General features: G+C 44.3%; 3 protein-coding genes across 5 annotated transcripts; 1 reads left to right on the forward strand and 2 right to left on the reverse strand.

The window, feature by feature from the left end:
- Positions 1–3,087: 3,087 nt before the first annotated feature.
- LOC110500146 (phytanoyl-CoA dioxygenase, peroxisomal-like) lies at positions 3,088–5,472 on the reverse strand. The gene is made up of 3 exons (XM_090215000.1): positions 5,456–5,472; positions 4,264–4,374; positions 3,088–3,917 (listed from the first exon to the last, which is right to left on the reverse strand). Exons 1-3 carry the CDS (start codon positions 5,470–5,472, stop codon positions 3,773–3,775), a joined length of 273 nt encoding a protein of 90 aa, XP_090071126.1. The 3' UTR covers positions 3,088–3,772.
- A 1,538-nt stretch (positions 5,473–7,010) lies between these two features.
- Positions 7,011–42,095, forward strand: LOC110500147 (cyclin-dependent kinase 17). Of its 2 annotated transcripts, none has more exons than XM_021577334.3 (16): positions 7,011–7,376; positions 32,496–32,647; positions 33,557–33,721; positions 35,287–35,420; positions 37,242–37,367; positions 37,602–37,658; positions 37,771–37,885; positions 38,133–38,227; positions 38,387–38,449; positions 38,557–38,801; positions 39,324–39,421; positions 39,650–39,755; positions 39,976–40,018; positions 40,201–40,291; positions 40,388–40,465; positions 40,579–42,095. In XM_021577334.3, the coding sequence occupies exons 2-16, from the start codon at positions 32,521–32,523 to the stop codon at positions 40,614–40,616; spliced, it is 1,581 nt and encodes a 526-aa protein (XP_021433009.2). In that variant the 5' UTR covers positions 7,011–7,376; positions 32,496–32,520; the 3' UTR covers positions 40,617–42,095. The 2 variants fall into 2 exon arrangements, with proteins under 2 accessions (XP_021433009.2, XP_036813363.2); XM_036957468.2 differs by lacking the exon at positions 7,011–7,376 and adding an exon at positions 10,320–10,986.
- On the reverse strand, positions 42,088–52,221 carry LOC110500148 (ETS domain-containing protein Elk-3). 2 transcript variants are annotated; one of them, XM_090214117.1, is made up of 6 exons: positions 50,885–51,256; positions 48,064–48,272; positions 46,027–46,106; positions 44,825–45,598; positions 43,946–44,068; positions 42,088–42,984 (listed from the first exon to the last, which is right to left on the reverse strand). In XM_090214117.1, the coding sequence occupies exons 3-6, from the start codon at positions 46,054–46,056 to the stop codon at positions 42,889–42,891; spliced, it is 1,023 nt and encodes a 340-aa protein (XP_090070243.1). In that variant the 5' UTR covers positions 46,057–46,106; positions 48,064–48,272; positions 50,885–51,256; the 3' UTR covers positions 42,088–42,888. The 2 variants fall into 2 exon arrangements, with proteins under 2 accessions (XP_090070243.1, XP_036813365.1); XM_036957470.2 differs by lacking the exon at positions 46,027–46,106 and having other exon boundaries at positions 50,885–52,221.
- Positions 52,222–56,684: the final 4,463 nt, after the last annotated feature.

Below are 56,684 nucleotides of genomic sequence, written 5' to 3' on the forward strand. Positions count from 1 at the left end.
TTCATCTGACCAGAGCACCTTCTTCCACATGTTTGGTGTGTCTCCCAGGTGGCTTGTGGCAAACTTTAAACAACACTTTTTATGGATATCTTTAAGAAATGGCTTTCTTCTTGCCACTCTTCCATAAAGGCCAGATTTGTGCAATATACGACTGATTGTTGTCCTATGGACAGAGTCTCCCACCTCAGCTGTAGATCTCTGCAGTTCATCCAGAGTGATCATGGGCCTCTTGGCTGCATCTCTGATCAGTCTTCTCCTTGTATGAGCTGAAAGTTTAGAGGGACGGCCAGGTTTTGGTAGATTTGCAGTGGTCTGATGCTCCTTCCATTTCAATATTATCGCTTGCACAGTGCTCCTTGGGATGTTTAAAGCTTGAGAAATATTTTTGTATCCAAATCCGGCTTGAAACTTCTTCACAACAGTATCTCGGACCTGCCTGGTGTGTTCCTTGTTCTTCATGATGCTCTCTGCGCTTTTGACGGACCTCTGAGACTATCACAGTGCAGGTGCATTTATACGGAGACTTGATTACACACAGGTGGATTGTATTTATCATCATTAGTCATTTAGGTCAACATTGGATCATTCAGAGATCCTCACTGAACTTCTGGAGAAAGTTTGCTGCACTGAAAGTAAAGGGGCTGAATAATTTTGCACGCCCAATTTTTCAGTTTTTGATTTGTTAAAAAAGTTTGAAATATCCTATAAATGTCGTTCCACTTCATGATTGTGTCCCACTTGTTGTTGATTCTTCACAAAAAAATACAGTTTTATATCTTTATGTTTGAAGCCTGAAATGTGGAAAAAGGTTGCAAAGTTCAAGGGGGCCAAATACTTTCGCAAGGCACTGTAGAGCTGCCGCCTTCAAGGAGCGGGACTCTAACCCGGACGCTTATAAGAAATCCTGGTACGCCCTCTGACGAATCATCAAACAGGCAAAGCGCCAATACAGGACTAAAATTGAATCATACTACATCAGCTCCGACGCTCATTGGATGTGGCAGAGCCTGCAAACTATTACAGACTACAAATGGAAGCAACGCTGCGAGCTGCCCAGAGACACGAGCCTACCAGACGAGCTAAATAACTTCTATGCTCGCTTCGAGGCAAGCAACATTGAGGCATACATGAGAGCATCAGCTGTTCTGGACGACTGTGTGATCACGCTCTCCGTAGCCGACGTCAGTAAGACCTTAAAACAGGTCAACAATCACAATGCCGCTGGGCCAGACGGATTACCTGGACGGGTGCTCCGGGCATGTGCTGACCAACTGGCAAGTGTCTTCACTGACATTTTCAATCTGTCACTGATTGAGGCTGTAACACCAACATATTTCAAGCAGACCACCATAGTCCCTGTGCCCAACAACACTAAGGTAACTTGCCTAAATGACTACCGACCCATAGCACTCACGTCTGTAGCCATGAAGTGCTGTGATAGGCTGGTCATGGCTCACATTAACACAATTATCCCAGAAACCCTAGACTCACTCCAATTTGCATACCGCTCAAATAGATCCACAGATGATGCCATCTCTATTGCAGTCCACACTGCCCTTTCCCACCTGGACTAAAGGAACACCTATGTGAGAATGGTATTGTCACGGCTGGCTGAAGGACTGGACCAAGGTGCAGCATGGTAAGCGTACATTTTAACTTTATTTAAAAATGACGCCGACAAAACGAAGAACAACAAAACAACCTAGCTTTGGGCTACGTGCCCTGAACAACTACAAAGTTAACTTCCCACAAAACAGGTGGGGGAAAAGGGTACCTAAGTATGGTTCTCAATCAGAGACAACGATAGACAGCGGCCTCTGATTGAAAACCACACCCGGCCAAACACATAGAAATAGAAAATCATAGAAAAAAGGACATAGAATGCCCACCCTAGTCACACCCTGGCCTAACCAAAATAGAGAATAAAAAGCCTCTCTATGGCCAGGGCGTGACAGGTATTAATTGACTACGGCTCAGCGTTCAACACCATAGTGCCCTCAAAGCTCATCACTAAGCTAAGGATCCTGGGACTAAACACCTCCCTCTGCAACTTGATCCTGGACTTCCTGACAGGCCGCCCCCAGGTGGTAAGGGCAGGTAACAACACATCTGTCACGCTGATCCTCAACACTGGAGCCACTCAAGGGTGCGTGTACAGTCCCCTCCTGTACTCCCTGTTCACCCACGACTGCATGGCCAGGCACGACTCCAACACCATCATTAAGTTTGCAGATGACACGCCTGATCACTGACAACGACGAGACAGCCTATAGGGATGAGGTCAGAGACCTGGCCGGGTGGTGCCAGAATATCAACCTATCCCTCAACGTAATCAAGACAAAGGAGATGATTGTGGACTACAGGAAAAGGAGGACCGAGCACGCCCCCATTCTCATCGACCTGGCTGTAGTGGAGCAGGTTGAGAGCTTCAAGTTCCTTGGCGTCCACATCACTAACAAACTAGAATGGTCCAAACACACCAAGACAGTCGTGAAGAGGGCACGACAAAGCCTATTCCCCCTCAAGAAACTAAAAAGATTTGGCATGGGTCCTCAGATCCTCAAAAGGTTCTACAGCTGCAACATTGAGAGCGGTTGAGTGGTTGCATCACTGCCTGGTACGGCAACTGCTCAGCCTTCGACCGCAAGACACTACAGAGGGTAGTCCATACGGCACCGACCATCACTGGGGCTAAGCTACCTGCCATCCAGGACCTCTATACCAGGTGGTGTCAGAGGAAGGCCCTCAAAATTGTCAAAGCCTCTAGCCACCCCAGTCATAGACTGTTCTCTCTGCTACCACATGGCAAGGGGTACAGAAGCGTCAAGTCTAGGACCAAAAGGCTTCTCAACAGCTTTTACCCCCAAGCCATAAGACTCCTGAACAGCTAATCAAATGGCTACCCGGATTATGCATTGTGTTCCGCCAACCCCTCTTCCACCCTGCTGCTACTCTCTGTTTATTATCTTTGCATGGTCACTTGAACTAATCCTACATATTACCTCAAATAGCCCGACTAACACATGTGCACACGGGTGCACATTGACTCTGTACAGGTACCACCTGTATATTGCCTCGCTACCGTTATTTTTTACTGTTTTTATTTTTATCGAATTTTCTTATCTATTGTTTACCTAATACCTATTTTTCACTTAGAAACTGCACTGTTGGTTAAGGTCTTGTATTCTGCGCATGTGACAAATACACTTTGATTTGATTTGAATGCAGGATCTGAGAACGACAAAGACAAGCAAAATAATAAAGAAATAAAGGAAAGAAAGACTGTAAGAAGAACGTGTGTGTTGAGCTTGTGTGCTTGAGAGTGTGTGTGTGTGTGTGTGTGTGTGTGTGTGTGTGTGTGTGTGTGTGTGTGTGTGTGTGTGTGTGTGTGTGTGTGTGTGTGTGCGTGCGTGCGTGCGTGCGTGCGTGTGTGTGTGTGCGCGCGTGCGTGCGTGTGTGTGAATGAATCCGTCCGTGTCAGCCTGATCACTAGAAATACACTTCGAATTCAGACGTTTGAAAAGGTCCTAAAAACATATGTATGCCTTCCTCGGCGCCCGATGTTCGGGGACGAAGCTCGCTGCTCAGACCACTGTGCTACGGCAGCTCCCAATGCTCTAGCAAGCCGCAATGAATAATTAATCCATCAAATATAGCTGTTAATCCAAAAGATGTCGAATTTCGAAGGGAAACTATGAGATCTGATGCAGTCCGCATGCGTGGGTGTGTGTCCATGCAGTGTGTGTACCTGAGGCAGGCTACAGTAGCGGAATTACTCAGGCTCTTCCTGGAAGTCCTGCAGCTTGGGGATGGCCTTCTGGTCAGGGATGAACTCTGACTTGGCGATGGACATGTCCCTCATCACCACCAGCCCCGGGACCTGCACCTCCCGACGGAATATCCGCTCAAACGCCGCCCTGCCACACACACACACACACACACAAACTCAGTCCTTGTTCAGTGTAGCATCACTAATTAAGCCCAGCTGGTGAAGCCATGTGTCTCTGGTACAGAGGAGCAGTGTTCTAGTGTTCTGCTGGTGAACCATGCTGCATGTGGGGTCAAAGACAGGGGACATACTGAAGCGCTGGTGGAGACAGTCAAGTGAAGTGATCTTCAGGCATTCTTCTCTTCTGTGGTCTTTTTCTACTTTTATCATTGAGCATTCTACGTTAGACGCCTGTTTTTTGTTTATCTAGTGTTTTCCTTTCAGTCACATCTGAGACCTTTTCTGTTGTCTCGCTCATGGTGTGGTGGCCTTACCTGAATCTGTCAATGTGCTCCCCAGACACCAGGCCCTTGATAAGGAGGAAGCCATCCTCCTCATAGGAGATTCTCTGCTCAGTGCTCAGCAGATCATTGTCAAAGGAATACCTGGATACAGCAAGTGAATGACAGTGTGATAAACGCTTATTAGACTCATGTGTTTAGATACAGAGTGATGGTAACTCAAAGTTGAACTACTGAGATGATCTCAGCATTGTGTGATGTGCACAGTAAGTAGGGCAAGGGTCAATACCTGTACTTTTAGACTGTCCTGATATAAGGCCATTGACATGGTCAAAAACAGCTCAAATAGGAGATTGATGTGTCACTTACTGTACCTCAGTGCTTGTGGTTGATAGTAGGCAATGTTTTGGCCAGAGGTAGATGCTTGCTTTATGCAATGAATTAAGGCCATATATGAATTATTTCTTACAACAAAATTGTTATTTGTAGCTATTACACATTTATGTAAGCTATGTTATACCTTTAATTATAACAACAAATTAAATTGTGAATAAGCTATAGCCTAATAGTTAGACTATACAAGCGGGCCTTTTACGCATTCATAGGCTATAAGATAATGTAGTTTATATGCATAAATGAACACATTTACAGAAAATAAATACATTTTGCAATGTTACAGTTCCACTCCCAATGCTCAGTTTGCTCTGAAAAAGCCTGACAATTACAGTAAAACAGTTGAAAAGGATACAACAAAAGAAGATGGTCGATCGAGATGATTCACAACCACTTTCAGTCTGTCTGCCGCTCCAGACATTTTGCAAGAATATATGTTTTATTGTGTATTCCCTTCGATGCGCAGACAGCCATATGCCCACTGTTATGTAGACCTATGCTGCTGGTGTAGGCTACTCTCCAACTAGGTCAAGGTTCACAAGTGAGAATGTCACACCCTGATCTGTTTCACCTGTCTTGTGATTGTCTCCACCCCCCTCCAGGTGTCACCCATCTTCCCCATTATCCTCTGTGTATTTATACCTGTGTTCTCTGTTTGTCTGTTGCCAGTTTGTTTTGTTTGTAGAACCTTCCAGCGTTTCCCCTTGCTCCTGTCTTGGTTCCTGCTTTCTAGGTTTTCCCGGTTTTGACCCTTCTGCCTGCCCTGACCCTGAGCTTGCCTGCTGTCCTGCACCTTTGCCCCACTACTCTGAATTACCGACCTCTGCCTGACCTGACCCTGACTGCCATCCTATACCTTTGCCCCTGTTGTTGTAATAAACATTGTTACTTTGACAGTCTGCATCTGGGTCTTACCTTAAACGTGATAGAGAAGGACATTGACAGATGCGCGCACACACACACACGTTTGTTGTACTTTTCTTTTGGGGTAAGAACAATTGAGTCCCATTCAATATCCTATTTTCCCTTACATCTAACCCTTAACCTAACCCTTACCTTAATACTAAAAATAAAAATAAAACTAACCCTAAACTGAACCCTAATTGTAACCCTTTTGGTCCCCACAAGGTTAGTAAAACCAAACACACACACACTATTAATTGAATGGAAGCTTTCCCTCATTTCAGCCTGGCCGCAGAGCTCATTTCAGTCATGGTCAACAACAAAAACAAACAAGGAAACAAATAATTGGACACAAAACACTAAATACCACTCCTCAATCCTGTCCGATGGCAACCATCCGCATATGCCCACAAGACATGAGAGAATAAAAGAAAACAGAGCATCTTTGTGACAAACTTACAAAACATGCAACAGATATAGCCTAATAATTGAATGAACTATTATGGGACATAAATCAACAGATATAGCCTAAATATTGAATGGACTATTATGGGACAGAGATCAACAGATATAGCCTAAATATTGAATGGACTATTAGGGGACAGAGATCAACAGATATAGCCTTAATATTGAATAAACTATTAGGGGACAGAAATCAACAGGCGCAGACTCAAGTGAGAATTAATTCCCTTAGCCTAAGTAGATCGATCCATGCATGCTTCCAAAATCAAAGGGCCCAATCCAATTCCAAGAGTTAATCAATTAATAACAGGAGTGGAAAAAGTACACAATTGCCATACTTGAGTAAAAGTAAAGATACCTTAGATAGAAAATGACTCAAGTAAAAGTGAAAGTCCCCCAGTGAAATACTACTTGAGTAAAAGTATAAAAGTATTTTTTTTTTTAAATATACTAAAGTATCAAAAGTGAAAGTATAAATAATTTCAAATGACTTATATTAAGCAAACCAGATTGCAACATCTTCTTGTATTTTTAATGTATGGATAGCCAAGGGTACACCAACACTCAGACAAAATTTACAGATGAAGCATGTGTGTTTAGTCTGCCAGATCAGAGGCAATAAGGATGACCAGGGATGTTTTCTTAATTAGTGTGTGAAAACAGACAATTTGACTGTCCTGCTAAGCATTCAAAATGTAATGAGTACTTTTGGGTGTCAGGGAAAATGCATGGAGTAAAAAGTGTATTATTTTCTTTAGAAATGTAGTGAAGTAAAGGTAGTCAAAAATATAAAGAGTAAAGCAAAGTACAGTACAGATACCCCCCAAAAGTACTCAGAAGTACTTAAAAGTAGTACTTAAAAGTATTTTTACTAAGTAGTTTGCACCACTGATTAATAGTCCTAGTTGTCAGAGAATGTCGGCTAAGATGTATCTGTGTACTAAACCTACTGCAGGAGGCGCTAAAAAACTACTCATTGAATGAAGGGCCATATTGGTGCTGCTGGTATGCGGCCACCAATCGCATTCAGTTTATTTCCCCCCTCTCTCCGTGTCAGCAGCAGCATAGGCGGAGGCGTCAGAATGTGGGCAGCCACAGTTTGCACCTCTACCGGTTCATCCACGGACACAATCCGTTCTCGCTCCCCATAAACTCCCTGCTCGTCATAGAAGTGAGCTTTCGGGAATCTGGTCTGTAATTTTGTATCATTTGAATTTTGAATACGGTGTTCAAGTGAGAACATTCTGTACGGAATAATGTGAGCAAGAGAAAAGCAAGACGTAGACGAACAGTTTTTTTACGGGTGGGTGGAAAGACGGGCATCCGGCCTCCGAGGAAGCGCCCATCGAGGTGTGGAAGTCAGGTAGAAACAACGTACATCGTTTTTGGTAAGTAGCCAAATGTTGTGGCTTCATGTAGGTTTACAAGCACACTATCCATCCGAATGGCTACTGAAATGACTAGAAACAATGTTACCAGCGCGCAATGTTGCGTCGCCACAAGGGTCTGGTTGAGTTGACCAACTATTTTGCTCGCTTGTCAAAATAGGACTAGCTACCGGACACCTACTAATATGAGTTGTATTAACACAATGATATGTGTGGTTTAAATACCTTAGTGAGTGGTTACAATGGGCAATACCATTGCTGTTTATTTGCCTTCAACCTATAGGCTAACTTACGCACCATCGGATTTTCAACACCATGTTGTCAACATCTTTTAGGCTATAACCCAGGAAAATCGGAAGCATGTAACGTCACATACAGTAGGTTACATTGAAAGTGCTGAGTATGCCAATTCCTTGTGCCGTGTCAGTTAGATGCATGTCATCACATTCTATACACAGATTCCTTTCAGGGTTACACTGGCTTCGTTTGTTTTTGCCCAATTTTATGTTTTGCTGTAGCCTATCTGAACCGTTAAAATAACAATGTATTATAGGCTTTACGGTCCATAACAGGTGTCGCACATTGTACGTTTGTGTCAAATGTGCATATATGAAACTGATTGGCTACTGTGTACAATGTTATCAATGAATGTAAGGTTGATATGCCGATAAGTTATAATTCACAGCATGTAGATGTCTGAACGAGGGTTACTGTAAGTGTGTAATAGTGATGATGAGGAATTGGTTCCTTGGACCACAGTAATACCTGGCACACTCTAATCTCAGTCTAGCAGCGCTTAGCTGTGACTGCCTCTCAGGGAAACAATATCATGGTATAATTGGTGGAAATGGATCAGTTCAGTCAGATTTCCCTCTGAAAACCATGCCACAAAGATACCAGGCAAGCAGACTGGCATTGGATACATCCCCCATGAAGGTCAAACCTTGATAGTGTAGTTGGAAGAGGGCAACAATAGAGAAGAATTGAGGTACACATTATATCCATCTTTCCTATTGAGGTACACATTATGTCCATCTTTCCTATTGAGGTACACATTATGTCCATCTTTCCTATCCTATTGGCAGTTCCAAATTATGACAGGTGTGTGGTTGTGATGACGCTCGTCCTCCTGTGCTCGTCTCATTGGAGCTGTGTCATTTCACCTCTGACCCCTGTGATGTTTTTCCAGTGGTGGTGTAGCCTACATGTCTGTTTGGAACAGCCCTTTACTGTGCGTCTGGAGCCAATATGGCCCTGGGCTGAAATACGCACCCTCCCCACCATCTATCCCCCCCAGCACTGCATGTGTCCGGAGTGTGTTTTTCATCCACCATAGGTGTGTCTGTGTGTGTGTGTGTCAAATCTTAGTAGTTGTCAGTTAGTTCTTGGCCAAGAGGTATGTGTGTACATGTACTCAGGTTAGACCGAGCAGTTCCCTGCAGCTAGAATGACCCAGATCAGGAGTATGTAGCCAAGTTGTTCTATCCGTGTGAAACCAATCCCTCATGACAGGCTAATTATACTGACCCAAACCCTCATGTTTCTGTCCCAACTCTCTCTAATCTCTCTCTAGTGCTACAGTGTAACCCAGCTGATAATAGCATGCCACGATAACCTTGATATTGATCAGTCTCAGTGCCGGGAGGTGAAGCGCATGGAAGGATAACAGAGACCGAATCAGATTATATACAGTTGTGATGGTGTACTGGTGCTCTGTGAGTTTCCTCTGTCGTGACTCATGAAAGGGCTCACACTCATCTGGTCCGATTGGATATGATCATGCCGATTATTCATGGTAGATGCACGGAATGTCGTGCGGTACAGTCTGTCTTTTGCCAGCCCCCTCTTTCTCTCGCTCTGTCTCTCTCGCTGTCTCTCTCGCTCTGTCTCTCCCCCTCTGTTTCTGTGTGTTTGTGTCAACTCCCCTCACTCCTCCTTTGACACCAGACTCTAAGCCGGTGCCATCCTCTCTCTCCCTCTGTCTTTGGGAAGGTTCCTCTGTGAGTGTTCTTGTCATAAGACCCTCTGCTTACTATACCCACAGTGTCTGCCTGTCTGTCTGTCTGACAAATGTTCAATCCATATGTCTGTCTGCCTTCACATGCAAATCAGCAGATCAAGTCTGAGGGAGGGGAGACGAGAGGAGAGGAGGGGGATGAAAAATAGAGGAGATGGTCCAGCAGTGGTAGAAAAAATACTCAATTGTCATAGTTGAGTTAAAGTAAAGAAAACGACTCCAGTGAAAGTCACCCAGTAAAATACTACTGGAGTAAAAGTCTAAAAGTATTTGGTTTTAAATATACTTAAGTATCAAAAGTAAATGTAGTTGCTAAAATATAGTTTCAAAAGTAAAAGTATGAATAATATAACATTCCTTATTTGTATTAAGCCAACCAGATGGCACAATTTATTTATTTTTTTATTTACGGATAGCCAGGTTCACACTCCAACACTCGGACATCATTTAAAAACAAAGCATTTGTGTTTAGTTATTCTGCCAGATCAGAGGCAGTCGGAATGACCTGGGATGTTTTCTTGATAAGTGAAGTGTGTGAACTGGACCATTTCCTGTCCTGCTAAGCATTCAAAATGTAACGAGTACTTTTGGGTGTCAGGGAAAATGTATGAAGTAAAAAGTACAGAATTGTCTTTAGGAATGTAGTAAAGTAAAAGTTGTCAGAACCCCCCCCCCCCCCCCCCAAAAAAAAACTACTTAAGTAGTACTTTTAAAGTATTTTTTACTTAAGTACTTTACACCACTGGGGTCCAGACTGTTCTCCCTATATGAATGTGTTAACTCTGGTGGGTGGAGGGGTGGTGTTTAGAGAGTAATGCCCACAATGACAGTACACACATTCTCAGTGCAGATGTGCTGAAGTACGCAGTATGGTCATAAAGTTCCTGTTTGCTATGGGAGGGGGGATATCTCACTCTGACAGGCTTACAGAGGATCATCCTAGGTTAGAACACACTGTTGCCATTGACAACAGAACCAGGCGCTATCTCTTTCTCGATTTCTGTCCATCCCAACTTACGAGATTTATCGCTCTCTCTCTCTCTCTCTCTCTCTCTCTTTCACTATCACATCAGGCATTAATCTTGTCTTCTGTTACTGTGTCTTGAGAGAGCTCATTGATTCTGGACAAGAGATACAGCACACACACCGTGCCCACAGCCTGATCTGTACCTTTCACTGAAGATATCGTCAACACCGTACTGAGGGATGAACAACTGCGTGCGGGGCGAGAGAGCAATTTATACATTTTCCTTGACTTTATTCCTCTTTAGTCCTTGTGTGAATGTTCATGTGTGTGTCTGTGAGGTGTGCACATCCCTATTCCTGCTCGTATGATTATGTGTGGAGGAAGAGATGGATTGGGAAGGCAGGCTAACCCACACAGGCCCCCCCCCAGTCTGGTCAGCCAAGGGTTAAACTGTTTGCCTGGAAGTGTGGAATGTGACATCAGATTATCATTAGGGGCAATCCGATGCTTTCTCTCAGTTCCTGATTCCTGAGAGGAGGACAGAGAAGAGTGGGAGGAGGAGGAGTGGATGCTGACAAAGCCCCCCCGTTTATCTATCATCTGATGCCATGTGTCTTCGGGACAAGGTTCGTTGTCATTGGGTGTATTTTGGGTCGCTTAGCAATAGTTTTATTTCCGGGGCAGTCTAATTGGAGGCTTGATAATGAGTGTAATTATTGCAGCCTGAGTGTGCCTCACACCCACACAGACACATTTAAAGAGTCATAGAACAGAGGTAAAGGAATGTTCAGACGGCTATAGAACTAGCCAGAGAACAGCATTCTGTAAGATGGAATACACCGAGGTGTTACTTCTAACACTTTATCATTGCTATTTTCCCAATTTCATAGTCATGTACATTGTCTATACTGTACGTGACTAAGTATTGACAATACACCATTAAAGTGTAGTGGGGCTCATTTGATGGGTGACCACGCCTGAAACCGAATGACTTATTGGCTTTCTCCACTTGCGTAGCAGCTGCCTGTGTCCGACCCCTGCTGTGTGTGTGACAACAGTTGCCCAGCTCTTTTTTCCCAGGCCTGCTTCAGAACATGGGTGACTGAATCAGCACAACTAGCGAGGGGAGGCGGAGGGACGGAGACATATGCGCACGTGCTGATTATGGACGCTATGTCAGCCACGTAAGGAATGTGGAACAGGGTGGGCTTGGGTGTGTGTGTGTGTTTGTATGGTGGGGGATCATCTCGTTCTGTCTCTGTGTTCACAGTTTTAAAGTGAAACTGAGGAAGTTGTGGTGTGTGGACACTTCAACTGTAGAAGACTTTCAGTATCGTTGATTAGTGGTATGATCTGATGACCAGTCATGGTATATTAGAAATGCTGTCAGAGGTCGTCGCTGTCTCATTGTCTGGTGTACTGCTCTCCAAACGATTAGACTGTACTTTCAAGGTGTGCTGGACACACGCACACATCTTTGGCCTGCTTTGGCGACAGAGCCGCAGCTTCCTTCCTGCTGTTCAATGGAGAGCGTTGAGATCATATATACAGTAATAAGCCATTTTTATATCAGCCTGCGGTATGTGTGTGTGTGTGTGTGTGTGTGTGTGTGTGTGTGTAGGGCAACAGTACAATACCAGTCTATTGTTATCTGGCTGTGATGTCATCTTATGTGAATGGCTCTGGACTAGAGTCAACGTGGGCCTGTGTTCTGGTGGGAATGGGACGACGACTTCTACTGAGGGATACACTTTCTGTCCCCTGAAAAGAGTTTGATGGAGGGAAGCCGGGGGGGTTCTGTAGACTATCCTAATCCCCTTCTGTCGTTGCTTGAAGAGGGGCATTGTGGGAACTGGAGCTGCCCTTTTGGAAGGAGCCCAGGGTCTGATTAACACTGCCCCGGTACCATGCACAGACCAGCACTGTGTGTGTGCACTCACACATTCTGTCTTTGTCCTCTCTTTTTTTCTTTCTTTCTTTCTTTCCCTCCCTCCCTCCCTCCCTCCCTCCCTCCCTCCCTCCCTCCCTCCCTCCCTCCCTCCCTCCCTCCCTCCCTCCCTCCCTCCCCCTGGGGAGACTGTCCCATCGTGCGTTGCCCTGTGGGGGTTGGGACATTGGCTTGTAATCTGGAGATTAGAGGGTGGCATTGTCCGAGCAGCAGACAGACGGATTATTCACACACACACACACACACACACACACACACGAACAGTAGCACTCGTACACTAAGCACACCACACATACTGTACAGACACATATACACACTTCACATACTGTACTCATACACACTCATAGGGAAATTCCCTGAAGTAGACACACGCACAACAGCACAGAGTGACTGTGTCTAATACAGAGTGACTGTGTCTAATACAGAGTGACTGTGTCTAATACAGAGTGACTGTGTCTAATACAGAGTGACTGTGTCTAATACAGAGTGACTGTGTCTAATACAGAGTGACTGTGTCTAATACAGAGTGACTGTGTCTACAGAGTGACTGTGTCTAATACAGAGTGACTGTGTCTAATACAGAGTGACTGTGTCTAATACAGAGTGACTGTGTCTAATACAGAGTGACTTGTGTCTAATACAGAGTGACTTGTGTCTAATACAGAGTGACTTGTGTCTAATACAGAGTGACTTGTGTCTAATACAGAGTGACTTGTGTCTAATACAGAGTGACTTGTGTCTAATACAGAGTGACTTGTGTCTAATACAGAGTGACTTGTGTCTAATGCAGAGTGACTGTGTCCCGTTAGGCTGTCCTGTCTGCCATGTTGAAATAGTCAAGGAGCTGTGATCTCCACACAGCGAACTCTATACTCCGGCACACAGAGTAACATGACTTCAGCTAGCATAACAGAACAAACCCTACCTTGTGGTGTAACTTCACATAGTGGGTCCTAATGGGACCGAGCACACTGTTCTGACAGGCACTTTGTTCACATTCCCTCACAGACCCTCATATCCCAACCCGCACAGTGACAGTGACAGCACAGTGATAGCACAGTGACAGCAGAGTACAGTGTCTGACTCTGGTTCACTAGTTCAGCTGACACCGTGGAGCTTTAGGAAGTCATGGGAACCTTGTTAGCAAACTGCCAAGAGACTGAAGGAAATACATCTAGCCCAAGGTAAAGTTACATCACAAAAAAGGTTTGTTCTGTTATGAGACAGTAGCTGGACTCATGTTACGTGTGTGTGCGTGTCAGACGCTGTATGTTGGTGCTGATAGCCTCAGGACTCTTTTGGAGGGTCTTGGGTGGCAGGCTGTGTGTGTGTTGAAGATGACACTTGTGAAGGCTTGGTCGTCTTGACTGCAAGTGGGGTTAAAGTGGTATTGGGAGGAGGTAATGAGCTAAGGGGTAATATGGCTGAGAGGCAGGGGATACTCTTAAATAGCTTCCAATCCTAGTCTCATTTCCTAGCCATTCTGCCTTCACAGCCAAATCAGAGGAGATCGCGGAGAGGAAAGGAGACGAGCTGAAACTGTTGAGAAGCCTGAGCGGGAGGGTGGAATGTTTCTCTTCCTGACTTCCTGACTTCCTAACCCTCACTCGGGTGAAGAGGAGGAATGTCACACCAGGAGCGACCCGGACAAAGACAGGAAGCACCGCTGGCTGGTCCAGTGGGAACAGAACGGGGACTGTGGGACGCAACAACCACCTGTGCCTGGCCTGGGTGTCTCCGGGACGATCCCTAGGGGCACCTGGTGGGCACACCTGTTCTCTAGGGCTTTATGGTGTAGAGGTGGGGCCTGGGGCGGGTCGTGGGAAAGGGGAGGTTCAACAGGAAAGGAGAGATCAGGGAAAGGATAACAGTGGGCAGAAAAGACCGTGAAGTGATAAACCATTGAAGCGTGCAAGGATGAAATAATTGATCTGCTCTTTGTTGTTGGAATACACTTCCAGGAAACTTAGGCATTTCACTGCTTTAATGTTCACATCCATCTTGCGTGTGTGTCCTCACGTCCTACACCTACCTATCTCTGTCCTGTGGGAATGGGAACTATTCCAGCTGTTCCTTGCGAAGAGGAAGCCTGTGTTTTGGGACACACTTGCACGTTCCCTGTTGTGCTCCTCTGGCTGGCTGTCCTGAGTCGTCCGGAAGCAGCTCGTTAGACCTCGTTAGTGTGGCATGGCTTTAAAGGAGAAGAAGAAGAAGAAGAAGAAGAAGAAGTAAATAGCAAGATGTGTAACTGTAAGGCTGAGAGGGCTGGTGGGAGGAAGGTGCTACAGGAAGAGAGGATGGATGGGCTGACAGTTATTGACTTGGCTGTCAGACTACTACAGGGGGTTCAATAACCGCACCGGTATGGCCTTCTGCTCCTCGCACACACAGAGGGAGACGGCGAAGCACAGGGTCTTTTATCTTCTCAAAGGGTCGTCATGTGAGACTGAGACATTGCTGAAGCTGGTTAAAGGGTAGCGGTCCAGGCAACCCTGAAGGGTTGTGTTTAACTGGCTCCGAGCGAGTGTGTTTAGGGGTGAGGTCTGGGTCCTGTTGGAGTCTGTCCCGTTCATCTCTCCATTTGACACAGGGATAATGTATAGCCTCGTCCGTGCTCATCCTCTTATCTCCCTCCCTCGCACGCACGCACACGCAGTGCTTTTTCTCCCTTTCCAACCCCCCTTGCTGCACACTGATGACACTGTAGTGTCTGTGCACCAATTCAAACCCTGTGTGTGTGTGTGTGTGTGTGTGTGTGTGTGTGTGTGTGTGTGTGTGTGTGTGTGTGTGTGTGTGTGTGTGTGTGTGTGTGTGTCATGCCACTCACTATGGGGCTATGATAACTAATTGTGCTGCTTTATTCTGTGGGTTGTTTGTATTTTTATCAGAGAGACTCTAGCTCGGATTGGTGATAGCTACTTTATTGAGGAAAAATCTATGACTGAGATATGAGGTTGTCTCACCTAGCCACAGTAGCTAAAGATGAATGCACCCAGCCGTAAGTCGCCCTGGATAAGAGCGTCTGCTAAATAACTCAAATGTCAAATGTAAAGAGGGAGGGAGCACGTGCCTGTGTGGTGTTTATGCTCGTCTGTGTATAATGGCAGGCCTGTCCTCTGTAGAACACACTGTGTATTCAGCTGTGAGAGTCTGCAGTACCCAGTCCTAAAAATAACCCCCCTTACTGCCCCTCTCCTTCTCTTCTCCTCCCTCCCCCTTTCACCCATCCCCTCTCTCCTACGCTATTCCTATCTCCCCATTCTTATCTCCTCTCTCTCTCTCTGCCCTCCTTCTCTACAGGATCCGATCGCTCCTCTCTCTCTGTCTCATTGTCTTGGCTTCCACTCTCAAACTGAAGGACATTTTCCAGCATTTGGGACATAGGTATTTCTGTCTCTGTTTGCCCAAGTGCCTCTAATGTACACTCACTCACTCACACACACACACACACACACACACGTCCATTACCCGTTAGCGCTGTTATTTCAGCTCATCCCTTCAGGGTCAGTCACGCTGAAACTCCTTTTAGCTCCTTACACTGAGAGGTGTGTGCGCGAGCTGGCGTGACTGGCTCAGTTCCAGTCAACCAGTGTGATGGATGTCTAGCAGCAGCGTTTTGTGCTAACACATCCCATTACATCACTGTGAACGGTTGCCCCCCTGGCACCACTGGTTTATGGTTATTGGCTGCAGCAGCCATTACCTCTCAGCCGGGTTGGCTCGTGTTGGTTTTGGGAGTTCAGAGGTCACAGGTTGTCATGGTGATATGCTCGACCTCTCATCCCTGAGTCTGGCTGCGGGTCAAAAGATCAGAGAGGAGGCAGCGTTATGTCTCTAATAGCTGTGTTCCATTATTTATGGTACGACCTCATCTGTGTGTTTGGGGGAGGTTGTTTGGGTAGGATAGCTGAGATAAGGCTGAGTTTTGTTAAGAGGCAGGGGTGTGTGTGTAGGATAAGGTAAGGGTTGGGTTAGGGGTGTGGAGGGGCATTGATGAGAGGGGGAGGGGCATTGATGAGAGGGGGAGGGGCATTGATTAATGCTTCGGGCCTAACCGGGTTAGCGTTGATTGTATTAGATTTGGAACTGAGCTGCCTCCAGAGCGGTGTACAATGGAGCATAATCAATGAGTTAGCCTGCGAGGTTGGCTCAACACAAGGGCATAATCAATGAGTTAGCCTGTGAGGTTGGCTCAACACAAGGGCATAATCAATGAGTTAGCCTGTGAGGTTGGCTCAACACAAGGGCATAATCAATGAGTTAGCCTGCGAGGTTGGCTCAACACAAGTGACAGCTTAAGCACCTGGAGCAATGAGTAGGATTCTGTGCTTTCACATGCAAAAGGGATTGCTTTTGATAAAAACACTTTATCTGCTTTCTCAATGAAAACTACTTTGAAAATTCTGAAATATTTTATGGACAATATATGTATGTTTCTAAACAATGTATCATGCTGCCTTGTTGACATGACTGAGTGGTGCAGATTACTGATTGATTTGAGAAAGCCCCCCCCCCCCCCCCCCCCCCCCTTCACATCACGGGCCAAAGCCCTGTGCACCGTGGTTCAACTTAATGGAACTCCCTCAGGGTCCAGGAAGAGAGTGTAATACTGTGTTTGGGAGTGCTCGGCAGTATATTGTAGTCCGCATGTCTTTAATCCCATTCATTTGACGACAGTGGTGGTTTTGGTTAGTAAGGCTCACCTGCAAGATGAGGAACCCCTCTGGCACTGGTGTGTGTGTCCGTGCGTACTGTGTTCACTGCTGTACCCCCTCTTCTCTTACACAGGTGTGTTTGTGTGGTGGCCTACAGGGGTCTGTGACTGTCTGTGATCTTTATATCATAGGGGTGATGTTAGCTAGCCCAGGGCTAGGCCTGTAGCTGTAGCCCGTTACTCACCTCCATGTACACAGCAGAGACAGAACGGGTAGGGCTGGGCTATATGGCCTAAAAATCTTATCTCCATTTTTATTTTAAAAAATTCCCTCTGAATAAGCTTTGCTTTGCACAATTTTAAAGGTCAATACACCACATTTCAAACAGTCAGCAATAATCTAATGAATTCAAGGCTTGTAAAATTATAAAGTGTCAAGAAAAAGTATGTGGGCCCTTTTGAATTGCCTGGATGTCTGCATAGATTGGTCATCAAATTTGATTTGATTTTCCATCTAAGTTACAACAATAGACAAACGCAGTCTGCTTAAACTAATAACACATCAATTATTGTATTTTTCTTGTCTATATTGAATACATCATTTAAACATGGTTGGAAAACGTATGTGAACCCCTGGGCTAACGACTTCTTCAAAAGCTAATTGGAGTCAGGAGTCAGCTAACCTGGAGTCCAATCAATGAGACGAGATTGGAGATGTTGGTTAGAGCTGCCTTGCCTTGAACAAAAGAGGTCTCAGAAGACCTAAGATTAAGAATTGTTGACTTGCATGAAGCTGGAAAGGGTTAAAGTGTCTCTAAAAGCCTTGATGTTCATCAGTCCACGGTAAGACAAATGGTCTATAAATGGAGAAAGTTCAGCACTGTTGCAACTCTCCCTGTAAGTGGCTGCCCTGCAAAGATGACTGCAAAAGCACAGCGCAGAATGCTCAATGAGGAAGAATCCTAGAGTGTCAGCTAAAGACTTACATAAATCACTGGAACATGCTAACATCTCTGTTGATGAGTCTACGATATGTAAAACACTAAACAAGAATGGTGTTCATGGGAAGACACCACAGAAGAAGCCACTGCTGTCCAAAAGAACCCACATTGCTGGACGTCTGAAGTTTGCAAAAGTGCACCTGGATGTTCCATAGCGCTACTGGCAAAATATTCTGTGGACAGATGAAACTACAGTTGTTGTTTGGAAGGAAGGAACACACAACACTAAAGGGCTGGGTGATATGGCCAAAATCTCATCCCGATTATAGGTCATTTCATATCCCGATAATGATACGTATCACAATATAGCACATTTTCTGTCAATTCCATGAATAAATAGTTTATATAAAATGACCACATGTAAATACCTATTTCTTATTACATTTGGAATTATACTCAACAAATAAAAGGTACTTAATCAAATATGAGTATTTTATTTAGAACCTCTGCAAATTTTCAATTTAAGCATGTAACAAAATATCAATATCTAAAAAGGTAAATAGAAAACACTTCAACAATAGTTGCAAACAAAATCAAATGTATAAACTCAGCAACCAAAAAAAGTCTATTTTTCAGGACCCTGTCTTTCAAAGATAATTCATAAAAATCCAAATAACTTCATAGATCTTCATTGTAAATGGTTTAAACAATGTTTCCCATGCTTGTTCAATGAACCATAAACAATTTAATGAACATGCACCTGTGGAACGGTCGTTAAGACACTAACAGATTACAGACGGTAGGCAATTAAGGTCACAGTTATGAAAACTTAGGACACTAAAGAGGCCTTTCTACTGACTCTGAAAAACACCAAAAGAAAGATCCCCAGGGTCCCTGCCATCTGCGTGAATGTGCCTTAGGCACGAGGACTGCAGATGTGGCCAGGGAAATAAATTGCAATGTACGTACTGTGAGACGCCCAAGACAGCGCTACAGGGAGACAGGACGGACAGCTGATCGTCCTCGCAGTGGCAGACCACGTGTAACAACATCTGCACAGGATCGGTACATCCGAACATCACATCTGCAGGACAGGTACAGGATGGCAACAACTGCCCGAGTTACACCAGGAACGCACAATCCCTCCATCCGTGCTCAGACTGTCCGCAATAGGCTGAGAGAGGCTGGACTGAGGGCTTGTAGGCCTATTGTAAGGCAGGTCCTCACCAGACATCACCGACAACAACGTCGCCTATGGGCACAAACCCACCGTCACTGGACCAGACAGGACTGGCATCAAGTGCTCTTCACTGACGAGTTGCGGTTTTGTCTCACCAGGGCTGATGGTCAGATTTGCGTTTATTGTTGAGGAATGAGCGTTACACCAAGGCCTGTACTCTGGAGCAGGATCGATTTGGAGGCCAGCGAAGAGCCCGGATCTCAATCCCATTGAGCATAACTTTCCCATAACATGTTCATTGATACTCTCGTTTTAGTAGGGTCTGCTCTGTTCAACATTTTGGTAGTTGAGACCATAAAAAGGGTATGGTTAGAAAGGTCATCTATTACAGTAAAATAATGTCTAAGAGTTTCGGTGTCAATATGACCGATTCTGTTGGCCCAAATCTCAAATGCAAATACTGAGTTTAAACTGCTTGTTGTGAGAGAGGAAGAAGTTCTTTCATATTTGTTGTGAGTGGCAGGGGGAGGGGCTTGTTGTCTGTGCCAGTGGGAAGGTGCACAGTGCACACAGCACAGAAGGAGCAAAGGAGCCTAGACCAAAACGATTCAGAACACTCATAAAAACAACAACAAATAGCATTCTTGCAATACCGGCATTTGGAACATCACGCTAAAACCAAAATGTGAATTAATTTGATATATCCCCCAAGCCCTATGGACAGGTACTAGGCCTTTGCCTCAGAATAGCTTATCACAGTGTTAACCATATTAGCCTCGGGTCAATGTGGAGGAAGGGTCATGTATTTGACATTTGAATCTATTAATCAAAGTTGGCATATTTATTACATTTTGCCCTTACCCAGTCCTTTTGACTTCAAAGTGTTTCATCTGTAGGTTCTACAAAGCAAAAGTTGGTGTCATATGAAGCTTTATCGCTTGCTCTGAAGTATGAGTTTTCTATTGTCATGTTTGTTTATTTTTAAGCTAAATGAATGTAAAAATGTGTTATTGAAATCAATCTACTATTCATATCACAGAGTAAACCTTCATATGACACCAATTGTTGCTTTGTAGCGCCTACAGATGATACATTGCGGAGTCTTAAAGGAGGCTTTAATTAACTTAATTATTTCTCAGTTATGCTTTTAGATACTTATGTCAACTTCCTCCAACGATCACTTCTATGAATTACATTTCGTGAACAATTCAAAATAATGTATTTAAAAAATAATTTTGTCCTGGTTTGGTATTGAATTCCAGTACAGCCCTGTCTCTGTTCTCTTTCTCTGTTCTCGTCTGTTCCTTCCTCAGCTAACAGTACATGCCTGGAGTTACCCCCGGTGATGTCATGCCTCTTACACAAACACAAAGACACCATTCTGTTCTTCTCACTCGAAATATGCTCACTTTCTCTTTTCCTCGCTCTCTTTATCCCTCGCTCGCTCTCGGCTTTCACACTCTCACACGCACATGCGCACATCAACGTGCACACATTCACGTTTCTTCTCGTTCCGTTTGATCTTTTCCATTTTCAATTGAATATTAATTTGATCATATCATAATTTCCTAGTTACTTGACAAATAGTGAGAGTGAGACGAGAAGGAAAGGAGCAGCCAGCCAGAGAGGGTTCTGGGATAGTCTAGACCTACTAATCTTTTGGTAGCAGAATATAGAGTCTGGGGCCTTGGTCACCATGGTGACGAGAGAGGAGTTCGGGGATATAGAGAGACAAAAGGGAGAGAGACAAAAGTTGCTGTTCTTATTCAACTTCAAGGCAGATGTCCCTAAATGGGGGTGGAACTACTGTATCTTTAGGGACATGACTTCAAGGGAGCTGTCTTAGTTGTCACATTTTAATTGAATTTGATGTGTGTGTGTATTCGACTTAATTAGGCCTTGTCGTCTGCCGTCTCTCCCTCGCCTACCCTTTGTCTCCTCCTCTTCGCTGGGCTCTGGCCTACCCACGATGCACTGGGGGACCCCCAGAAGCACAGGCTAAGATGTTTGAGGGGAGATCTGAGGGGGTGCCTGGTTTGGGTTTGAAATTCTGGGTCAGGACTTCACAGAATAATTATTAGACTGTGTGTGTGCCTGCTTGCACATGTATGTTTTTTTTGAAGGGATGCTGATAAGCGAGAGGGGTGAGGGGGAGCGACGAGTAAGATGGAGGGGGATACCGGGACAGAGCCCATCAGCCCGTGTGTGGATTGTGTTTGATGGGGAATTCTCTGTGCTTTCCATTTCACATCATTCAGATATGCCAGATGCTTTATCCCCCCTCCCTATCCCCAGCCCCCCAGCCCTGTCACATGAGCTCTCTTTGTTTTGGTGTGGCCCAGTGATAATACCCGTCTCTGTTACACCCCTCTGTATCTGAGACAAAGAGTGCTAATCTCGTACTTATGGCTGCACAATGAATCACACTTTAATCAAAATTGCAATATTGACATGTGCAATATCCTTATCTCAAGACTGATTTTAATTTTTTTACATTATGAATGGAACATTCAAATGTAATAAGGGTCCCCTGAAACTCTGACCAACACTTTGGTTCCTACTAGTGATGCACCAAAATGACATTTTTGGCCAATTCCGATATTTTCTTTGCCAATAAATACCGATAACCGATGATTTAACATTTTAGCGGCCTTATAAGTGTTCTATTACAGTTAAATAGTTAACACACACACTGCATCTCAGTGCAAGAGGCATCACTACAGTCCCTGGTTCGATTTCAGGCTATATCACATCCGGCCGTGATTGGGAGTCCCATAGGGCGGCGCACAATTGGCCCAGCGTCGTCCGGGTTTAGCCGGGGTAGGCCGTCGTTGTAAATAAGATTCTGTTTTTAACTGACTTGCCTAGTTAAATAAAGGTTACACACCACACACACACACACACACACACCACACTGACCATTAAGTTATTTTGTTGGCATTTACATATATCCCCATTACCAGTAGAACATAATCAAAACCTATTTCTCTCACTTACTTGCTGTGCTGTTGCGTTGTTCATTTGTTCAGTCATTTCATTCTCAACCAGGATTTCTCATACTATGGAACACCCATTTGGGTCTTTGTGTGTCAAGTAACACTATTTGACGTGTCAAATAAGCTTGTTGACCAGTCAGGATCTGAATATGACTGCACGTCACATAATCATTTAAGGCGTTCATACATTTTCTCTGTAGTTATTACACATTGATTACACTATCACTCGTATTTTTCATATGTCATAACGACTCATCGATACGTATGCTATGATGCTGGTAAAGTTTTCTCGCGTACATACAGTGCTGGTCGAACAAAACAAAAAAAGCTAGCTAGCTAATGGATGCAAACAATGTTCTTCCCCAAAAACATAGCAAAACAACATCTGTTTCAGTAGCTATAGTTAGCTAGCTAGGTGTCATCTAAAATAACCCAGTAAGGGTTAAGACAGTTCTTATTTGATTAATGGTGGTCGGACCCATCTATGTGAAGCTAGCCACAATAAGGATTAGCCACAATAGTGGACTTTGCAGTTAGCCTTAAATAAAAGTATGTCATTGACAGTGATGCAAATGATTACAAATAGTAGAACTATGCCATAATTGAATAGATCGTGCTAAATGAGGTTGGAAGGTTGTTAAATATATCAACAAAATACAATTTGTTAATTTGACAAATCTGTTGAAATCACACTGTATTGTACTTTAGAATTGCATTGGGGGCATACTTATTTCACTGCATAGCCTTACCTATGGATTGTGGATCAATGACATGGGGTATCAGTCTCCTCAATGACACCCAGAGAACATTAGTGTTGTAGCTCTTATTGCGGGACTCTGAAACAACTGTGAATTGAGCCACATTTATTGTCAACCTATGTGTATTGATCACTATTTTTGAGGAAAACCAATTCTGCGTGGCTGTTTTGAAGTCTGAGGGAGAAAAAAAAATTGGGTATTGAGTAGACTGATACCCCATTTCATTGATCCCCAATCCTTAGGGAAAGCTATACAGTGCAATATGAATGTCATTACACATAACAGGTTGCCTGGGGAGGTGATTTCACACAGTCACAGTCCTGCAATAAGAGCTACAACGCTAATATTTGCGTAACTGTCAAGAGTTTGTGTTCTGTTGGTGTCACCGAGTAGACTGATACCCCATTTCATTGCTTCACATTCCAACCTGGTTTAACATTATCTAGTCTAAATATGGCATGATTCCACCAACTGTAACCTTCAGTATCACTTTGAAAGAGGTATGTTTATTTTGAAGGCAAATCGCTAATTCCACTATTGTGCATAATGCTTATTGTGGCTAGCTTCACAGCACATAACCTGGTCCGGTCGAGGCTCACTAGCCAGATGAAGCTAGCTGGCTGCTTATAACGTTAGTTTTGGGCAACAGGGTTAAGTAGCTGGCTAGCTATTTATTTTCATGAACTGAAGTTTAATTTCAATAGGCAAACAAAAAGTGGCTACCTAGCTAATACTTACTCACAAGGATTCCTAAATCATTGCTAAGAATAATGAAAATAACTGCAGTTTCTACTGGTCATTGTTTTCAGGCTGGTTGTATTGGTGCTAGCTAGGTACCAAGCTAAAGCTAGCTACCCCTGAAGTTGCGGTTGAACAAATAATGCTTTATTACCAATGCGGTATTGTAAATTAGTGTTATTTGACACGTAAAGACCCAAACGGCGTTCCATAGTATGTCGTGAAGCTAATGGCAGTGAAGCCATTACTGTGTAACTCAAGTAGGGCAACGTGTACCGGTGCTCGACCAGTCGGCGAAAGCTAACATTTGAATTACATTTGAATTGAACCTTTATTTAACTATGCAAGTCAGTTAAGAACAAGTTCTTATTTATGATGACGGCCTACCCACGACAGAACGGTTGGTTGTCAAGGGCAATGAATTCCACTATCTTGGCGTTAATGGATTTTGCCTTTGAGTTGTCTCGCTGAAATGTTCTTACTCTTTCAAATGACTGCTCGACTTCTTGACTGCTTGATCCACACAGCAGATATTGTGGGCTAGGTTAGGAATGCTGTGTTGCACGAGTAGCGCAAAATTGTACGTGGCTTCATTATGTCATGTACCTAGGTTATATAGGTATGCACATCAGCTTTGACATCGGTTTTGGACTTCGGCGTTAAACTAGACATCGGGCCAATACCGATGTTGGCATTTTTAGCTAATCTCATCGGATTCCGATATGTTCACCAATATATCGTGTATCCCAAGTCTGGTTCATCCTTGGGAGCAATTTCCAAATGCCTGATCTGTACAAGTATAAACACCATGGAACCACGCAGCCGTCATAACGCTCAGGAAGGAGACACGTTCTGTCTCCTAGAGATTAACGTACTTTGGTGTGAAAAGTGCAAATCAATCCCAGAAGAACATCATGTTGTGGGGGTGCTTTTCTGCAGGAGGGACTGGTGCACTTCACAAAATAGATGGCATCATGAGGCAGGAAAATGATGTGGATATATTGAAGCAACATCTCAAGACATCACTCAGGAAGTTAAAGCTTGGTTGCAAATGGGTCTTCCAAATGGACAATGACCCCAAGCATACTTCGAAAGTTGTGGCAAAATGGCTTAAGGACAACAAAGTCAAGGTATTGAAGTGGCCATCACAAAGCCCTGACCTCAATCCCATAGAAAATGTGTGGGCAGAACTGAAAAAGTGTGTGCGAGCAAGGAGGTCTACAAACCTGACTCAGTTACACCAGCTCTGTCAGAAGGAATGGGCCAAAATTCACCCAATTTATTGTGGGAAGCTTGTGGAAGGCTACCTGAAACATTTGACTCAAGTTAAACAATTTAAGGCAATGCTACCAAATACACTCAATTACTATGTAAACTTCTGACCCACTGGGAATGTGATGAAAAAAATTAAAGCTGAAATAAATCATTCTCTCTGCTATTATTCTGACATTTCACATTCTTAAAATCAAGTGGTGATCCTAACTGACCCAAAACAGGGAATTTTTACTAGGATTAAATGTCAGGAATTGTGAAAAACTGATTTTAAATGTATTTGGTTAAGGTGTATGTAAACTTCAGACTTAACTGTACATACATACAGTACCAGTCAAAAGTTTGGACACACCTACTCATTCAAGGGTTTTTCTTTATTTTTACTATTTTCTACATTGTAGAATAAAAGTGAAGACTTCAACTATGAAATAACACATATATGGAAGAATCATGTAGTAACCAAGAAAAGTGTTTAACATATCAAAATATATTTGAGATTTTAGGTTCTTCAAAGTAGCCACCCTTTGCCCTGATGACAGCTTTGGACACTCTTGGCATTCTCTCAACCAGCTTCACATGGAATGCTTTTCCAACAGTATTGAAGGAGTTCCCACATGCTGATCACTTGTTGGCTGCTTTTTTCCTTCACTCTGCGGACCACTCATCCCAAACCATCTCATTTGGGTTGAGGTCGGTTAATTGTGGAAGATAGGTCATCTGATGCAGCACTCATCACTCTCCTTCTTGGTCAAATAGCCCTTACACAGCCTAGAGGTGTGTTGGGTCATTGCCCTGTTGAAAAATAAATGATAGGCTCATTATGCGCAAACCAGAGGGGAGGAGGATGGCGTCGGAGGGGAAGGCTGCCGTCTTATTGCTCACCTCAAACTGGCTGAGGAGTTCTTCTTCAATGAGTCAGACGGGAGGAATATAATACATACACCAGGTCCAGATCCCCGTTATTAGCTGGAGATGGAAATGTAGATTTCACGGAAAGAGATCAGGATGTCTTGTGAGGATCAGGCGACAAGTGGCTATCCTGACCTTGCCTTCCGTCCTGCTAGCTAACATTGAATCGCTGGAAAATAAATGGGACGAACTGAAAGCATGTTTATCCTACCAATGGGATATTTAAACTGTAATATCTTATGTTTCACCGAATCGTGGCTGAACGACAACATTAAGAACATACAGTTGGTCGGTTATACACTCTATCGGCAGGACAGAACAGCGCCCTCTTGTAAGACATGGGTCATTTATGTATGCAACAGCTGGTGCACTATGCATTTATGTAAACAACAGCTGGTCCATGACAGCTAAGGAAGTCTTGAGGTTTTGCTTGCCTGAGGTAGTGTGGTCTACAGCTTATCATGAGATAACTCTAGGTAGGATAGTGTTTCATCTGTATTTTTCGTAGCTGTCTACATAGCACCACAGACCGATGCTGGCACGAAAACCGCACTCAATGAGCTGTATACCGCCATAAGCAAACAGAAAAACTCTCATCCAGAGGGGAAACAATTATTTGGCCGATTAATCGGTATCTGCTTTTTTGGTCCTCCAATAATCGGTATCGGGCGTTGAAAAATCATAATTGGTCGACCTCTAAACTCTAATGAACCTGTCCTCTGCAGCAGAGGCGGTCCTCATGAGAGCCAGTTTTGTCATAGTGCTTGATGGTTTTAGCGACTGCACTTGAAGAAACTTTCAAAGTTCTTGACATTTTCCAGATTGACTGACCTTCATGTCTTGAAGTACTGGACTGTCATTTCTCTTTTGCTTATTTGAGCTGTTCTTGCCATAATAAGGACATGGTATTTTACCAAATAGGGCTTCTGTATACCACCCCTACCTTGTCACAACACAACTGATTGGCTCAAACACATTAAGAAGGGAAGAAATCCCACAAATGAACTTTTAACAAGGCACACCTGTTAATTAATTGAAATGCATTCCAGGTGACTGACTACCTTATGAAGCTGGTTAAGAGAATGTGAAGAGTTTGCAAAACTGTCATCAAGGCGAAGGGTGGCTACTTTGAATAATCTCATCTGAAATATATTTTCATTTGTTTAACACTTTTTTTGGTTACTAAATGATTCCATGTGTTATTTCATAGTTTTGATGTCTTCACTATTATTCTACAATGTAGAAAATAGTACAAATAAAGAAAAACCCTTGAATGAGTCGGTTTTTTGCCAGTCTTGGTGTTCTCTGGCAAATGCCAAACGTCCTGCACGGTGTTGTGCTGTAAGCACAACCCCCACCTGTGGACGTCGGGCCCTCATACCACCCTCATGGAGTCTGTTTCTGACCGTTTGAGCAGACACATGCACATTTGTGGCCTGCTGGAGGTCATTTTGCAGGGCTCTGGCAGTGCTCCTCCTTGCACAAAGGCGGAGGTAGCGATCCTGCTGCTGGGTTGTTGCCCTCCTACGGCCTCCTCCACGTCTCCTGATGTACTGGCCTGTCTCCTGGTAGCGCCTCCATGCTCTGGACACTACGCTGACAGACACATCAAACCTTCTTGCCACAGCTCGCATTGATGTGCCATCCTGGATGAGCTGCACTACCTGAGCCACTTGTGCGGGTTGTAGACTCCGTCTCATGCTACCACTAGAGTGAAAGCACCGCCAGCATTCAAAAGTGACCAAAACATCAGCCAGGAAGCATAGGAACTGAGAAGTGGTCTGTGGTCACCACCTGCAGAACCACTCCTTTATTGAGGGTGTCTTGCTAATTGCCCATAATTTCCACCTGTTGTCTATTCCATTTGCACAACAGCATGTGAAATTTATTGTCAATCAGTGTTGCTTCCTAAGTGGACAGTTTGATTTCACAGAAGTGTGATTGACTTGGAGTTACATTGTGTTGTTTAAGTGTTCCCTTTATTTTTTTTGAGCAGTGTATATAAACTCAATATTAGGAAGGTGTTCTTAATGTTTTGTACACTCAGTGTATGTGATGTTATACAATGTAAGCAAGGTTTTAAATGATTATGTTTTAGATATAATATTTTACTGTTTGGGCTTCTTATGGTCAATTTGCATTCTTCAAATGATTTGTAATTGCTCTGGCCCCCTGAGCAACTGCTCAAGAAAAAATCGACCTGCGGCTGAATCTAGTTGATGATCCCTGCTGTACTGTGTGAGTGAGAGCAACCACTAGAGAGAGGGTGAGTTAGAGAATGAGATGGAATGAGCGAAAGGGAGGGAGAAAGAGGTTGCGTTTTCTCCCTGTGCTGCTGATACAAGATTCTGGACTCTGTCCAATGGGAACAGCTAATCTAGTAACTCTATATCTACGCTGCAGGGTGGCAGAGAGGGATCTGCTCCAGTTACTGAAGGTGGGACCAGCAGCATATGTTTTTTCATTGTTGGATATAAAAGACTGCCCAATGCGCACACACACATTGGAGGACAGCTGTGGCTTCCTTGGCCCTCAGTTCTTCTCATATTTCCTTGCCAGCTCAGCTCATGCTGCTGAGCTGAGGTAAATAGTTAAATAAAGGTTAAATGAAAACATTTTTAAAAAATGCAGCAGGAAAGAGTGAGTGTGTGTGTGTCACTCCCTACAGCAGCAGACAACCTTGGTCTCAGCAACCCAATCCTCCACAGCCTGCCCATTTTCCTAGCCTGTCTGCCCAAGGACAGTGATGCCCTGAGGGGCAGACACAGGCATACTCAGCCCCAGCCACATGACCAGGCCTGTGTCTCGCACAGGATAGAGTTGTTGGAATGGTAACATAGCATGTTTAATATCATAGCCTTATTGGCATTACTGCATTCAATACTGTCAAACGGTGTGTGTGTGTGTGTGTGTGTGTGTGTGGACCACAAGTGTGGCTGATAAGATAAATGGAGAATGTTCTGTTGGAAAATCCTATTTGTGAACTCCGAACACACACTTCCCCTCCTGCTCACTCTGTTTTTCTCTCTCACTCTTCTGCTCTCTCTGTTTTTACCTCCCTTTCAATTTAAGGGCTTTATTGGCATGGGTATCATATGTTTATATTGCCAAAGCAAGTGAAGTAGATAAACAATACAAATTAACAGTGAACATTACACTCACAAAAGTTCCAAAAGAATAAAGACATTTCAAATGTCATATGTGCAAATAGTTAAAGTACTAAAGGGAAAATAAATAAACATAAATATGGGTTTTATTTACAATGGTGTTTGTTCTTCACTGGTTTCCCTTTTCTTGTGGCAACAAGTCACACATCTTGCTGCTGTGATGGCACACTTGTATTTCACCCAATAGATATGGGAGTGTATCAAAATCGTTTTTTCCCCGAATTCTTTGTAGATCTGTGTAATCTGAGGGAAATATGTGTCTCTAATATGGTCATACATATGGCAGGAGGTTAGGAAGTGCAGCTCAGTGTCGACCTCATTTTGTGGGCAGTGTGCACATAGCCTGTCTTCTCTTGAGAGCCAGGTCTGCCTACGGCGGCCTTTCTCAATAGCAAGGCTATGCTCGCTGAGTCTGTACATAGTCAAAGCTTTCCTTAAGTTTTGGTCAGTCACAGTGGTCAGGTATTCTGCCACTGTGTTCTCTCTGTTTTTATGGCCAAATAGCATTCTAGTTTGCTATGTTTTTTTGTTAATGCTTTCCCCTCTCTCGCTTGCTTCCCCCCCCCCTCCAGCAGGTTTTTTGTGCTTAAACAGATGCGCCCACACGTCAACACACCTTTTTTACTATCCTTGTGGAGACCAAACAGTTGATTCCCATCCAAAATCCTATTTTCCCTAACCTTAACTCTACACCTAATCCTTAACCCCTAACGTAACCCTAAAGCAAACCCCTAAGCCTAGAATGAGCTTTTTCCTTATGGGGACTGGTGGAATGTCCCCACAACGATAGTAAAACTAAAAACACATGCGCGTGCACACACACCTACACACACACACTCCATTAACTAAATTTGTTTTAATGAGATCAACTCCAGCCGAGAAGAGAACCAGGTCATACCCGTGCAACACACACCCACACCCACGCTTAAACCTGACATCAAAGCGTCCCTGCCTTCGCCCAGCTAGGTACATGGTGGGTGTTAGGGCATGTGGGGGGCAAAAGGTGGGGGAGACTAATCTTTCATCCCCTAACACACACACACACACACACTGTGTTTCATCGATTTTCATTGGTAGATTAGTGGTTGACTGGGGGTGGGGGGGGAGGGTGCTGCTGTATGCGTTGGCCTGGGGCATATTTGAGGGCACAGATAGAAATGTCATTAGAGATGATGTGATTCCTCACTCTTCATGACAGAGAGGCATGTCTGTTCTACACTATATATTTGTATCTGATCGTTCTTTGACGTTGTGCCCTACTGGCTGGCATCTGTACACCTGGAGGTGATTTGAGCCTATAAGCTTAGTCTGTACATGGTGAGTGCATGTGCACTTGGGCTCATTGAGTGAATGATTCCATCAGGAATGACAGAGGAATCTTAAGGATGACCAAGATGTGTGTCTAGACAGACAGATGGTGTCTCAAGTGTATGCAGTTGAGCTAATGATCTCAGAGGGAGTGAAAGCGAAAGGTACAGTACATGACCAAAAGTATGTGGACACCTGCTCGTCAAACATCTTATTCCAAAATCCTGGGCGTTAATATGGAGTGGGTTCACCCGTTTTGCTGCTGTTACAGCGTCCACTGTTCTGGGAAGGCTTACCACTAGATGTTGGAACATTGCTGCAGGGTCTTGCTTCCGTTCAGCCACAAGCATTAGTGAGGTCGGGCACTGATGTTGAGCGATTAGGCCTGGCTCGCAGTCTTTTCAGCACCTCGGCGGTCCCGTTCTGTGAGCTTGTGTGGCCTACCACTTCGCGGCTGAGCCGTTGTTGCTTCACAATAACAGCACTTACAGTTGACCGGGGTATCTCTAGCAGGGCAGAAATTTGATTATCTGACTTGTTGTAAACGTGGCATCCTATGACTGTGCGACGTTGAAAGTCACTGAGCTCTTCAGTACAGGCCATTCTACTGCCAATGTTTGTCTATGGAGTTTGCATGGCTGTGTGCTCAATTTTATACACCTGTCAGCAACGGGTATGCCTCAAATAGCCTAATCCACTAACTTGAAGGCGTGTCTACATAGTTTTGTGTATATAGTGTAGATGGCTGGAGAGATGAATATCTAGATATTCTTGGTCCTCTTCTTGTCTGTCTGATGTGAGGTTAGTGCTGTGTTAGGATGTTTTCATGCTGTAGTGGATAACTGTATCCCACGTGTGAGACACACACACACACACCGCACCCTTCACTGCTAGCTGGCAGTGTGTTATCGCTGTGTCCAGTACGGGATGGTGTGAGGGGTTTATAGGAGGGAGGGGGTCCCACTCTCGAGGGGAGTCACCGCGGCAACACAATGGGCAGGGAAACTGGCCTGAGGCAGAGAGAACAAGGTGTTTCCTATGACCTGGCTTACTGCTGTGTCAGCATGCGTGCGCACACACACACACTGATACACACATTCTGATACACATTAACACACACACTGATACCCAAACCATACACTGATACACACACCATACATACACACATGCACACACACACACTATATTCTACATGCATTCATGCATATTTATCATACGCACATAAATCATACACTAGCATATCTGCACAACACATTATTAATTGATACACTTACACACATACAGTAGATCCTACACAAAATGGATGCACACACAACACAGCCATACCATCGGACCAGGCAGGTATTTGTGTTGCCATGAAATGTGGCCAGTTCTCCCAGTTTGCTGGCCTTTTCACCTCCCATCACACTCAGCCAGACAGCCTGCCTCGGCCAATCACTGCAGCCGCTGGACTAGGTCTGTCACTGCAGCCCACCAATCACATCATACTACACAACCACATGACGACCACTGCTGTTACTTAGGGTGTGGCCAGTCTGAGGACACTGATGGGGAGGGTGGGTGTGTGTGTGTGTGTGTGTGTGTGTGTGTGTGTGTGTGTGACTGCTAGTCCTATATTTAGCTGGTACTGTGGATTTGAAGTTGACCTCTGTGTTGCACCTCTCATTATGTCATTTTAGCCACAGTAGATGGTCTTGACAAATTATTGATGTGTGTCTGCTTCTGCATCTGTGTGGGTATGTATGTATGTATGTATAAGCGTGTGTGCATTTTGCTTGCAATTAAGGAAAGCAGTATTCATGTTTGGATGTTAAAGTAATGTTTAGTTTGTGCTTTATGAAGGCCCTAGGTGAGTGCTGAGGGGAGGTGTGGTGACTTCAGTTTTCCTCTACTCATCATAAATATTAGATTAAAAGGAGGCGTAGTTTATTTATGAACGGTGCTATTTTAGCACATCCGTGTGTTCTCCGCCTCTCATGCTTACTCCTGCAGCTTAAGGATTGGGCTTCTCACGGTCTGTGTCCAGGTGTTGGTAGCATGTACACTACCAGTCCACACGGGGTTAAAAACATCATCACGACAACACAACGCACTTACTCCAGCCCAACTGTGCCGATCTCAACATAAGGAAGCTAACGTGTCGCTATGTGAGCAACATTGGACTAGAAGTGACTAGCGAGACAATTACAAGTTACTTGTTTACGCCTGGCCACCTAAAATGTGTGTGGGTCCAGTGCTGACCTTTTCCCTCTGTGCCCTGCCAGTCCAGCCAACCCTGAGGAGTGTGTGATGGAGAAGATGAAGAGGTTTAAGCGGCGCCTGTCCCTGACGCTGCGCTCCAGCCACACCATAGACGAGTCTCTGTCTGAACTGGCCGAGCAGATGACCATCGAGGACGGCGGCAACAAGGACAATGGTCAGTAGCGTGCGCGTGCGTGTGTGTGTGTGAGAGAGAGTATTCGAGATTGTATTAGTAAACAAACAGAGCACACACGCTCCAGTGCTCTGTGCCAGTCCCAGTGATAAGAGACTGATGATGTTACTATTCTGAAGTGACTCTTGACTGAATGCCAGTAGAGAAGGATACAGCCAGCCAGTGGACACACACACTAGTGCCCTTTGGTCACCCCGAGGATACAGTTGAAATGTTTGATGTAGCTGGCAGCCAGCAGTATCCTTTCTTGCCATCTGAAATGATTTAATTTGATGGCTAATGAGAGTTTAAAGAGATGGTGTGCCAATGGCCAGAGGGAGACCGAGAGAACAGGGTGAGAGACATGGAGAGGGAAAAAGAGGGGAAATTGACACACAGGGAAAGCGAGCAGCAGTGTGAATGATCGTGTTCTGGAGAGTAGCTCTTTATGTCCTTATGTAACAACAGAAGCAGCCTGGTGGGATGAAACACGTACTGGGAAAATAAACACAACGCAGGGGGACGGCAGGTGATGCTGCCACACTGTTTGTGGAAAAGACATCACACAGAAAAGGAAACCACTCACATGTAAACAAACAGACATGTTGGGCTGTTGAAGTATAAAGCTAAAATCCTCTGGCCTACTTTAGGTTGCGTAAGTGTTATTTTCTACTGTTTTTATATAAAACAAGGAAGCACTCTGTTTACTGAATTCTGCTCGACAGAAGACTGAACAGTATATGAACTTCTTGTTTTATAATGACTGATTCATTGGTAGAATTCGTGATTGATTAATTGGTAGAATGTGTGATTGATTCACTGGTAGAATGCGTGATGAATCGGATGGATGGATAGATGGGCCAATTGATTGACATATTGACTAATTGATTGACATATTGTTTCTCCTTGCAGAGCCAATCGTGCGTAATGGGCGACCGCCCTCCTCCCACAGTATGCACTCGTTCCTGCACCAGTACACCGGCTCCTTCAAGAAGCCCCCCCTCCGCAGGCCACACAGTGTCATCGGAGGAAGCCTGGGTTCCTTCATGACCTTCCCCAGCAATGGCAGCCGCCTCGGTGAGTTAAACAGAGAGAGAAACAAACAAACTCGGAGATGCACAAGCACGTATACACTAACGGCACACATGCTTGCACACGCACACACACACTCATTCAAACATGCAGGCATATTTACTAATGACACACCCACTAGCAGCACCACTATAAGCAGCCTGTTCTCCTTCATGGCCATGCCACCCAGCTGCCAAGGTGAGTTGCCGTGGAGACGGGCATGCTCGTGCCTGTGCGCCAGGAAGTGACTGAGAAAGAGCAGATGGCGACAGAGGACAAACAGGAAGTGAGTCATAGCCCCTGAGAGTTCTGTCCTGACACGGTCATGGTGTGACTTTTCATCACACACAACACCAGACTCGTCTGTCTCCGTCTCTATCTCCAACCTTCCTCGCAATTAAGTGCGTTTTGTACGACTCTACCTTTCTCATTCTACACTGTGTTTGTGCAGGTGTATATTTGCGTCTAAAAATTTGATGTTTGTGTGCGTATGTGATTCATTCATTTGTGTGTGTCTGAGGACAAACATCTTCCCCGCATGTTCTCTGAACCGTCACCATGACGATAGCTGTTCCTTGCTGTTCTCTGGTCTCCAGGGTGAGCCAACTATTATGGTCTGCGGTCTCGTCGATAAGTTTTCACGAAGAGCTTCTCCTCAGACTGAACTCTGTCCCAGTTAGAGTTACATGAGTTTGGGGATTTTGGGGGGGAACAGACAACCAGGCAAGTCTATCTGGGACAAGATGGAACTAGATTAAAACACACTGTCACACTATGTTAAATGCCTGGTTAGCTCAAACAACAGAGTGGGAGAGAGCGAGGGAGAAATAGGGCCAAGGAGAGGAAAGCGAGTGGAGTTGGAAAGAAAGGAGGGGTATTTGGTAGGCAGAGCAGAAGATAGACGGCCAGAGAGAGAAGCAGAAAGGAGGAGGAGGGGGGGGGGGGGGGGTGACAGTAGTGTGCTGGATGATATGATGACAGGCTGCTGGGTTGGAGGTGTTGACACTGATGACGGAGAGAATATGTGCCAGCACACTTAGATACAGCTACTCATTAAGTGTGTGTGTGTGTGTGTCTAAATGCATATATGTTTCGTGTGTGTGTTCACTAGTCCACCCCCCCCCCCCCCCCCCCCCCCCCCCCCCCACTACGCACCATGTTCTACACCAGAGGCAGTAGTTTTGGTTTTATGACCCTGGAGGAAGCAGGGTTGGTTAGTGTTTCATCTTTGGCCTGTGGGGTGAGAAGGGGAAGGGGTGAGAGCGGGACTGCAGGATGATGAAAGAAGGGAATTTGAGAGAGAAGGTGAGGTTGTAGGATCAGAACCAGGCCATAAACTAACTGTTGACAGAATGAGAGAAAGCACTCCTCTCTGTAATGTCTAACTTATTCTCTCCTATTCTTACTAAAACAGCAGACTACTGACTCAGTTTGACACAAGCTATAGCAAGTCCTTGCCATGTTTATCTTATCACGAGTGTCATTTGCCAGGCAAAATGTTGAAATTGAGCAAGTTCAGCTTCTGAACTCTAACTCTTCCTCCCTCTTTCTCCTCTTCCTCTCCTCCAAAGACATCGTCCATGAGAACCTGAAGATGGGCTCAGACGGGGAGAGTGACCAGGCGTCTGGGACGTCGTCCGACGAGGTGCAGTCGCCCACCGGGGTGTGTCTGAGGAACAGGGTGCAACGACGCATCTCCATGGAGGTACTCCAACACAGCTGGCTGGGTGGGAAGTATGAGCCGGTTCAGGCCACGAACAGTTAGACTGACTGACTAATGGAATGTTGTCATGAGACAGTAATCTGTGGCACGCTTGGCCTCTGACTGCTGACATTCCAGACGATCCCCTGCCACATAGCTGGTCAACAATCCTGAGAGGAACCTCGGGACAGGGAGTGGGATGGAGACCGAGAGAGCGACTGCTCCACTTAGCTCAGCGAGAACCCGGGATTTAAAGAGGGACTGCCTTTAAAAAGCAACTAATCCCTTTTTGAAAATGTACTGATGTGGCATCAGTCTGAATCAAATAGTTGTTCTAGTGTCTCAACATTTACTGCGAAGTGTAAATAGGATCATTTTGGTCAAAAAGGTAGTCTCATCCGTGCGTCACAACGGTAAATGAAGGTTGCGTTTTTTAATTGGATGATGTCCATTTGCCCACTAACATGGGGTGAACAGCTGCGGTGATCGCTCTCTATCCAATAGCATAAAGAGTGACAGACCTGCCCAGCAGCTCCCACTTTGTTTACATAAGACAATGCCTCGTGCATTTTTTTTTTACTTGAAAAATACTGCCCCAAACACATTGGCTGTATGTCAAATTGCCTAACTAAAACATCCACGGCAACAACTTTAATTCTATTTAATTACAGATTTCTTGAGTTGTCTTGGATTCATTCTGGGGATTTTGAGGAAGTGAAATTCTGAGTCTAGTGTCTCATGAGGGACAAACACCTCCAATACTGAAATCCTGTTTTTCTTATAAGCAACAGAAAAACACTAGTATGTTCAGTCACTCTTTAAGGCCGGGGATGTTTTTCCTTTCATCTCTGTGACTCGTTTTTGTTTTTTTTCTGTATGGATAAGCTGTGTTATTTTTTTCTATTTTCTATGTGAGTGAATGCTGTGAAGTATGACCTTAGTTTCTGGTGTCCCGTGGACTAGAACCTATTATATGGATAATAGATTTAGTGCTTGTCTCACTGGTTCTGTTTACTGAGTTCCTATAGAATCACTGGTAGGAATGCTGTTTCCTCAGCCTGGTGACATTCTGCCACCTGGTGGTCAGTCTGGAGAAATGTAAGCAGTACTTTACCTAAATATCAGTATTAGGTTATTGCATGCGCACACAGGGATTGACCTATTTCTCCTTGATGCCAAGCGTTTATCATATTAGTCTGAGCGGAGACATGAGGTGCTTGACCTTTTTAGATGGGAATCATCAGACATCTGAATAATCTCTCTCTCTCTTCACACACACACACACACACGTCATCTCGGTTACTACATCTAACCAGATTCACACAAACACACATGTGGGTACATATCATTCTGCCCATTAGTTCCCTTTGAAGCGGAGTGTTGATGGGGTTAGTAGGCTGTAACAATACACTAATTCATATCACTATCTATTGAGAGAACATGATGCTCTCGTTTCATCTACTTCTACGGGCGAGAGATGGCAGGCGGTATACAAGTGTGTTACATGATATCCACGGTGTGTGTGTGTGTGTGTGTGTGTCAAGATGCTTGTTTGCTTATCTCTGTTGTTTTTGCTTTCTCTTCTTCAATAACGATTGTTTTCATGTATGGATCATTTTTCTAGAAGCGCCTCTATTCTTCTGTCTCTCTTTTAGGGGTGAGTGGGAGGAGAGGAGAGAGTCATTTCTAGGACAAAGTGTGTGGGTGTAATCATGGAGATGGCTACATGTTCCACACAGACAGACGCAGTATTTGATAGGACACATGATATATGTGATGTGTATGTTACGTCTCTAACCCGTGTGTGTGTGTGTGTGTGTGTAGGACCTGAACAAGCGTCTGTCTCTGCCTGCTGACATCCGTATCCCTGACGGTTACCTGGAGAAGCTGCAGCTGAGCAGCCCTACCTTCGACCAGCCCCTCAGCCGACTCTCACGCAGGGCCTCCCTGGTACGTGTGTGTGTGAGAGAGCGATTGAAGGAATATAACATTATTACTCGACAGTGTTCAGGTACCGCCCTCATTTCTGGTTGTCTCCATGGCAACAGGCATGAGGTTGAATTGGACTGTCTCTGTATGTAATCTTGTGCAGTGAATGAAGGTATTCTGTACAAATGTCATTCAACACAGGAAAAAAAAGACCTAAACAACATGGAAGATGATATCTTTATTTCTGTTTTTCAGTCGGAGATTGGTTTTGGGAAGCTGGAGACCTACATCAAACTGGACAAACTGGGAGAGGTCAGAGAACACACAAACACTCCTATAAACTCAGAAAACATGTTTTTCACAAGAGGTTCCCGAAAGTGATTTAGTTTTGACTCCGGTCATAACCAGTTTGTTTTTTCTATAGGGGACCTATGCTACAGTATTTAAGGGGCGCAGTAAGCTGACTGACAACCTGGTGGCGCTAAAGGAGATCAGGCTGGAGCACGAAGAGGGAGCACCCTGCACCGCCATCAGAGAAGGTGAGTCTATACCTCTCTTCCTTTCCTCCTCTATCACGTTATCCCCCCTTCTCTTCCTCTCCCTCATCCTCCCATTACTGATTTCAATGCCACATTGTCTTTTTTTGTCTTTCTCATTTGCTATTGTTCCTCCTCTTTGTCAATGTATTACCCCTTCTCTCGCTCTCTCCCTCATCCCTCTCTTTCCTTCTCTCCCTCATCCCTCTCTTTCCTTCTCTCCCTCATCCCTCTCTTTCCTTCTCTGCAGTGTCGTTACTGAAGGACCTGAAACATGCCAACATCGTGACCTTACATGACATCGTCCACACAGACAAGAGCCTGACGCTGGTCTTCGAGTACCTGGTGAGAATCACTTACTACCTGACTCTGCTCACACTGCATGCCGGTCATTGTAGTCAAAAATCTGCCCTAATTATCTGAGGAGTTTCTAGTCCTAAGTAGGCTGTTGTACATGTTCTTCCTGTCTTGTCTGACTGACTGCTGACCTCATTTCCTGTGCAGGATAAAGACTTGAAGCAGTACATGGATGACTGTGGGAACATCATGAGTATACACAACGTCAAGGTGAGTATGACCAAGGCGAATGACCTAGCACTCACTGTACTGTAAGTCACTAGATAAAAACCCTTGCATCATAGTGGTTAACATTGCATGTGTTTGTGCCGTTCTAGATCTTCTTGTTCCAGATTTTGCGGGGGTTGGCTTACTGCCACAAGCGGAAGGTTCTCCACAGAGACCTAAAGCCCCAGAACCTGCTCATCAACGAGAGAGGGGAACTCAAACTGGCTGACTTTGGTCTGGCGCGGGCTAAGTCTGTCCCCACTAAGACGTACTCCAACGAGGTGGTGACTCTGTGGTACCGGCCTCCTGACGTCCTGCTAGGCTCCTCCGAGTACTCCACACAGATTGACATGTGGTAAGAACACTACACCTGATGTTCTGCTAGCCTCCTCCGAGTACTCCACACAGATTGACATGTGGTAAGAACACTACACCTGACGTTCTGCTAGGCTCCTCCGAGTACTCCACACAGATTGACATGTGGTAAGAACACTACACCTGACGTTCTGCTAGGCTCCTCCGAGTACTCCACACAGATTGACATGTGGTAAGAACACTACATCCTAACAAGTTACACCAAGGGTAAGAAAATACTACCCTGGAGGTCCGGAGTACTGCTGGTTTTCTCTTCTACCTGATAATTAGTCCCTTATTCGAGGGGAAGAATAAAATCAATAAAAAAGCAATGGAACTGGCTTCGAGGTCCAGATTTGAGGCCCTTACACCCTAGGAACTACAGCCACGTCATTCATGAATGAATTTTACACATATAAACTTTTGAGTAAGAGCTATACATCCTAACCCCTTCATCCTACTCCCTAGCCTCTATTTTTGATGTGTGTGTATGTGTGTGTGATTTTCTCTCTCTGTTGTGTAGGGGTGTGGGGTGTATATTTTATGAGATGGCTGCAGGTCGGCCCCTGTTTCCTGGCTCCACCGTAGAGGACGAGCTCCACCTCATATTCAGACTGCTGGGTGAGGACAGAGTACAGCCTGATTTGGATGTTACAGCCTAACTAACCCACTGACCTAGCGCCACCTAGTGTCTGCTACAGGGACGAACACACTAACACACAACCACAGAACTCTCTAAATAAGCAGGAGAGTCCTCAGACATGCTGCTGCTGATGGGGACATTATTTGAGCGTTAGCTAAACGTTGATCGAGCGTTATCTAAAGACTCCTCTCTCTCTCTTTCTCCAGGCACGCCATCAGAGGACAGCTGGCCAGGGATCTCTGGCGTCGACGAGTTCAAATCCTACAACTTCCCCAAATACAAACCTCAGCCCTTCATCAACCATGCACCCAGGTAGCTTGTGTGCGCGCGCGCGTCCATGAGTGTGTATGTGTGAGAGCGCACGTTTCTGTGTGGGTGTGTGAATGCGTATCCGTGAGTGTGTTTAGTCAGTGCAGGAGGCAGGAAATCCTGTGGAACTTTAGTGAAGCAACTGTTCACTTCCTTCCTCTGAAGTTCCCATCAGTCATCACCGACTGACAGTAAACCCTGTGATTCTCGCTCTCCTTTTCAGGTTGGACACAGAAGGCATTGAACTGGTGTTATCGTTTCTGAAAGTGAGTTTGTCCGTCTACATTTCCCACACACTGTGTAACCTACGCAGTTATACTCTGAACCACTGGCATGCAGTACTGATAAAATAACAACAGGGGGTGCAGTAGTCACTTCTGCCCTACTGATTCTGTTTTGTTGTTGCTGTACTGTCAGAGTGTTAACTGTTGGTCTCCCTCCTCTCCAGTACGAGTCCAAGAGGAGGATCTCAGCAGATGAAGCTATGAAGCAGGCCTACTTCAAGAGCCTAGGGGCACGGGTCCACACACTGCATGAGAGTGAGTCTCTAAACTTTGGGATGGTCTAGTCCTCTGAATGGCCTGTAGATACTCGCACATAATTACAAATCTCTCTCCGCTCTCTTTCTCGCTCAGGTGTATCAATATTCACTCTGAAGGATATCCAACTGCAGAGAGACCCTGGCTATCGGAACTCCTCAAACCTAGAGTCAGGTGTGTATAAAACAAACACACACACACACACACACACACCTCTTCTTACCTAGAGCTTTATAACTGTTATGACATACATGGAACACTCTCTCTCTTTTTTTAATTCTCTCCAGGCAACAGCAAGAACAGAAGACAGAGCATGCTCTTCTAGACTTTCTGCTCCTGGGTGGAGCTCTTTCCTGTTGCTATAGTAACGGACTCTCGCTTGAGATGAGACTGAATGGGACAGAGCCCCCTCCTCCCTCTCGCATGAGCCCCTCACCCCTCACCCCCCCAATAGAGCGAGTGAGTCTGGAGTTGATTGGGGAGGGAGAGATGATCTACGTTTATTTATTTGAAGATATGGAAAGGGGGGTGGGGGGGTATATTTTGCTGCTATACTACTACTGTCTGTATTTAACACGCAGTTTGTGTATATGATGATGTGAACTCCGACACCATGCACAACCGACCAGTCGCTAAGGTTACTATTGTTATTGTAAATGATGAATTATGGTTATGATTCCACTGATGATCTCGATGTTGTTTATCATAGCTGTTACCTTTGCTGTTTTGCATGTCGTTGTGTTCAGAGACTGAATGCCTTTTTAGCATTTTTTTCCTCAAGTACTTTCTCAAGCTTCCTCTGATGGTGGTGTTTGACTGAAATGAGACCAGACCGGTCCAAACTGGGAGAGAGGGACTGGACTGGGAGTGTCTGGTCCTCAACTGGAAATCTTTCCTCTGAACCGAAGCAATTCCCAGCCTCCCTCTCATTCTCCTTGACCTAGAACATTCCAGAACATTTCAGGGGCCAGACGGGGCTTTAGGAAGGGGTTGAGGTGGGGTCCAGTCATTGGGAGAGCACAACAACCCTCAGAGCCAACGAATGGGACCACAGCAGAAGGTAGAGTTTGACTCCCCAGGACATTTCCGGTCTCCCTCTCCGGTTGTCATGGCAACAGGGAAGCAATGATTAGGGAGGAGAGAAACTCAGGAGCGCCGTGACCTCCCACAGGAACTCATCAGTCCCCCTCCTTCTCCCCTAGATGGTCTTGACCCCAGTTCTTGTATGCAAGATCTTCATTTTCTCTTGCCTTTTGAAGGTCTACAATACTGGTTGTTTTTGTGCATCAATAACCTGTAAGCAGTTTCTAGTTTTTTTTTGAATGGCTCTCTACTCTGTAGCTGGCCATGGGAGTGGGGTTGTACCATGATGACTGGTGTTTAAAATGGCTGACTTGATTTGACAGTATTAAGAGATTTTTGTTTTCTATGTTTGACCTCTCCTTGTGAATACAGTGTCAGTGTGGCATGTCAAGGGGCAGAAGCTCCGCCTCTCAAAGGAGAAAACATTTTGTTTCATAGTCTACATTGGACCTCGAGTTTCTTTTTTCAGCGTTTGTACACATTTCAAATAGACTTAACAAGCCGCGGTGTGTGTCTTCAGCCGACAGTGATGTATATTAATATTGTAATACTGTACTTTTTCAAGTTTAAAACTGATCTGAGCTTACCTGAGGGTGTGTGTGCGCGCCAGACATATGGAGCTCCTGCTGTGGTGTAAACTCAACCTCTCTGGAACACTGACAGTTGTCCTGTAATTATTTATTTCTCATAACCATCACAGTAAAATGAGTCTGTTTGATAAGTACACTTGTCCTTGTCTTTATTGTGGTTTTCTTGAATAGCATTCAATGCTTCATGTTTTATTTAAAACCGTATGTAAGACATTTTTTACTGGACTCTGACAGCAAATCATTGAGAATACATTTGTATCAATTCCTTTATAAAAAAAAAAAAATAAAGCTGTTACAAATAAGCTTTTGTTCAATATTGAACTGGAATTTCGTCAAAAAAAAAGAGTTTTAAAGCTTGAAAATAAAACATTTACATAACACTCTTACATTTGAGAAGGCACAGCCGGTACAAGGTAATAATGCATATAAAGTGTAATACAATACCATAGAAAAACACTTAGCCAGAACAATACAACCAGGTTCACAGCCTCAAATGAACATATCAACCAATATACAATGATACAAACATTTATAACCATACGCCAGGCATTTGATAAAGGGCTGACAAGGTCCAATGCATGGGACAGCATTCTGGCATTGAGAAGTGGATAAATATGGGATAGAAAATATTTTCAAGATAGATGAGATCCAAACTAAACAGAAGAAAGCTGACAAAATATTTTTCAACTAAGCTAAAGAAAATGTATCTTCAAGTCAATGATATTGACGCAGTTAAAGACTGATCCAGTAGGTTTGCAGCAGTGTCCTGATATTTACTGGCTTAACCTGACTTGGCCTCGAGTCCTGCTGTGTCGGGGTCCAGGATTTGAAATTGCGTGGACTGGGCATATTTGTTCTGGTCGGGCCTGATTTAAGCCTGTTTTGGTCCAGTCCAGTAGGGTATGGTACTGTCCTCCAGGATGATCAGGACTTGTGTGGGCTGTGGGAGAGCAGTAGGGGGGAGGAGGTGTCCAGGCTGGACAGGGGGACTGGGATGGGCCCATTCAGGAGGGTGGGGAACTACAGACAGATGGACAAAGGACAAGAGATCCACTGTCAGATAGGAAATACCACACAATAATAATAATATACTGAGGGAAAGTACATTCATCTATATCCCTATTCTAGTGTTATACATGTGTACTACTACTACAAATAACTTTATTTTGAAAGAACTCCAGCCCTAACTCTGGAGAGGTTGACTGGGTTTAAGAATTCCCTAAAATGGTGGCTGAGGTATTTTAACGCCCATCCCTCCTGACGATGGGAGGAGAGGCACTTCCTGTTGTGAGAGGGCTGATGGGAGTGGGTGGGGCTCCTGACCACCCCCCCTCCCAAGCAGGAAGCTGCCCCCCCACTCCTCGTCTACACCAGAAAGGAAACATCTGTAGCTTATTTTGAAACCCATGCACACAGTGAATCACACACATACACAAACTTAAGTATAATCACAGCGAACCGCTCACACACACAAAACTAAATAGCGACTGTTGTTGTTGAGAAAATGAGGCTGTTTGGGGGAAATCTGTCTTAGCAAAGGTTGCAAAATTCAGGGAACTTTCCAAATAAAATCTGGTTTTCCAGAAGTCCTGGATGGAGGATTGCGGATTTACTGCTTATTCCCTCCTGGTTCCGGGACCCTCCAACCGGGATTTCGGGAAACAAGGGATTTTTATTAAACGTTCCCGGAATTTTGCAACCCCAGTTTTAGCTCAAACTTCTACCTCAGACTGTCAGAATTCACTATCCCTCCTTTGTTTACCAGTTAGAGTGGAGCCCTTTCCCTCTCAGCTCAGTACGAACAAGCATAAATACTATACTGTCCTCCCCCTTTCTGTCACCCATCCCACAACTTTCCCCTCTGTCCCTCCCTCTCTCCTCCCTTCCATCAGTCTTCACTCCATGTGGTGTCACTCTTTCTTTCCTTTCTCCTCTCTCTTTATTCTCTTTTAGAGTTTGTGTGTGTGTGTGTGTCTCTTACCTGGAACAGGGGTCCATGGCCCTGAAGGCGAGCGGGGCTCAGGGGTCCTACGGGACTCAGGCTGCTCCAGAAATGGATACTGGACAGCAGGGGACTGGGGGTGAGGATGAGACCTGAGGGAGTCTAGAGGGGGAGAACAAAGAGTTTATGGAGAACGGGAGAGAGATTTCAATTTGTTCAATGTTCTGTTGGTGTTTTTCTCAGTGATCTGTAAAATGAGCTAGCGGAGTATGAACACACAACACAGAGATGTACTTTCTCACTGTGGTTATTCAGTCCTGCTGTGCTGCCACTGTTTGTTTTAGTAAAACACCGGAACCAGGAGGGGAGAGAGAGCTTCATACCCTGCTTTTTGGAGGGGGGGGGGGTAGAGAGAGAATCTCTCTCTATCCGTGGTATTACAACAACTCTTACCTCACGCCGGCAATTCAAGAGCTTTAGAAACATATGGCTTCACTTACAGACCTCCCCACCCTCCCTTCTCTCCTTCTCCCCTCCCTTATTTTACCTCTCTCCCACCCTCCCTTCTCTCCTTCTCCCCTCCCTTCTTTTAGCTCTCTCCTCCTTACTAGTCTCGCTCCCCACCCACTCCCTCTTTTCCGCTTACCTCTTTCCCTCATTTCCTCTCTCAGTCTCTCTTCAATAACTCTTTCTTACCTCCCTCCCTCTACTCTCCTCTCCCTACCCTGCCTGTTTCAGGGTAAGGACAGACAGTTCCAGAGAGACTCAGAGATAAGTCAAGATAAGTCATGTATTTTCCCCAAATGTCATTACACACATAAATCAGCACGCACACACAGAGGGTGAGGGTGGAGCGAGTGTATGCGTTTGTGTTCAGGGCTAACCTGGGAAAAGATTGTGAGTGAGGGTGGTACTGACCTGTGCAGTGAAGAAGGCTGGTGTTAGGGACCCTGAGGGCAGTGCAGGGCTGTTGAGGGCGATAGAGCCGATGTCATTGGCTGTCAGGAGTAGGGAGGGTGCGGATATCTCCAGGCCTTTAGGCTTCCTGGTTTTTGGCGGGACGCTATTGGCTAAGCCCCTCTTCTCTGGCATGGGTGTGGCCTGTCCACGATCTCTGTGACCAGATGATAGGTTAAGGGGTTGAGCGCTCTGCTCTGATTCGTCAGTCTCAGGGGCGGGGCTCCGTGCCCTCCAGAGTGTGTGTGTGGGGCTGTGTGATGGGGAGGAGGAGCAGGACGAGGAGTGGGCTAGCCTTGTGGAAGGTTTGGATGAATAGTAGCCCTCATTGGAGGAAGGGAGCGGGGATGACGGCAGAGACACCACCGGCAGTGCCCCGCCCTTATGGCTGCGGTTCTGAACAAAGCGAATCACCGTGCCACTGTCGTCATGGTGATCATGTCGAGGCTCCACCTTGATTGGTCGGAGTAAATCAGGGGGACGGAGGAGGTCCTGGGGATGCTGGAGGGAGCTGACGGTAAAGGAGGAGTAGAGGCCTGAGTGGAGGTACTCGTTCCTCCCTGGGGGGCCACCCCTCACCCCCTCCTCATCCCCCTCCCCCTCTGACAGGGCCCCACCAGCCTCATCACACACCCGCACCCCCATCTCCACCGCCGCGGGGTCCATCTTCAGGATCTCCGGGAAGGACACAAATTTGTACACAAACTTCTGGCCAATCACCTTCTTGATGATGTTCTGGAGGAGGAAGAGGGGAGGAGAAGTTGAAGCATCATATGTTATACAGTAATAACAGTGTAATGTTAACATGCATGCCACGATATATGGTGGTTTGACCTGTAGAATTGGTACAGACATGTTCATGCTGTGTAGAGATATTTGGTATTTATTAAGATCCTCATTATCTGCTGCAAACGCACCAGCTACTCTTCCTGGGGTCCACATGACATAATACATAGTACAGAACATTATTAGTCAAGGACTGAAATACATAGCCTACATATCAGTATATACACACAATATCTAGGTCTAAAACATAATACAGTGCAAATCACAATACAATATATCTCTATATATATATATATAATGGCTGTCTTGTCACAGTCCCCTTTGTGCAGGTGTTACTTATCTGTTTTTTTTATGTGTTTATTGCTAGTTTGAGTTACCTGTGGTGGCAGAGAGTTCCATCTAGTCATGGCTCTATTTAATACTGTGCGTTTCCCAGCCTCTGTTCTGGACCTGGGGACTGTGAAGAGACCTCTGGTTGCATGTCTTGTGTTGTACTGAACTGTCTGCTTGAACAGACAGTTCAGTACCTTCAACATATCAATACCTTGCATAAAGACCAATAGTGATGCAGTCAATCTCTCAATACATGCTGCCTTGTTCTGGACCAACTACAATTGACCTATGTCCTTATTTGCCGCTCATGACCACACAGCTGGGCAGTAGTCCAGATGCGACAAAACTAGGGCCTGTAGGACACGTTTGGTCGACTGAGAAGGCAGAGCAATGCCCTATCATGGACAGACCTCTTCCCATTTTAGCAACCATTGAGTCTATGTTTTGACCATGACAGCTTGCTATCTAGGGTTACACACAGCAGTTTAGTCCCTTCAAGTTGCTCAATAGCCACATTACGCAATAATAGAACTAAATGAGGTTGAGCAAATGATTTGTCCCAAAAAATTATGCTTTTTGTTTTTGAGATATTTAGCAACAGCCTATTGCTAGTTACCCTTTCTAAAACTGACTGTAGCTCTATGTTAAGTGTTTCAATTATTTATTTGACTGTTGTAGCTGACGTGTATGCTGTTGAATCGTCAGCATACATAGACACACAGGCTTTAGTCAAGGTCAGTGGAAGATCATTTGTAAAAATAGAAAACAATAATGGGCTTAGCTGGCTGCCCTGTGGTATACCACACTCAACTGAATTTGCATGAGAGGCTTCCATTAGCAAAAACCCTCTGTGTTATATTAGATAGGTAACTCTCAATCCATAATAAGGCAGAGGATGCAAATAATACCTAGGTTTTTTCAGCAATAGGTTATGATCAATGACATTAAAAGCTGCACTGAAGTCTAACAAAACAGCTCCCCCAATCTTCTTACTATCAACTACTTTCAGCCAAGCATCAGTCATTTGTGTCAATGCCAAGCATGTTGAGTGTCCATCAGTATAAGCATGCTGAAAGTCTGTTGTTAATTGGTTTTCTGTAAAATAACTTTATATTTGATCAAATGTTTGCTAAGCACTTGTAACAAGCTGATTGGTCAGCTGTTTGAACCATTAAAGGGTGCTCTGCTATTCTTGGGTAGCGGAATGACCTTTGCCTCCCTCATTGTCTGAGGGCACACGCTGTCTTCTAGGCTTAAATTGAAGATGTGGCAAACGAGTCACAATGTATTCCGCTACCAACCTCAGCAATTTACCATCCACGTTGTCTCTACCAGGTTTGTCCTTATTTATAGATAGCAACCATTTTTTTCACCCTTCCATACCCACTTTGTGGAACTCAAAACTACAGTTCTTGTCTTTCATTATTTGTCCATTATGCATGAATAGGAAGACTCAGCATTTGGTGTTTGCATGTCATACCTAAGTTTGCTAATCTTGTCAACAACAACAAATATGAAAAGTGGTTGTCAATATCAAAGGGTTTTGTGATGAACAAGCCATCTGCCTTAATGAAGGATGAAGCCGAGTTTGCTTTTTGCATCAAATTTCATTAACTTTAACTCCTGAGCTTTTTACTATCATTCTTCATACAATTTATCTTAGTTCCATAGTATAGTTTATTCATGTTGTTTAGTTACATGATTTCTCAACTCACTGTATGTTTGTGAAGGGTTTATACAATGTTGGTGTACCTTGTCATCCGTAACAGCAGGTGTGTGTTTGGTGTTAGTGTAGTGCCAATGTGATCTATGGGAGTTGTACCTTGTCTACTGTACCAGCAGGTGTGTGTTAGTGTAGTGCCAATGTAATCTATGGGAGTTGTACCTTGTCATCTGTACCAGCAGGTGTGTGTTTGGTGTTAGTGTAGTGCCAATGTAATCTATGGGAGTTGTACCTTGTCATCTGTACCAGCAGATGTGTGTTAGTGTAGTGCCAATGTAATCTATGGAAGTTGTACCTTGTCATCTGTACCAGCAGATGTGTGTTAGTGTAGTGCCAATGTAATCTATGGGAGGTGTACCTTGTCATAGTAATAACGCAGGGCGCGGCTCAGCTTGTCATAGTTCATGTTGGTCTTGTTCTTCCTCAGGCCCCACAGCTTGGCCACCTCTTCTGACTTGAGCAGTTTAAACTCCCCGTCGTTAGACGTCCAGCAGATCAGGTGCTTGTGGCTCTGGTCCAATAACAGCTGCAGCAGGAACTGCCACAACGTGATGGCACTCTCCATGACTGGAGAGAGGGAGGGGGAGGGGGGGGCATATCATTGTCAGTTACACTGCATGTAAATCGACAAACACACAGATTCTAACCCTCAAGTACAACAAGTACAAAAGCCTCCCCCATGTCCCGCCCCCAACCAAGAAGGCATTTCCTGCACCATAAAAATCCTACCCATAAAGACAGAAAACACACCAACAACACATTTAGATCATCACTACAGACACTGGAGTCACAGTATTATGCTACTCCTGGCATTGTGTGCCAGATCCTGTGCCAACCAATGTACTGTCTTTAAACATATGTATGCCTATGGGGCCAAGTGCCAGCCAGCGACATCATACTTCTCATATTACAATATGTTGAAGTGGGGAATAAAAGCCATTACTGCATATGTAATGAGACACACCAGGGACTGTGTAAAACTTTCACTCGCTGGAGCGCTTGGCTGGCTGCCCAAATGATAAGAAGACGGGTCAACACAGCAGCTCTTTGTGAATGAGGGGCTGCCTGGCAGCTTTAGTACATCAGACAAGTCAGAGAAGCTTGTCCACTCAAACTCTATGCCACTCCACTAACACGCATGCACACTCGGTCACTTGCACTCACTCACACGCTGTGCTTTGTGCCTGTGCGCTTCTTAGTAGTAATTATGTTTCATTATAGGTCAAAATAAAGAGTTCAAGTGTGTGTGATTGTGTCAGAGTTCAGGGACTTGGTGCTGCCAACTATGGCCAAATGGGTGGAGCGAGGGATGTTTCCGTGGTGACGAGAGGATGTGGTCAGTGCCCCTCTGCGAAGACAGGCCACAGCCCAACGACACTATTTACCTTGACTTCACTGCCTGTCTCTCTCACACTCCACACAGACAACTTTCTGTGCACCTCTCTCTCTCTCCATCTAACTCTCTCACACACACATATTCCCCAGACACAAGCTTGTCCGTTTGAAAAAAACGAACAGAGTATCCTGCTTTCCCTCCTCCTCCATCCCCCTCTCCACCAGTGGGAGAGAGACCATCTAGTAGAGGAAAAAGGTGAACACCCCCTCTGACTCTGTTTCCTGAGGAGGTCTCGTGTGTGTGTGTGTGTGTGTGTGTGATGGGAGACCATAAAGCTGTCTAAATGAGGACTTCCTCTCATTCTGCTACAGGGCGTCTTCCCAGGGAAAGACCAGTCCCAACTCAAAGGTAGGAATTCCTGTCACCGGGAACCATCGGAAACACAGGGACCTCACAGTTGGGACAAATGGACGGGTTTCCTCCTCGCCTCGCTCTGGTACGGCAACACAGACCACCCATTTCCTATTCCACAACAACATTTGGAGAATGCATTGCATACATGTATGTACTCTGGGTCTCCCCCAGGACATGCTGTGGCATGATGTATGATGGATTTAGTCTTTGATGTTCCATAGTGACAAGGGTTAACTAGCCAAGCTCAGACACAAAGCAGCAGGATCTGTTCATTTGGGGATATAGTTAGCAATAGTAAGGAAACATGCAACTCTGCATTGCCTGATAAACACTGGATTGGTGCAACTAAAAATATGGTTACAATAGATTTACATATGTTTTATTGCAGCATTGAATATGTCCATGTTATTTATGTGTACTGTATGGGATGATAGGCCCACAGCCCAGTGTCTCTCCTCCTGGACAGGTAGCTACACACACACACACACACTACATGCAGCTTCTGGTAGGGATTATTTATTTTGTTGATGGGGAGTTTCTAGTATCTTATAATAGTGTTATGACACAGAGACAGAAATCATACAGCTGGTCCTCTGGACAGGCTTCTCCAGTATCTAACAACGATACTACGCGCTCCTGTCGCTAGCACGTACTGTTCAACCACCAGTGATATCATTAGACATCATAGGCTATATAATGCCTCGGGTCGGTGTATCGTACCAAACGCCGCATATAGACACTCTAAAGTCTCAAAAATGTATGGGTTATCACGGGTGGACCGCCGGGCTCGGGTCTGTGCAGAATCATCGGTGTTGGAGAGCCTGGAACACTCAAACGGTTCTTTGTTTGCCCCATGACTCATTTTCAAGATGTTGTCTGCTGCCAGTTTCAATCCGGAAGCGCATGGCAATTAGTCTGTTGAGTCCAGACAAACCAGAAAGTCTACTATAGTTTTTAAAGGGCCATGAGCATTTTCACACCAACAGCTACTTTGAATTGCCAAATGCATCCCAATAAACAAGAAATTGCGAGAGAAAAGCAGACTAGAGCACCATGACAGACCCGAGCGATTTGCGTTTGACATCCAATGTGTGAATAACGGAGTGGCCCAATGTTAGCAAACATTAAAACGAAAATAAATGTAACTTTTTAATTGCGTACTTATATGAATAGAAGGAAACACATACTTTTTACGCAAATGTATACATGTGTTCCAAGATTGTTATTGCCCGATTTGTTACGCTACCAGCATCTATCGACTGTTGTCCCCTAAATTTCAAGTTCATTGTGATGACCGAGTTATATCATATCTCCAAACTATATTTTCTGGTACAGAGTTTACTTCTAAGTCATCATCACTCAAACTCAGTGACTATCCTGGTTAAATAAAGTGAATATTAATATCATAGAGAAGCATGCCTCCACATACCCTGGTGTTAGACGTCTACTTTCCTCCCGTATATGTTTTTAAAGAGAATTCCGTATAATGCGCTGGTTTTCCATGCTGATGCCGTCTGGGCTGCGGCGCTCGAGAATGTAAGGGGATCCGGAGGTTTTTTCTCCTTCTTCAGAGCAGGAAGTCGGAGCGCGCAGACATAGAGCCGGCTCACTTCCTCTCGCGCATTATTCCCCAGGCTCTCGTCCGTCTGTGTAAACACGCTTTTCCTCCTCTCTGCGACCGCTTGCGCGCGCACACACAGTAATATTGTAATTCTGACTACTTGCGGCCCCAACTGACGTCACTTTCTTGGCAAGCACCTGGAGGCGTTTGTGTTCCTTCCTCCACACGCACATACAGTCTGAGTGCTCTCTGTGTGTGTGTGTGTGTGTGTGTGTGTGTGTGTGTGTGTGTGTGTGTGTGTGTGAAATCTCCTTGACATCTAATTATGGAAAGAAATTGGGCTAGTTGTTACATTCAATTTTAAAAAGTAGGCTATTCTTAAAATCAGCCGCATCACACACAGACAAACGTGGGTACACACTTTCATTCTCACAGGCTTCACTTCAGGTCAAAACGGGAGAAGAGGAGCCCTTTAATCGTTCCACATGTTTCAGTCCAATATTCCATTCACAGCGCTTTAAAGGGCATTTTCCCCGAAGTTCATGGTAAATGCTGGAGATGTCGGTTCAATCGGAAATTACCATTAAATGTCAAGCGCACTATACCGTGGATCTTACACGGGTCGGATTGAATCCTGGCCTTAGTGGAATGTGGTGATGTGATTATGTTTGTGTGCATTAGTGTTGTTGTGTGTCAATGAGAAAATGCAATAAGTAGGCTCATGTGTGCACGTTTGTGTGTGTGTGTATCCACTTTTCCGGTTTGCTGCATGTGTTTCCTCTCACTGACAGGAAACTGTGCCTCACAAAACACATGCAGTCACGTAGGTCAGTAGCCTACACACGGCCGGCGTTATGTGCGGGCCTTAGGGGCCTGGGACGCCCTACCGTAGTCTACCTCCTTGTACAAATACAATATTGAAATATTAATAATAATTTATTTAACCGAGACGCGCCCCGACAGAAAGTTGCATCAATCTCAGATAAAGCATCGGAGCAAGAGAAACAGCTCCCCATGTCATATTATTTCTGTCCAGACAGCATCAGAAACATGGACTACATATATGCCTCCTGTCGACAATGCTTCGGTTGAAATTTGCATAAAGTAGAGGAGAACTAAACTTGTTCTACCGCTCCTCTAGCAGGGTTCTCGCTGCTCACCTTCCCACAATCCCCTGCACATTTATCTGTGTCCTCGTCGAAAATGAATGGGGGCAGGACTCCTGCCGAATTCGTTGCTGGTGAAAACCTTCAGACCAGAGGGGCGCTGTTTCGCTCGCTCGGATGCTTTCTCCAGTGAGAGAGTTTCAGCAGCGAGGAAGAGCCGAAGCCCGATGCATTTGCATGGTCATAATATGCAGACCTCAGCTTGTAGCCTGTCTTCCCTCCTTTGGGACGATGACTCCCATGTTTAGGGCGGAGACACGAGCATCTCAACATTATACACATATCTAGTTTCAGCCTCTTTTGAATTGGAAAGTTGGCGGATGCACAGTGCACTGTCTGGATGCTGGCTTCCACTAAAGTAAATATATGTTTTGCCTAAATTATTTAATTACTCTGTCTAAATAAAATCAATAAAAAAACATCACCATAGAGCATGACTTAGCCACAAAGCTTTTTAAATACCTGTGCGTATCCCTACGCCTATTTGGGAAGCCTGCCATTTGGGCAGCGCGCATGGCAATAGAATAATAGAATAGAATAAAATATGTGAGAAGATGATGTGTGTTGAGTGTCATTTTAAATGTTGCAACAAGCAGAGGGGTGTGTTGTGAAGATATGGCATGTCTCTCTCCAGAATGCATGCACTCAGCTCTCCAGAATATGCTCAGTTGTCTCCTGCCAATTCTTGCAAATTCATTGTTTCATTGTGTGAATTGTTTGCCCTTCAATTGTTTATTTTGATCAATTTTCCCATTACATACAGTATGTCGCCAGTAGGCCTAGTACATGTACCATTAATCCCTCATGATTTAGTTACATGAATGTATATTAATGCATGTATTAATTACAGTCATTCAGTTTTGAGCCCCACGTTCTTTACACCCCGCCCACCCCCCCAATATATATATATATATATATATATATATATATATATAATATTTTTTGGATTGCCTGTTTTGCATGTTATTTCGGCATTAATACGAGTCACATATCAGTTTGCAAACAATGTAAAACAATATATATATATATATATATATATTATTGAGTTAATAGGGCCACATACAAACATAGTCTCTTTTTTTGTTTTCTTAAGGCAGCTCCAAAATGCAGGTGTTTCAGCCTAGCTCAGTGCTTTCTGTGGTGAAGGGGCAGGAGGGTAGAAAATATGGAGAGTTGCGTTTTGATTGTCTCAGTGTTCTGTCACTCATGGGGACACTATGTTGCTGCCAAGTCTAAGGGAAGAGCTAGAAAATTCCAGCCACTTGTGTGCTGCCATAGAATTACAATAGAAGTACCCATCCAAGAAGGCTCAAGGTCATTGGCCACAGATAAAATGAGTCAAATCATGTTATATCTACAGTAGCTTTGATTGGTCAACAGCATACTTTCAAAATCTTAGCAAGCAGTCATCCTCATGAATCAAGTCAACAATATACTGGCAAATTATTTTTAGTCCATGTCATATGAAGATAAATTATATATGAAACATATTGGTGCTCATCGGCCATTGGACATAAACATTACACAACAAGTTGGAAATCGCAAATTCAACAATGAGTTTTTTGGAAGGAAGGAATCATTGGCTAACTGCAAGCATTGCAAAGCAATCATTAGCCTGATATTCAGTGGAGTGGCTGTGTGGTCATAAATCTAAGCTTAATGGTCTCTTTTCCTAGTTAGTGCAATTAATGTATTGTTTAGTGTTGTGTTGTGTAGTTGCTTTGCTGACATTTAGCCCACTTTTTTATTTTTTTGCCCCACCAAGATTGACATGCTAAAATCACCACTGCAATTGTTTCATTGTTTTTCGTTCGGAGTGCTGCATGTCAGCCATGAGCATGTGTCTGGTTTCTCGGTCCTGATCATGTTGAGGGAGCATGCGCGCCTGAGCATGCATTGAAGTATGTAGGAAGGTGCCCATTTGGGATGTTTTATTTCTTATTGTCTTAACTCACCACATCCATCCCTAATAAGCTGAGTTTCTCTGTATTTGTTTCTTCTTCATCGCAACAGTTTTTTTTCTATCCATTGCGAGTACTAATAGTTCTTCACATTATTTGAAACAACTTTCCAACACTCCAGGCCTCGATAACCACCAAACCTTGATCTGATGATCCCATAAATCCAGTGGAAACGTCATTCAAAAACAGATGTCTGTCCCGATCGAGTTCACTGGTGCAGGAAACTGAGGGCCCGGAATAGGCTGATTGATACAACGTTGCAAGTTCGCTAGCGACAGCTTCCGCTGGAGCCAGTTGATGATTTGATCAAATGTTTCACTTCACTTGCAACAGCTCAAGTCAAGACCGGGAGAAAGAGAGGCAGACAAGGCGGAGTACATGAATGTGATTGAAAGAACCAGAATTTTCATCAGGATATTTGATTGTTTTTATTTTGTCAGCTTCAGGCCTATGTATTTGACTCAGATGACGATGGAAGTACATTTCCATGCGCTCATTTATTTAGCCAATGGATCATAGTGTAGTGTAGCCTATCAATGTGTCTATATACCCTACATTACTCATCTCATATGTATATACTGTACTCTATACCATCTACTGCATCTTGTCTATACCGTTCGGCCATCGCTCGTTTATATATTTGTATGTACATATTCTTATTCATTCCTTTACACTTGTGTGTATAAGGTAGTTGTTGTGAAATTGTTAGGTTAGATTACTTGTTAGATATTACTGCATGGTCGGAAATAGAAGCACAAGCATTTCGCTACACTCGCATTAACATCTGCTAACATGTGTATGTGACAAATACAATTTGATTTGAAATGGCAGACTGGTGCTCTCGCCTTAGTTGATTTTTAACTTTTAGATATTTTTATTTCATATTTTTATGATTAACCACGTAACGATGATTTTGAGAAACGAAAACATTATTATTGAAATGAAACTGTTCCACGAAAATGCGCATAAACAACTAATAATAACTGGCACCCAGATCGGTGTAAATTGTAGGGTACTAGGAGGTAACTAGCCCTCCCTAAGAACAATGTCTAATTGCTGACACATAAAAGCAATGTTTGAAAAAAACATGGGTAGGAGGGTCATGCTTAGGCAAATTAACTATTAAGGGAAATAAATTACAGTTTACACTTTGTTTAGGTATTTCATGAAATGTTTGTAGAAAAGGGGCGTTCTATAAAAGTACATTGGTAAAATATTATGGCATAGGGTTTCAAACGAGTGTGTTAAAATCCATTTAATCCGTTTTATTTAGAAATTCTTTAGTAAGTAATACTTAAAAGCTAAGTCTCGTTCTTATTTTAATTATTTAAATAAAATATGGAGGGGGGAAATAAATGGTGTTGCACATGTCACAATTAATATTCGCACTATGGGGAGATTTGATGTAAAGTCCCTCTTTAGCTCACCTGCACATTCATTTTCTGTTGTTCCTTTTCCATACAATCCATTATGTACAATTGCGCTAAATATTATTTTAATATTGTAAGATTTTAAATCCTAGCAGTCTTTAAAATGACATTCAGGATCAAAATGTTTTCAATAGCTGTTTTTAATCAATGAAAAAAATATTAATTGGAAAATTGGAAGTGAATATAACTAATAACATTAAATAATATTGGGGAGAATATAACATTTAATAACAACAACTCATAACTTAACTCATGAATTCAGTGTAACACTGATGTGGCAACTCTCTTATGCTCTGTTATTGCACAATTCTAATTTGTAGATAGGTCACAAATAAAGCTATCCCCAGTCAAATTGGAGCACAGCTCATGAGCCGACCTCCTGCACTGCTCACACCTTATCCAGTCCACACCTGTGACTGAAAACGGGGGAGATACTACTTACTATATGACATAACATGCTGTGGAAAATAGCTAAAAGGCTATAAAGTAACATTAACTGTAAAGCAAACAGTCACTAGTGGAAACATTTACAACTGCAATTAAGTCACGTTATCTTATTTAATGTATTTTACCACTCCTAGCAGTTTATGCTAACTAGCTTATGCTAACTAGCTAGCTGGATAGCATGTACTGCTAGTGAAGTTGCTAGCTAGCAAGTTAGCATAAACTAGCGCTAACCGGGCTAGTCATTGTCTAAATGACAGTTAACTAGTTTGGCACATTCATAGAAGCCAGTTATGAATGTGCTTGGGGGCGATGTTGCCCACAACAGACTCATCCAACATATTACTACTTTACTCTAAAATTATCTAAATTTTTCTCTCTAAACAAGTGGATTATTTATCTTAAGCCTTTCCTACGTGTATATTTAACAAATATATATATATAGATCTAACTTGATTGGAATATATCAACAACTTTTTCAAAATGTAAAACAATTGATCAATTTATCATCAAATTGTTTTGTTGACATATCCCCAAAAGTTGTGATGAAAGTGTTGGGGAAATAATTACCCTAAACTTTCCCAAACTTGAAACTCGAGCTGCCTATGGCCGCCTGCCCTGAGTCTACAAACACACACGCACACTTTTAAAATAGAGGTTCTCTAAG

Source organism: Oncorhynchus mykiss, chromosome 21, assembly GCF_057628025.1.
Source record: "Oncorhynchus mykiss isolate SJ-2025 chromosome 21, ASM5762802v1, whole genome shotgun sequence".
Taxonomy (NCBI): domain Eukaryota; kingdom Metazoa; phylum Chordata; class Actinopteri; order Salmoniformes; family Salmonidae; genus Oncorhynchus; species Oncorhynchus mykiss.

Excerpts from the sequence above, each read along its gene's own strand:
- LOC110500148 (XM_036957470.2), bottom strand. The coding sequence starts at position 48,270 with ATGGAGAGTGCCATCACGTTGTGGCAGTTCCTGCTGCAGCTGTTATTG. Across the intron at positions 44,069-44,824 it reads CAGCCTTCTTCACTGCACAG|ACTCCCTCAGGTCTCATCCT; the intron begins GTCAGTACCACC and ends CTCCCCCTCTAG. Across the intron at positions 42,985-43,945 it reads GCCATGGACCCCTGTTCCAG|TTCCCCACCCTCCTGAATGG; the intron begins GTAAGAGACACA and ends ATCTGTCTGTAG.
- LOC110500147 (XM_036957468.2), top strand. The coding sequence starts at position 10,964 with ATGCCATGTGTCTTCGGGACAAG. Across the intron at positions 38,450-38,556 it reads TGAGTATACACAACGTCAAG|ATCTTCTTGTTCCAGATTTT; the intron begins GTGAGTATGACC and ends GTGCCGTTCTAG. Across the intron at positions 39,422-39,649 it reads CCTCATATTCAGACTGCTGG|GCACGCCATCAGAGGACAGC; the intron begins GTGAGGACAGAG and ends CTCTTTCTCCAG.
- LOC110500146 (XM_090215000.1), bottom strand. Across the intron at positions 3,918-4,263 it reads GAGCACATTGACAGATTCAG|GGCGGCGTTTGAGCGGATAT; the intron begins GTAAGGCCACCA and ends TGTGTGTGGCAG.